The sequence below is a fragment of the Neopelma chrysocephalum genome, unplaced genomic scaffold (assembly GCF_003984885.1).
Source record: "Neopelma chrysocephalum unplaced genomic scaffold, ASM398488v2 Primary Assembly neopelma1_97034, whole genome shotgun sequence".
In the NCBI taxonomy this organism is placed as follows: domain Eukaryota; kingdom Metazoa; phylum Chordata; class Aves; order Passeriformes; family Pipridae; genus Neopelma; species Neopelma chrysocephalum.
In genome coordinates this window covers 1,582,886-1,654,974 of record NW_020925676.1, presented here as the reverse complement: position 1 = coordinate 1,654,974, position 72,089 = coordinate 1,582,886, and the positions used below count along the sequence as shown (strand labels likewise).

The 72,089-nt window shown below is 41.3% G+C and overlaps 1 protein-coding gene across 1 annotated transcript; it reads right to left on the bottom strand.

Moving 5' to 3' along the window:
- Positions 1 to 21,127: 21,127 nt before the first annotated feature.
- On the bottom strand, positions 21,128 to 52,064 carry WDR36 (WD repeat domain 36). Its single transcript, XM_027671196.1, has 23 exons — positions 51,870 to 52,064; positions 50,153 to 50,180; positions 47,248 to 47,348; positions 46,638 to 46,755; positions 45,626 to 45,758; positions 43,902 to 43,956; positions 43,004 to 43,136; positions 41,861 to 42,036; positions 41,190 to 41,310; positions 39,017 to 39,082; positions 38,005 to 38,088; positions 36,349 to 36,503; positions 35,466 to 35,580; positions 34,086 to 34,251; positions 33,698 to 33,806; positions 32,885 to 32,964; positions 29,618 to 29,725; positions 28,530 to 28,627; positions 26,885 to 27,027; positions 26,422 to 26,538; positions 26,111 to 26,192; positions 23,378 to 23,565; positions 21,128 to 21,980 (listed from the first exon to the last, which is right to left on the bottom strand). Exons 1-23 carry the CDS (start codon positions 52,014 to 52,016, stop codon positions 21,831 to 21,833), a joined length of 2,673 nt encoding a protein of 890 aa, XP_027526997.1. The 5' UTR covers positions 52,017 to 52,064; the 3' UTR covers positions 21,128 to 21,830.
- Between the last annotated feature and the right edge of the window lie 20,025 nt (positions 52,065 to 72,089).

Genomic DNA, 72,089 nt, shown 5'->3' with positions numbered 1-72,089 from the left:
GAAATAGACAGTGCCAAAGGCTGCAAATAAGAAGAGAAGAGCAGAGTGAAGGTATGACAGCCAGACTAGCAACAGAGAACAAAGAGCACTTTTTAAGCATCCTATTTTTGATGTGTTCCTGTGACAAATTAGAGACAGGCAAGCAGGAGGCTGAATGGCTGGTCCCACCCATGTCAGTGGAACTGGTTGCCATAAACTAGCACCAAAATGACATGTGTGGATGGTATCCGCGCAGACCATGCACAGATCATAAACACAGGTGCATGTGACCAGCTCTTGTAAACAAGCTTATCTGCTTTCAGTCTGGTCAGGGCAGCACAGGAGGCTATACTGATCTGCTCAAACAACATGATTTGTTTTCAGTTGAATTTGGATCATGACCCAATATAGGGGATTCTGGGAGGGCACCTGGGTTATCAGATCCCCTGTCTTCTGGTCACAGGTGATTTTGTCGTGGGCTATTCTTCCAAGAAGTGCTTCTTGGAAGTCTTTAGGGCAGGATCAGGCAATCAGGTGCTTTAGTTCCTTCTGACTGATTATAGCTGTCTAATTAGTATGTACCACACTGTGAATAGGGCAGGTCCTCCTCGTTTCAGCTCCAATTCACTTCCACTGCATACTCATTCTGGAAACCAGACTCCCATTCTAGATCTAGTATCTTTATTTAGCAAGGCATAAAAAATGAGCTTCAATTCATGTAATTGATTTTACTGAAAATTAAGCCCACATGTACACCTTACTGAACTAAATAAAACATTTAGTGGATTGGTGAATACAAACTTAGATTGTAACCCTAGTAGTAAAATTTTCAAATTTTGAAGAAATAGCCTTAGTTCCTTGCCACTGGATCATCCAGCCTTCCCTGCCAACTTCCTAAAAAATGCAGATTTTTAAAAACAGCAGCTACGCAAACTGCAAACTTTTCTCATAGACTACAAGAAAGTGTCATCCACAACCAGCAGTCTCTATCATGTTTTCTTAGATTTAAAAAATGGATAAAGCACAGATATGTGCTTTAAAAACAAACAAACAAACAAAACAAACAACAAACAAACAAACAAAACAAAACAAAAAATGTAGCGTCCACGTGGACGCTGCCTTTATATAATAAAGAAATCATGGCACGCTCTCTGTGAGATGGTAAACAAAGAGGTTTATTCAAACAACGCGCGCCTTTTTATACCTTGATCCCACGTGACTCTTAACCAATAGGAGGGTCTGGCTCTGCGCATGTCCCCTAGCTTCGGTGCCTACCTGTTGCACCTCGGGACATGTTCCCTACATCTCCCCCTTCCTAATTGTATAAGAAGGTCACGAGAACATTACAAAGGCAACAGCGCAATCAATCAGAACAGTACATTATAAACTACTAAGGCTTGCAATGATCCAGCATACTGCTTGCCTTGGCCTCTTATAGTCTTATTGTGAACCTTTTAAAACTTTCTTATATTCCTATAGGGTAGTGCAACTTGGAGAAATACCTTTATTAATCTATAGGCCTTGGCCTAACCGTGCAAACTTATAAGCTTTATTAACCTGAGGGTTTTAAATAACTGGGGAGTACAACTTTATTAAGAAACAGGCTAAGCTTAGCAGAACTAAATTTTCTTAAATGATCCTGTGGCGGAGGTATTGTTATTTGTGAGGTGTTTTAGTGTTTCAATATTTGTCCAGACATACAACACGCTTGTCCATTCATACTCTCATTCGCTTTGATGGCCATCATCTCACGCATCATACACACACATTCATGGGTTTTTATAAACTGTTTTTTGCCACACTGGTCGTCCTTAAAGTAAATCTTAAACATAAACATAACCTTCTTATAACTTCTGCGTCATTCTGGTTCTTGCTGATGTGATTTTGTACCTTGTGGGGTGCAACAGACCTGGAAGGGGTTCATTTTAACTCTTTTCTTCAGACTCACCAGCGTAGCCTCTATCCCAAATCAGATTTAATGGTTCCGTCCACTGCCCAGATACCAAATCCTTTACCATGACCGATGTTTTGGGAGAGGTACACTAGCCTGGGGTTTGTATTACCTTTCTTACTCACATGTTTCCAGCTTGTCACAATTTGAAAATTAATACATACATGGTTTTTCACAGATATTCTTTTAGCTATACAGATTCTCTCCCCCCTTTTTTGTTTAGTTGACACTGTTTGGTTGTGTTGTGTGCTCTTTGTGTAATTACCTGTGTAATGAGTGAGTGTGGAATACTTGTGACGTGAGAATTTTCCTATTTGATAGGAGATATAGGTGTTTTACTGTGAATATTATGGACCAAGAGTTGCTGGGCAACTAAGTCAAAGTGTCTCACACTTTTGGCCTTTTCTGCAGTGGGTGTTGTGTAGGTTACGTGGTGCGGGTATATACCTACTGTTACATCTACATATTATAATATGTCCATTTCAGAGATGTGTGTGATATCTGTTTGCTCAATCTCATTTGCAATTAACCATGTGGGGTTATTGCATTCTGAGATGGCATTGTTGTGATTTTTTTGACAGTTTGGGCGTGACATGATGAAGTCTTGAGCTAATTGAATGTTATTTGAATTGTCTGTTTAAGGATCTTGCGTTCTGATGGAAAAATGAACTAGACAATTTCGTTTGTTTCAAGACTTTAGATATGATGTTAAATGTTGTTATTTTGTCAGTCACTTAGTTTTTTATCAGTTGTTGGCCCTTACCTGTCATTGTGTTACTTTGTATGCATGTGTATGAAAATCCAAACCTTCTGTAATTCACAAGAAACTAAACAGAACGCATTTCAATTAACAAGTAAGCACTAGGATATCTCTAATAAACAAACCTTCAAGATGGGGCATCAACTTGCAACATAACAGAAATCAGTTATAACATTCAAAGATCGCTTAATAAACTTTCCCAAGACAATACAGACTAGGTCATTTCCAGAACCTGCACAGCTGTGGTTCGTGGTCTGCGTCTGTCCTTCCCTTGTTTTGTAGCAGGATTTTACCTGAGTTATTACAGCCTTTTATGCTGTTTCCAGATGCAGGTGTGAAGGCCCTGGAGCCTTTCACTGGTCCGTGTTTGCATCTGGTCGTGGCTTTTGAAGGTAGATTAGTAATTTTTGCCCACAACCTGTGTTTTGAGAGATGCATTAAAGTTTTACCATGAAAGCTTGCTAAGGCAGCTCGGAACCTTACGTCCTCAGCTGGCGTCCTATCCAAATTGTCCTTCGTAGCTGGCAAGTCGATGGTGGTAAAGGCAGGGTCCCCTCCTTCCAGTTTTGCAGTCTTTCTCTGCCTTGAATGATAAGCTTTGCCTACATCTCATTAACAGTCTACACAGTGTTAGATGGTACATGGGGTAAAATTAGCCACCTTAGAAGTTGCAGTGGGTCTTTTTCAGTCTGATCCCACGGTAACAAGGCTGCTAATAGTTGATACCTGCTGGGAATGAGGGTCAGGCAGATCTGTAGTTCAGGATTTCTCCCTCTGCCTATCCCTCTCTCTATTGCCTTGGTACTAATGTCTAACACTCTTTTGGCTTCTGGTATCAGTAGCCTGTTAGACATTGGACTGGAGTCTCCCTTTGGCAGCTGAAGCAGAGGGTGTAGCTCCTCTGTGGTCAAGCCTAAAATAGGCCTTAACCGGTTTGTGGCCCCTTGAAGCTTTGCAACTCGTGTAAATATAAAGTGTTTTTTACCTTGAGTTGCAGCAGTTGTGGAGAATCTTTTTGCTGCGTGAATTCTTGTCCAAGGAAAGTCCAGGGTAACGATTGCTGAATTTCTTCTGCTGCAAGCTGTAACCCTGCCTTGGACATTTTGGATTAGAGCAGTAAGAGTAAATGGCAGTTCATTTTCTGTGGCCATGTTCATTGGTATGTTACCTGTATAAGGGTGTATCGTGGTTGTTTGATATCTTGCTTGGCTATTTGCATCCCCTGAGGACAGACAGCCCAGCAATATACTTGCACGGGCCGTGCACAAGGCCATGATGGGACAGGCAAGCCTTGGAATATTCTCAGGGTGTAGGAAGGTGGTAGAGGAACAAGTCTTTAAATCAGTTACTAATAGCGGCCAACTCGTTGGGAGCACATTGGGTGAAGGCAGTCCATGCTGCTGTGCTCCTACATGCTTTATGACTGCGCTTACTGCTCTAGTGTCTGGCAGCATTCTCCATCTGTCACCTTTCTTGGGTGTGCAGTATATAAGGGCATTGTCTAGGCTGTTTGTTGTCACTTTGGGGCTTGCTTCGAGCTGCTTCCTCTCTGGCACATGAAAGCCTGTGGCACAGAAGGCAGCAAGCAGGACGGCAACAAGCAGGACGATGCTGGCAGCAACGCACTTGTTTCGCCCTCGGCACCCTGGGTGTAACTCAGTCCATTCCTTGCCATTAGAGTATTTTGGGGCATTGCTGCAAAGGGTTCTCCAGATATAATCTCCTTGGAAGTGGTCAGTGCTACTGCATCTGACACCACTTGCTCTGAGTCTGGCCTCTTTTCGTATTCCTAGCTGGGCTTCTAGGGCCGCAGCTAGAGAGGCAGACCGGTGCTCTTCAGAGTTAAATCTTCGGTAAGGTTGAACCAGCTCAGCGGTGCTGTGTTCAACCCCTCCAGAGAGGGTTTGCAAAGCCTTTTCACAGCTTGTGCTCACCTTATCAGAAGCCAACTGCTTATACAGCATCTCTCTGGCCTCATTGTATTCAATTTGCCTGTGCAAAGTAGTCCGCAGCCGATTTAAATGTTGTGAGTTTGGTTCAGCACAACTTTGTAACACTCTTGTGCTGAGCAGGTCGCTGTTTTTGCCTGTGGTGAGAAGCCTTCTCATGGCTCTCAGCGCCTGTTTGATTGTTACTTTGTATTTTTCTCGGGAGTGATTTAATTGGACACCTGCTGTGCTGTGTCTCCCTTCTCCAGTCAATGGATTTACTGTTATACCAGTTGGGGTGTTTGTTGTGTTATTGGCACGGTTCTCCCGAAAGTCAGATAAGCAGTGCACATGTTCTGTGTCATGTGAGGTGGAAAAATGGATGGAATTCAATGCCTTCGGATGCCCGGAGGCATTATTTAGGGATATGCCACTATCTCTTACCAAATGCCTCAGCCCCTGAATAGCTCCGTGTAGGAGCTGAGGCGGAGGGGCGTGGCTTTGGCTAAATTCATTTGAGTATGCCTGATTATCCTTCAGGCCACCCAGTTGAATCGCCTTACCCCTGTTTTGTTCCCACCTGTTATCCGACTTTGCCCTGTTTGCCTCCTCGCTGCTTCCCGACGGAACTACTGGTAGTCCCTCCTCCTCCTCCCCCCATCCCCCCCTCCCCGTGGCTGCGGTAGCCTCGGCTCCCGGTGGGGGGGTGTGGGCGGGTGTCGGAGGCGGCGAGGGGGCGGGGCTAATTCCCCCCTCGCGCCTATGGGTGGGGCGGGGCGGCTCAGGGACCAGAAGAGACAGTTCAGTACCCGGGCAATTTAATGGGCAAGATGGCGATGCCCATGAGGTACCACGTGGCCGGCAGTCATTCGCGGGACGGGGAGGCGATTCTGCTGGCTTGCCCCCCCGGTCACCGTGACGGAGCCCTCTGCGATGGTCCCATGAGTGGGGATCTCGCATCTCAGGCTCCATCTCCTCCCAACGGCCCGTGTGCCTTTGGCTCTGGGCTTCTGACTCAGTGCTCAATTTACGGACATCTCTCATTCCGCCCCCGCCAGACTTTGGGCGTTTGTGTCCCTACGCCTAAAAGTTGGGCGGCTACTGCGAGTAGTATTATTGGGGGGGTGCTTATGGGTGTTATGTTCTTGTGTTGTCCTTTCGTGGGCTGTGTGTGGTGAATCTGTGTCTTTTGAAATTGCGGTGAGGAAAAAGTTCTTCAGTTTACCTTTTCGCGGCGGTTTGGATGCGCGCGGGTAGAAGTTCTGTGTAGTTGCTGGCTGTTGGTTCTGGTCGGCTGGTTTTCTGGCTCAGCGGCGGTGGCTGCAAACAGCGGCAGCACGCGGCTGGCGCGGGGTCGTCTCGTGGCGCGGGGCTGCTATCGGCTGCGGCGGCGGTTCGGCGGCAAGGCTTCTCGCGGCGCTGCGGCGCGGGGTCCTTCTCCTCTCCGCGGCGGCTGGCGCGGCGGCTGTGGCGGCTCGGCGCGGCGGCAGCAGCGGGGAAGCGGCGGCAAAAGCGGCAAAAGCGGCAACAGGTTCTCTGTGGGTTCGCGGCGGCTTTCAGCGGTTTTTACTGATTTTAAGGGTCGGCGCAGTCCTTACAGACGGCAGGGGAGTCGGTGGGGAGCGGCTCCGGGTGTCCCGCAGTTCGCTAGGCGCCGCGGGGGGGTTTTTGCTGCAACTGGGGCTTTTTGCCGGGTCGGCAGGCACCAGGCGCCGGTCTCGCAGCTGGCGGCAGTCTTGAGACGTGCGCGGGGGAGAGGGGTGGGGCGGCGGGGCGGCAGACGTGGTCCTGGGGTCCCCGGGGCTCCGGGGTGGCGGCGCGGGGCGGCTCAGCTGCTACTGCCTGGGTCTCCACTGCTTTTAGCCGTAGAGTTCCCAGAAGCAGCTCGCGAGATAAAGCACCGCAGCTCCGAGCCCCCTTTGGCAGGGGCTGGAGGCTGCAAGCTAATAACTCACTCAGCTTCGCTGTTTTGCTGTCCGCTCCCGTCTGCTGGTCCCCGACTCCGGTGTCCGCTGCCCGTCGTTAGGTTTCTTTTTCTTCTTTCTTCCTGTTTCTGTGCACTAACCTATCTTTTTTGAGCTCACTAAACTTTGTTCCTTGGTCTCCCCCAAGGCAACGTTTACAGACGTCTAGGTTTTTTTTCGGTAAAAGGACTCCCACTTTATAAAACTAAAGTGATAACCGGAGACCTACCGATAATACCTGGTACAGGTTTTAAAATATCTGATCTAATGTAGATTCGATCCCCTCTGGGGTGCCATATGTAGCGTCCACGTGGACGCTGCCTTTATATAATAAAGAAATCATGGCACGCTCTCTGTGAGGTGGTAAACAAAGAGGTTTATTCAAACAACGTGCGCCTTTTGATACCTTGATCCCACGTGACTCTTAACCAATAGGAGGATCTGGCTCTGCGCATGTCCCCTAGCTTCGGTGCCTACCTGTTGCACCTCGGGACATGTTCCCTACAAAAAAACAACCCAGAAGCCAAAAAAAATCCTCTGCCTAAGTCATCTGTACATATCACAATTTTCTGCCACAATCATGTTTACTGAATTCTTTAAGAATGCTGATTTTAAACTGAAAGCACTGTCAACCCCTAAACAGGACAGCAGGAGCTCATATAAATTTCAGAGAAGAAACACTCCAGGGACTGGCTCTGCAACTTATGGTATATTTGCTAGACAGATGTTCCCCATGAGAGGAATTAATTGCTTCATAGTAGTCTAATGCACTGAAATACATCTATGAACAATCAGAAGAGTTCACATACTTAGAAGTACAGGGAAGTTTGATTTTTCCATGAGAAGAATAACCAACTGACAAATAAAAGGTGCTTTTGGAGCTGAGTCATTTGTACTTACTACTGAAAATAAGGATTCCTGTGCAATGATGCCAAATTTAGTGTGGTGTATCCAACACATGCTGATTACATTTTAATTTAGAAGACTACTGCTCTGAAGAATAAATCAGTACAAATTGGAAACTGGCTGAGAAGGCACAAGGAACATCATTGCAAGTGATGGAAAACCACTAATCTTGGCAGTGGGAAGGAGAGCTTTTTTGGTAGAGGAGAGGCTGTGGGTGGACACAGGTGCTGAGATTGCTGTGATGCTCCACAGGGTAGGGGAGGAATATTAGTCAGGGACCTCATTTGGGAAACTAATCAGACACTATGACAGACCAAATTTAAGCTTTTTGGGCATCAGTGGCTTCAAACAACTTCTAGTGGCTGAGAGTATGTTCCCCGTGCTAGTGTTCCCCACTTGCTCTCAAAGTTCTTACAATATATCCAAGAATTTTATAACCAGAATGCAAACTAGCAGATGAAAGCAGAAGGATACTAAGGAATAGATGTGAGTAACAAAATTATCTTCAAGTGGTATCTCATTTTCTCATTAAATGGTAGGTCAAAAATAACTGTTGCCTCCTGGCAACATAAGGAAGTTGGATGCTATCAACATGTCCTTTCCCCAACCATCCCCCCTTCCCCATCCAGAGTTTCCTGATAAAATTATCACGTATGTTTTATCATTAAAGTATAGAAATCTTCAATGAATTTGCATTTTTTCATCTCAAGCCTCTTTAACTTCCTGAAAAACTGTGATACTCACACTTAGTGCTCACATCATTGCTATTACCAGTATAGTACATGCTCTCCTTTAACAGCATTAGGTAGCATGGAATTTTACCATGTGAAATTACCCAAAATTATTAAAGGCCATGGGATAGTAGAGTTGTTGAAAACATTTTCTAGCCTAAAAAAGAGGCAGAGAACAGTATGAGTCACTATGTTAAGGGTCCCTTCATTTGAGGACCAAAGTAAAATCTAAAAGATGGTGCTATCCTCCAATTTAAACCAAATCTTGGACAGATTTTAATCTGTGAACACATAACAAAATCAGCTAATACACTGCAGATAACATAGAGAGCATTATTAAAAACTGACTTGATAGACAAATTTATAGTTACCAGCATAACTAACTCTTGTGATATTTTGTCTTTTCCCTACAGCCCCAGAAGCTGTCACTGGACTGTAGCCAAATACAATTTTCCATTTCAAAAAAGTGAAAAAAAGAAAAAAAGAAATTTTAATGGTGGTGGATGACATTTATGGGAGAGAAAAAAATGGAGAAGTTGGTATCTTAAATGCAAGAATCAAGAAAAAGAAAACTCAACGGTTGTTTTATAAATCTCAAGAGCCTTCACTGGGGAAGTGTGCCCACCTCTCTTCCCTCTGTTACCTCCTGTTGTAATGAATGGCAATATCCTATTGACTGATGAGTCTTCGATTGGGTATCCAAGCGTGAAGGACTACTGAAGCAACTAACTACATTTTCTTGCTCAAGCACTGCAGACTTCTTTCTGCAATTAGAAAGTCACTTTTTAATGTCAGCTTCATGAATGAGAAGGTCTTTTGCAGATGATGATGCCTGACCTTCAAGTCCACTGTATCAGATTTTCCTTTTCTTTCTCAGACAGTATCTCAGCAATGGTGAAGTCATTAGCTTTTACAAGGAAATACAATTCCTTCACATAGCTATAATGTGTAATAAAAATATCATTACTGCAGCATGACAATACTTACCACAGTGGAAAAGTGTCTGGACTTTTTCAAGACTAAGTAATTGGTCTTGAACAGTCTGACTACACCTCTACATGAATTTTGTCCCAGAGGCTCTCCTGGACTGGAGGTACTAAATATAAGGACACTGCACAGTGATTAAGTGCTGTGGGCAAATATTCAAGAGGTTGTTTTAATCACGATGTAAAGCAGAAATGGGTAAGATGACAGAAAGCTGTTACTGTAAGGTCTAAAACCTTTGGAATGAATGGGGGAAACAGGAGCGCAACCCACCACCTTGTGTGTCAAGAAAGAGTGGAGCTTGTAGAGAGTCATTTTAGGAGATGGCTTAGGAACTGGATGTGATTTTTTAACCCCTGATTTCTACTCATCAAAGCACTTTCCAAACAGTCCTACTTCTACCTTCTTTCAACAAAACCACACCCACTGTCTACTACCTGCTGCTAGATGGCTACCACATCTACCTCCTGTCTGGATCTCACCTATGACCCTGGCCACAAAACAGACTGTGTCTCAGTCTTGCAGATTCTTCCCAGATAGTATTTTTGGATACTACCTACCTCTCCAGGTAACCCAAACTATTCACACCCCAGGGCTTCAACAGTTACAATGTAGCCCTACCCAGATCAGAAGGGTGCTGATAGAAATAATTTCCCTTGCAGACTGCTGGTCTGATTATAACTCCCCTAATTCAAGTCATCAAACATCAGAATTACTTGTTTCTGCCTCTGAGTCCATTCAGAGCCTATGATCACACTCCTCACACCTCTCACTCACCATGAGTGCTCTGTTCACTAGATGGGGCTGACCACCAACATTCCATTGTCACGTCTTTGTAGAATTTCAACGTTCTTTCATGTTCTTCCCACATGCAGTCTTTCAACCACCTGCCATCAGAACATTATTTCCCTGTCCGTAATGGAAAAGGCCAAACATGAAAGTTGTTCAGGAATCTTAATATGACTAAATTTGACACTTATGACCAAGAGTTGCCAATATAAATTTGCAACAAACCAAACAAAGCAAATAAATTTGCTTCTCTGGTCTTAGTCAGGTCCAGTGATACTTCCACCAGTTCTGTAACAGACATTCCTGGAGAACGTTTTTCTCTATGACATACTCAAATCTGAAACAATCTAGGTTACTGGGAAAAGAATGGGCCTTGGAAGGTATTCAAATTGCTCAATCATTCTGACAGCTATGGAAGGCCAGGTGCTGGAAAGATTTTGCGAGAGCTCAATTAAACTGTTCTAACAAGACATCTATAAGCACAATATGACACTGGGGCACAGAGCAGGTCACAACCTTTAGGTGGCAAGGTATTACTTGCATGTTGAGCAGGATGTTCTCTTCTAGTCTGTTGTTTTGCTTATTTCTTTTTAAAAAATTCCCTTGAATTCCTGGTAACAGTAACACACTGAGCATTGATTCATTGATGAAGGAACTCAGGAATACATTACTAGTTTATTTATAGACACTGAGAGGTGGTGACAGATCTGAGAAAAGAACTTACATCTTTCTGTTCCGGTTTTGCATGCAACAAAAGGAAATTCCACTTTTCCACAAACCTAGTCTTAACTAAAAGTTTTTACCCTCTTTCAGATTTGTTCTTTTTTGTGATCCTAGTCTAGTGTATTTGTCCTTACAAAAGTGGAACTAATTGTGGGAATTAGAAAGACTTCAGGCAGCTCAGGCCACTAAACAGACAAAAAGCAGCCTGAAGTGCTACTGAGAAAAAGTACCCTTAATGGCAACAAATACAGGTCATACTCTGTAATTTCCGTTACCTCTGGGTCAGCACAGAATCCAGCATAATAAATGTCACATATCAATACATATCAATACCCAGGCATCACTTTAGAGTACTTGAACATTAACATTGAATATACGTTTTAAAATTTGTACAGAGGCCCAGAGAAGTTACTGAGTTTGAAAATAATGTAAGTGGTCCCATTAAATTATAAAAACATTTAAATGTGTATGCCAAAGAAAGAACACAATAAGCTATTTATATGATCAGTGATTTTTCTTCCTGTTTAAGTGTTAAACACCAGGTTACACTTTTGCAACAGAGATGCTCCAGAATAACAATCTGTAGTCAAGCATACTTCACCAGCTGCTAGCTTAGTCCTCTAAAATGAAGGAGAGAAAGACTGCTTGGGTCATGACATCCCAAATGGGGCTGTCCATCATTACTGCTAATGGCTCCATACACTGAAAAGAACCTGCTAAAGCACAATTTCCACATTTTAGAGGGTCAGCACAACTTGAAGACCTGTCCTCTTGGGTTCAGATTTCATCCAAAACATTGTTTAATATAAAACTTCCAAGGAAAAACAATGTTATTGTGAAATGGCCTTCCCTGCAATGAAATGGAATTGAGATTTTGGAGTTTGACAAGCTGTGGCATATTTCTAACAAAATAATAAGCTTTTCTTTTTTTATTGCAGAAGCAGTAATTGTTAGTTCATGAAGTATATGAAAACAACAATCTAAGTCAGTTACCTTTACTTTGCTTCTCATTTGATACTTTATGAATTATTTTTTTTAAGATATACTTAAAAACTAGTATAGAGATTCCAAAAGATTTGTCTGTATTTTCTTCCAGATTGATGCACTGCTAGCTAACGAAGACAATGATGCAGCCAGTGACTGACTCTGATGTTTGCAGTTATCCCAAGCTGGCCACAACTCAAGAAATAATCAGTCTTCATGATTCTTTATGAAAGCATTCAAAACATAAAGTAATTATAAAAATTATTATTCATTTTCTAAAGAAGAGTACCTACACTGTTCAGTGATTATACATGCCTGCATCTGCATTGCTTAGGTAGAATCTTTTCCTTCCCTGAACAAGGTCGTCTTTGCAACGATTTCCATTTTAATTTTACCTAAACTGAAGACCTAGAAAATCAAGAGGGGGAGAGGGAGGAACCCAGGACTGATAAGGATTAATTGTTTGCTGCTTTTTCTCCAGTGCCAGAACTAAAGGAAATAAGACAGAGTTAGCAAGAAGCCAGACTCAAGCAACCAAGAGGAGGTAGCTGTGAGCAGTAAGCTCTGCAACTCCTTGCCATGGGGTACTGCAGACACTAAAAATGTAGATGGATCCAAAAGAGGCCAGGCAGATTCATGGAAGACAATATCCCAGAACAGTTAGAAACCACCTCTGATAGTCCATTAATTTCAAATTGGTAAAGTCTGAGAATGTATTTCAGAAGTAGTAGATATGCTTGCTATATTTCACTTCACCTTGTCATCTTTTTGGGCCACTTCAGTCAGATCTAACAGAGCCATATTTGTTGTTACATAGAAGTTTCACATTTGTTGAGTCAGCATAAAGCAAAACTTAGAAGGCAGGTCAGATAAAAACATGATCTTACTAAACTGCTTTTTTCCTATCCTTTCTTTTTCTAAATAACTTTTCGGTTTATCACAACACAGAAAACCTTCTCCAAGAAAATCTCCTGCTACGTGGGGACTTCTGAAGCCTTTGGCAGAAGAGACCGACTCTTACCTCATCACAGCCTCCTTTGAGGTATTTGTAGAGAACTGTAGAGAGTTGTTTCTCTTCCTGTAGTGTAGCACCCTGATTATTTGCTTCAGAGCCCATAAATCATACCCCTGAAGTCCATACAATTTTGTGTAGATATACACAAAAGAGTAACAAAAAGGTGAGAAGACAGGCCCTTGCCACATGTCTGACTTTTTGGTGTATTTGGTTTTCAGGACATTCATTATCTGTGGACCTGTATGTGAAGCATTTTTAAGGTGGCCTAACATTGCAGCTGAGTTTCTGGGTTTAGTTGCATATAAAATCAATCACACATATACTGAATGGCATCAGAACCCCATGTCAGGCTTCTTCGCAACTCTTAGGCCATAGTGAGTCACCATATGGAGTTCTAAATTGTGGACTACAATATAAATACATAATCAATTAGAAACTAATGAATTAGCAGTGCAAATTTCTTACTGTGACTCAAATCCATCAGTCTTCAGCAGTTCCCACACAGCAGGAGAATTTCTTGGAGGAAAGGATGAGAGGAAATGGCCTCAGATTATGGCAGGGGAGGTTCTAACATCAGACTGTATGTTAGAAAAAACATTTCACTGATAGAGTAGTCAGGCACTGGAATAAGTTGCTGAGGGAGGCAGAGGAGTCACCATGTCTGGAAGTGTTCAAGAGGCATCTGGATGTGGCACCTGGGGATATGGTTTAGGGGTGATTATGGTAGTACTGGTTTGAGGGATGGACTAGATGATCTTGAAAGTCTCTTCCAATATTGATGATTCTATGATCCTGTAAATGCATGGCTACACTTCATGTTCAGCTGTCCACATCCTTTAAATGTAAACTTCCTTTTCATCATATGGAAAGTCCACCGAGGGGTGGACTTAACCAAGGACATTATTTCCCAGATTATCCATGACTGTGAGACCTGCGCTGCCATTAAACAGGCTAAGAGACTGAAGCCCCTATGGTATGGTGGACGTTGGAGTAAGTATAGATATGGGGAGGCCTGGCAAGTTGATTACATCACACTGCCACGAACCTGCCAAGGTAAGCGCTATGTGCTCACCATGGTGGAAGCCACCACTGGATGGCTGGAGACCCATCCAGTGCCCCATGCCACTGCCCGAAGTACCATCCTGGGCCTTGAAAAGCAAGTCCTGTGGCGACATGGCACGCCAGAGCTCATCGAGTCAGATAATGGGACTCATTTCAGGAACAGCTTAGTTACCACCTGGGCGAAGAAGCATGGCATCAAGTGGGTGTACCACATCCCATACCATGCAGCAGCTGTGGGAAAAGTTGAATGGCATAATGGACTGTTGAAAACTACCCTGAAGGCATTGGATGGAGGGACACTCAAGCACTGGGATCAGCATCTAGCAAAGGCTACATGGTTAGTCAACACCAGAGGCTCCATCAACCAAGTCGGCCCTGCCCAATCAGAGTCCCTTCACACCGTGGATGGACACAAGGTCCCAGTGATTCACATGAGGGGTATGTTAGGGAAAAAGGTTTGGATCAACCCTGCCTTGAGCAAAAGCAAACCCATTCGTGGGATTGTTTTTTCCCAAGGACCCGGTTGCACCTGGTGGGTGATGCAGGAAGATGGAAAAACCCGGTGTATACCTCAAGGGGACCTTATATTCAGGTGAACTGGCTGTAACTCTATATCTGCATCTGTATGTAACTCTGTATCTGTATCTGTATTTGTATCTACCTATTAGTGGATGTGTGCATAGTTAAACTAATGCATGTACGTATGAAGTTCAAAGACTATATCTGATAAAGTGTGGAAGCATGGGAAAGAAAAATTAGGGGTGGATAATGTTATAGGTTATAATCTGAGAGGGGAATTTTTCTTCCCCCTGCCCCCCACTGTAAGAAAGACGGAGTCCAAATGGGAAAACAGTCAATTAGCCTTACAAAAGAATCTAGCTGGCCAAGCTGCATTCTTACTGATTGGCCCATCAGAGGCTAGAGGGAGAGGGGAGGAGTTTTGGGAGGGGGTGTCTGGCTCTTCTCAGAGGGGAGAGATCAGACTGCTTAGTTCTTTCTCTGGGATGGAGACAGGGTCTGTGTTCGGTGCATTTGGAGAAAAGGCCTGGAGGCCTGTCTTTCTGGCGTCTCGTCCTGGTGAAGCCAGATCACTGGTCTCGGCTGGCTTTGCACGCTGCCTCATGACTCCAGCCGGAGCCTACTGTGTTTTTATTGGAGAGCTCTGTGCTCACTGAGGGACAGAGAAGAGGAGCCTTGAGACACCGTCATCTGGGAACAACAGTGAGTTCCATTGGGGGTGGACTGCTTTCCTTTCCCCCTTTCTTCCATTGGGGGAAGGGTCCCCCATTTTATTTTTCGGCTTCTCCCGCGATCCAAGACCACCCCCCAGACCCCCTTCCCACGCAGTGACTGCCAGAGCCCAACAGCGCCCCCTGCAGGTCAACACAGAGAACTGCAAGCTCTGCACCTCCAGCGATCCAACAGCGTCCCCTGCAGGCCACGATTAGGACTGCGCTAGAGGACAGAGAAGTATTCATTCAGACTTTTTTTGGTTTTTGGTTTTTGTTTTTTTCTTTTGTTTGAAGGGGACTTTTTGGGTACAGGACTATTGCCTAGTTTTTTTCATGTTCAGTTACTGTTCTTGCCAACATACATATATCTTTTAATAAAGGGTTGTTATTTCTTCTGTTTTTTCCACACTTCCTCGATTAAAGCCCCTTAATTTTGAATTCACAACTGCTGAGAGAGAGGAGTTTAGTTTGTCTCATAGCTCATCCTCTTTAGCAAACTTTCCAGTCTCTTCAAACTGAGACAACTGGGCTCAGTTAAAAAACATTCTTATATACATGAAGCAGAGAACCTAACATGGTAAGCCTTTATTAGCACACACTGTTTTCAGTATCATTATCCCTTAGGACTAAAGTTTACTCCATTATTTTACTTCTAATATTTCATTGATTTTTTTCCCCATTCTCTTCCTCAGGACTGACAATTTGCTTTCTTTTGATTGTACAGGTTCTTTAAGTCACCTCATACATTTTCCTTGCTAAGAAACAAGATTTAATCACAGTAAGTCCCCAGCTCCTGAGAAGATATATCCCAGTCTGTTTCTTGTGCAATTTTGAGATTCCTGCTGTCTCATAGCCTAAGCAGCAGAGTCTTGCACCACAAATACATTTCTAGGCACCATCTTCACTCTAAGACAACTGCACTTTGTGTCTCTTTCTCAGCTGGCTACGTGGTTTTACAGTCTCTCTTAACAGTGTTTCTTGGATGTCTCACCATTCCCAGACTAAGTGCCTTGTACCCAAGGAAGAGTCTTTGCTCAGGCACACATTGTGTTACCAAATGGTTAAAAACCAATCAGGTTGAAGAACGTATTGCAAAAAGAGGAAAGATCTATAGCTGCAGCAGAGGACATAATACAGTGGTGATCCATGAGAATGAAACCTCTGTGGGCAAATGGCAGGAACTTACAAAATGGTCAAATGTGTTGTGGCTCAAACCAATTTTAGAATAATTTTTTCTTATCAGACATTCGCTTGAAATACTTTCAACTCACTTGGCAGTCTAATTCTTCTACGTGTCATTGCAAATCTCTGCAATGCCATTAGCATTATGCAACATTCTGCATCTAATTTATTAAGCTTCTTTGCTATGGGATATTAAACAAAATAACCATGCATTAGGCATAATTAGAACATCACCAAATTAATTTCTGTAATGCCAATTATACTGGGGAACTGCAAAAGTATTTCACACCTCTGTGCTGTAGACCCAATATGACACTTAAGTCAGCACACAATATAAAAGGTTCATGGCACATAGACTGCAATGAACAAGCACCATAATTTTCGAAATCTTAACTGAAAGCATACCTGTTGACTTTAAGAGTAGCAATTCTCATATTATTGACTATGATAAAGTAATTACAGACTACTGTACTTGCACTGAATTTTATAATTAAATTCATGGCTCTTCCTCTGTCCACATAACCAGCCATTTCATCCCAGAAGGCAAATTAACTTGGTCAAGCATGATTTGCCCTCATGACTCTCTGCAGGTTGTTCTTCATCATCTTGCCATTTGTGTACTGGAGATGGATTCCAAAAGCACATGCAGTACATGCTCCCTGATTGTTTTGGACACTGAGACAAGTTTTATGAACCTAGAGTTTCCCGGATGTTCCAGTTCACCTTTTTTAAAAGTAGACACTACAGCCTTAATCCAGCTGTCAGGGGCCTCCTGTGTTACAACTGTGTTACAGCTGATGGGCAATGCTATAATACTGGACAGCATTTGTGCAAAAGTCCACGTGTGGAGTCCCATGGTTATAAGGTGACTGTGCTCTTAAGCCTTCCTAACGCATTTCTTCCCTGTTACTGGCAACTCCTTTCCTTCTGTGGTGTTCACAGAAAACGGAAGCAGTCTTTGCCTGTGAAGCCTCAAGCAAAAAAAAAAGGTATGAAGTATTTCTGCCTTTTCCATATGCACCAGTGGGTTGTCATCCTCCCCCACCCACACAAAGGGAGCTGAAGGGATTTCTGTACAGATGGTGCTGTTTTCTCTAGCACCATGAATAAACCATCTCAATGATGTAAGCACTGTCGAAATAGCTTACATTTATCTTGATTTTGTTGAAATTGAAATCTTCAAAGAGAACTGGGCAGTCATCCTTCATCCTTTCATCAACCCAAAGCAATGGGCAAATACAAAGGTTAATCAAAAAGGTGAAGAACAACCGTCTGCACAACCCTGTGTGATCAAACCTGATGTTCAACAGAAAATGCAACCTGACACACTCTGAAAACACGTTTACCTGGGCTTTAACCTTTGCCCCACAGGACAGGAAGGGATATGTTGCATTACAACAGGCTGGGGACTTTTCAGTTCCAACCATGCCAAAGAGGTAGAACATTTCCAAAGCAGCAGGAACATCAGAAAAGAGTGTAAGAAAAGTGTGTCATAACCACTTTTTTCACTGAGCTATGTTTACAAAAATCCTTCTGAGATGTCAATCTGACTAACCCTTAAGAAGAATTTAGGGTGCTAACAGGAGGGATGAATTGCTAAACTCATGTATTATTCTGAGGTCTAACTTGACAGGACTGCTGGGTACAAGAGCTGCCGAGAACAGCAGCTATGCTCAGAAGCCACAAGAGCCAAGACCATGGTGAAAATGAAGCACAGGGACACAGGCAGGCACAGGCAAGTAACAGACTTGAGACAAAGCTGGAAGGTGTGCTGCAACACACAGAAATATTGCAGAATCCTAACAGCAAGCTGCTAGTCAGAGCTTGCTTAAGATGGGCTTGGCATTGTGTAAGAATTATAAAATCTTCGGTAGTTATCCTGTTCAGAAGAAAACTTAATGACTATATCCCTTAATCCACCTAATGATTTTCCCACGTCCTATTGCATATGCCACTACAAAAGCACCAGACGTAATGCAAAGCCCCACCTATCAAATTGAATTGTCATGTGTCTTACCACTTGTAATCAACAACTTTTGACTAACATCACAAGATATTGTCCTTGATGTCTCAGCTGAAGGAATAATACAGGAAGTAGCAGATGAAATACCCACCTTCATCCACTAGTAGGTGGAATTTATTTTTTATTTCTGAAAAAATTATTTATTAATGGCAAAAAGTTGTTCATCATTTTCACGTGGGGTAAAAAGGACAAAATAAAAGGCCAAGGAAAAGAAGCAATCAGAGCTATTGATGTAAGACTCTACAGCTCTAAGAATAGCCAAACATCCCTGAAATAGCAGTGATGACTAGGAATGTTGAGAAAAAGACAAAAGAATAAAGGAGGTGGGACAACACTCACATCTAAGCACTGTTTTCTGAAGGAAACAACTGCAGTGTTCCAGGAAGACTTAAAACACATCTAGGTATGATATAAGAAACTGAATTAAACACATTTAATGAGATCATCCTGACTGCAAATACTATGTCAACTGTGTTATGCATACATTGTTCACAAAAATTACCTTCGTTTTTCTGCTTTCAGAAGAATGGCCTGTCTGGCAGAATATGTCTTTTTTCTTATGATTTCATCAAGTACACCATGAAAAAAGAAACTAAAAAACCCTCCCTCCTCTACAATTGATACAAGTTTTGTGGACAAATCTTGTACAAACAGATTTAAACAACTGTGCCCATAAAGTGTTCTTGTAAGCCAGTCAAAAAACACACGTGCACTGAGTAACACAAAGTATCTCCTTCATGAATAGAAACTCTTTCATCACTGCTCTGTGGTGGAGAGGCTGTAAATCATGAAGTCTAGAGCATAATTGATATTTCTAACTTTCAAGAAGTAGGAGGGGTATGTAACATTAGAAGACAGCAGGTCTGGAGTATATAAACAGAAACACATTACTTCTGTTAATTAAATTATAGGTCCCATTACTATAGGATGTAGTGAAGGATAAATGGGTTCTAAAAGAGATTAGATGAACTCAGAGAGAACAAAGAGGTCCATCACAGCACATTAAGCACAACTGTTGGGCTACAGCTGGGTTGCAAAGTATCTAAATAGCTGTTTGCTGAAAGGTAGTGTTATGTGCTTGAGAAAGACTTCTTTATATATGACCAGGTTGCTAAACCCTTTGCATCTATTCCTTGCTGCAGCTGGAGACAGGGCACAAGGCTTGACAGACCCTTACTCTGTTCCAAGAGGAAAGTTCTTTATCCACTGTTTCTTCTTCCAGTCAGGCAGGTCCACAACCAATGACTTACTTTTAATATTCTGTCTTGGCTCAAAAAATGATTCGTTAAGATCTAGATTAGTTACAATAATGCCTGTAAGTTCAAAGGTTTATTATATATTACAGTAAAATTTGAGGGACTTTGGACTGCCTCAGATGCATCCGAATAACTGGAAGCAATGGCTTCTTGAGGACCATATCACCAGCAGCTAATAATTGTATGGTATAAAGGATTTTCTTAAATCTCCATAGTAAACTTCATAAAAAAACCTCAGGTGGACATTATTCCCACTGACTCCACATTCTGAGTCCTAACTGGCTATAATGTCAGTCTGGAAACTTCTATATTTTGCCATTCCCTTCAAGCCTTTATGTGAGGCAAAGTTATGGATAAAGAACAGCCAGGACAACACAGAGAAGCTGGTGAGTGAAATGGCTAAGCCACTACCCATCATATTTGAGAAGTCGTGACAGTCTGCTGTAGCTCCCACTGACTGCAGAGAGGGAAACATAACTTCTTGAAGAGAGTCCAGTAGAGGGCCATGAAGATGATTAAAGGGATAAAACGCCTCTCCTATGAGGAAAGGCTGAAAGAATTGGGATTGTTCAGCCTGAAGAAGAGGAAGCTCCAAGGTGACCTTAATAGCAGGCTTCCAGTAGCTAAAAGGGGCTACAACACAGCTGGAGGAGGATTTACAAGGGCCTGTAGTGATTAGACCAGGGGTTGGCTTTAGACTTAAGAAGAGTAGAGTCAGACTGGGTATTAGCAAGAAATTCTTCCCAGTGAGGGTGGTGAGACACTGGAACAGGTTACGCAGGGAACTTGTGGACAACTCACCTCTGGAAGCGTCCAAGGCCAGTCTGGATGTGGCCCTGAGCAACCTGGTCTAGAGGAAGGTGTCCTTGCCCATGGCAGATGATCTTTAAGGTCCCTTCCAACCCAAATCATTCTAGGATCCTCTAATTATTCTGTGTTCGCAGATAATTTGTGCCAGTACAGATAACTAAAACGAGTTATATAATGTGATGGCATTGAAAAAAAAAAAAATTACATATACAGCATGGCAAAACCATACCCTTGTCTCAGTCTTGTGCCAAACGCAATGAACCCATCTTTGAAGTTTACCCATTGAAATTGCATACCTTTGTATTAGTTATTCTGTTAGTCTGTGTATGTAGCTGAAGCATGTGAAATACACCAAAGGCCTCATTCAGGAGATTCTTCTCTGTGAGGAAGTACTCTCAAAATGCAAAGTTAAAGATAATTTCACTCATGAGTTCCCAAACAATGCCCAAATCTTATTGTTTGAAACCTGAATATTAATTTGTAAAAACCACATCTGATTCAATTAAAAATTCCCCAAAACTCAGAGCTTTTATTCTGGTAATCTCTTCTCCTTAAGAAAGAAAACATAATTTTCAGAAGAAATTGAGTGTCCAAAAAACCTGATTATAAAAAATGTTGTTTAGTTTGGTGTTTCTTTTTTTTAAACTTCAAGTATTTGTAGTACAGTTGGAAATCTCTGCATTCAGAAACAAATGTCTGCAGCTACAGAACACAGCTTGCCAAAGTCAGAAAAAGACTGATTTTTACAAACTTCATAGGAAAAGTGCTCTAATTGCAGAGGAGCACAATTTTTAGATTAAATTGCTTTAAACTAATGTTAATAAAATGTTAATAATTCAGACATTTTGTTTTATTTTTGCAAAAACAGTAACTTTATTAAACAGAATATAGGTTTTGGTCTCCTGCACAGAAATTACATTCCCACCTCTTTTTTTTCCCCAAGTCATTTTTCCATTCTGATCTACAGTTTTGGCCATGAAAGCCTAAGGTAACTAGCTGCATTATCTATAGCCATAGAATCATAGAATCATTGAACGGCTTGAGCTGGAAGGGATCTTAAATATCTAGTTCCAAACCCCCTCCCGCGGGTAGAGACACCATCCACTAGACCAGGTTGCTCAGGGTGCTGTTCAACCTGGCCTTGAATTCAACTGTCTGTTCACTGACATCAAAAAACAATACAACATGAATAACTGCACATTAATTTTTGCTCCAACTCAACAAAAATATGCAGTTATGCATGTTCTAAAATACTCTGCCATATATAAAATACAGCATCAGAAGAAGCACTGGAACAGCCTCCCCAGGGAAGAGGTAAAGCCACCATCCCTGGAAGTATCCAAAAAATGAGTAGATGCGGCACTTAGTGATATAGCTTAGTGGACACGGGAGGTATTCAGTCAAAGGTTGGACTCGATCTTGGAGCTCTTTTACAACCTTAATGATTCTATGTTTCTAAGACCCAGTATGAGTTTTGGAATCTGGTATTTTTGGTAATGAATTGTATTATTATTCCGAGGGAAATTTTATGCAGACAAAACCATTAGTATTTTACAGCAGAGCACTTTTCATATATGTTAAAACACACAGACTCTGATTGAAGAGAGTCTGCAAACGAATCCAAGTTTCCTCGAGTTGCACTGACAATTTGGATAATTCTTCCAATAGGTTTGGCTCTGATGAGAGAATCTTCAGATGTAACTGAAATGAAAACAAGCAGTTAGTGAAACAAATACAGATAATAAAAATATTAAAAGATCATTTCCCTCATTCAATTTCAATACTTTGCCTTCAGGAAATACTTTGCCTTCCAAGTAAGGAATTCTTTTTCCTTGAATTAATTCCCTCTATTTCATGCTGCCTCCCTTTTGCTAGTTTTACCCAAACCATTTTACTCCCACATATGTACCAAATGGGACAAGGCAGCAAAATGTCTCCAATATGCTACTGCTTTACTAGATTTTCTTCTGCCTAAGCTGCTGAATCTACCCTAATCACATAATCTTCTAGCGCATAACTTTCTCCTCCTTCTGATTTGCATCACAAATTCCTCTTTAGGCTAGAAAAGCTAGACAGATGCCCCGAGGTCAAATAGGATTACTATTTTAGTTATCCATGTTGCATACAGCAGGAAGAATGATGCCAGTACACTCTATATCAATACAGATGGATGATATCTCTTCATGTAATAAACAGTAACCTTGTTAAAGCAGAAGGAAAAAAGCCTTTCGATCTTGTAGCAGTTATTACCACTTAATGGATGGAATAGTTGTTTTCCAGGCTACAATTTAAATCTGGGAGTATTGCTATTCAGCTTTAGCCTGAAAGAGAGTAGGTTCAGTTTGGATATTAGGAAGAAATTCTTTACTGTGAGAGTGGAGAGGCACTGGAACAGGTTGCCCAGAGAAACCATGGATGCCCCAGCATTACAAGGTGCCTGAATGTTTATAACAATGTTTCGCCAGTAAACTGTAATTAATTGCTTTCATATGGTTTCATAAATCAGAGTATCTAAAGCACTTGTATGTCAAAATGGTTTCAATCTTCTGCAGAATGACTTTCTCTCTAACTTATACTGTGCTTCATCCGAATAACTTTCTGACTTACATAAGACCTGGGAGTTATTTCACTAGCTCTGTGATGCTTAACAAGTAACAGAGGAAAGGAAGCCCACTGACATGGAAAGTAAGTCAGGCTTGCAATGTCTAGTGGTAAGTCCAACAAAATCTCTAATTTACTTTCCCAACCACTGTGCATTAAATTCTTTGCTTACTTAAGACATAGCATATATCAGCTTAACAATTAACAACCATTAATAAACTATGTATGTTACACAAAAATAAAAACAATTCTAAATAACAAATGCTAGAATAAAACCTAGCTGCCAGGGTCCTATTCAGAATACCTGGGTTTTTTTGCAAATTTTTCTTGACTGTGATGAGTTGCCAAATCATCCAATACATTCAGTTAGACATTTTAAAACCATTTCCAAACAAAATCATTTAAGATACTCTTTCAAGCAGACAAGTTATATCCTTTTACTGCACAACCATAATTTTAAACAGGACTAACATCAAATTTTTAAAGAAAATTATTACCTTTAAAAATAAGGCAAGGTATGCCTGAGCAAGTTCAAAGTTGTACTTCTTGTTCAGCATCATCCCAATCATTCTCAAAAAGCTCAGCATCACCTCCATTGAGCCACCACCTTCAGGGGCCAAACCTCGTAGTTCTATCTCAGTATTAGACGGTCCCAACCTTTTCAGCAAGTCAAGTGGAACTTCATCTGTGTTAAAACATTGAATGAGATGTTATCAGGAACATTTGCAGACAAGTACCTTACAAACCCTTCATAAGACAGGTTTATTCCAAAATTCTTAAGCAGTGACTATGAATTTCAAGTTCCTACTCTTTCCTTACTATTTTGTTTACAACAAAATGCCTTCCTGCCTTAATTTACTGTCCCATCACATACTAGAGAAGTACACCTCTAATAAGACACATGTACTTTATTTGTAAGTTCATCTTGAAAAATACAAGTAACATCTTTATATTTGTTTCATTTTTTTCCCCCCGTTTTCTGTCCTTTAAGCTGAACAAAATTTCTTATTAACCACATAGCACTGTCGTTTTATATCTCTTGGCAAAAAGAATGTATACACTTGGGATTTCAAGCCACTGAAACAGTGAATACACTCTGAAAGAGATAAGGTACTATTTTTACTAGGCATCTTTACTGTTATTGACATTAAGCAAAACTGGGGATCATCTGGTGCCTCTAATGTAATTACAGCTTTTGTTAAGTGAATCCCTCCTGCTTTTTCTGGCACCTGGAGAGTGGTGGAAAAAATCTTTCTCATGGTAGAAATACATGCAATTTAAAAACTCTTTCCTCCTCTTCATAAGTGTTCCTCCTCAGGATTTCTACAATCCTACCTGATTACCTATGAGAATCTCACCCATTTGCTTTAAAAATGAAGAAGCAAAAACATGTTTGGTTGCAAATGTAACTGATGGTTGAAACACTTTTAAAAATGTAATTTAAGAAGTTACTAAGAAGACCAAATTCTTATACTCTCAGATCATGGTAACTAACGGTATTAGACACTGGCTAAGATTCTTTAGGTGGTATAAATCTGTATTTGATTCCTATGAAAATCATTAGCTAGTTTTAAATGTAATTATGATATTAACAGTACTAAACAGATACATTAAATAACTTCTGTGCTATGACATTAAAAAAAACTAAGCATGGAACATGTCATGAAATTGGTACACATACAATATAGGAAATAGTGCACTTGCTCCCTGGTACAGCCAGCCTCTAGATGCTTGGTAGGGTTCTTAAATATTCACCTGAAGCTGTTTAATAGAATACTATCAATTAAAAATACTAAAAACACAGCATAAAAACACACCTCATTTGTGACAGACAAGTTCTGCACAGAAAATGTTTCAAGTGCAGTTGAGTAAGCTAGTCAACTCAAAAGAGTTCAAGAAAGGGTAACAGAATTACCAACAGAACTGCTTTGTAGACAAGCTGCCAGCAAATCTCCATTTATATTTCCAAGATAGCTATATTAGCAATCATTTTCAAAACAACTAAGTTTCAGTGATTCTGTAGGAGCACAAGTTAAGCTGGTACATGCCATAGGCAATTTAAGTGATTGTCCTAGTTAGAACGGCTGGGACCAATTCATCACCTGATGGGTGTAACCCAAAACTGTGTATTCTATAGCCTTCCATGCCATTTCCCAGAAACTGTTATCAGTAGAGGCCTGCGAGATAGGAAGATGTTCCTGTCCTCATACCCTTTTATGGAATTCCCCGCTCTGAGGGAAGGACTGAGCATCCTCAGACCCTTTTATGGAATTCCCCACTCTGAGGGAGGGACTGAGCACTCCTGCCTGAACTGGAGAATATATAAACTTGGAGTTTCGGAACCTTTTTACCACTCGTGGGATCCAGAGGAAGACTGCAGACCACCGCTCTCAACCAGACTGAGACCACCACCCTCGACTGGACTGCAATCACCACACTCTGACCAGACTGCAACAGCTCTCCCACCAGCAGGTTTTTCCCCTCTTCCTTTACTTTGGACTCGGGGAAAAAAAAAAAAAAAAAAAAAAAAAAAAAAAAAAAAAAAAAGGTGGGTTATACATTTGGGTTTTGCGGGTTAAAACCAAATGTCTGTCTGTATAATCGTACTTATTGTATTATTTTAATAAATTGTTATTCTGACTTATAATCTCTCTTTTGAGTTGAGTTCATTTCCCCTGCTGGTTAACTTTTAAACCAGCACAGTGATTAAATTTCAAAATAGGTTTCAAAGAAATCCAACACCTTATTTTTATATCATTTCTTCTTAAGCTTTAAATTATAAAGCAATTAATTAAAGATGTAAGTTTGCTGAATGCCTAGAGAAGTAGCCCTTAGGAGAACTTGCTAGGGACATTATGTTTTTCATGTTTCAGTAAATCACCAGACTATCTCTTACCAAATCAATCCCTTCCTTCCCCTACAAATAATACACAGCACTTTTCTGGGCAAGACCACCACAGTCTCCAAAAAGGCTAATGATCTTAGGAGCACTACCTTCTCTCTCTAGAATGGTTTTAGCCAGCATTTCTCTGTAAGGATTCTACACTGCAGGCAAGCTGGAGTACCAATGGATCTTGATCTAGATTGGCTATCTATGCAGGTCATTCTCTTTGCTACTGTACTATGCATATTTTTTCCTCCCATGTGTTACAATTCTGACTTTAGAAAGCACATGTATTTCAAAACATAAGCAGTATCAACATTTTTAGTGAAATATCTTATTAACTTACATCCATTAGTGCTCAGGGCTTCTTCAAGATGAACGTAGAAATCAGATTTCTGTGCCAGTACTCCAAGGTTTACTACCTTTGACTAGACCACAAAAGTATTAAAAGAGTAAAAATATATTTTCATATGCATGTACACAACTTAGATTATTTTCCTACTGACAGAATAAAAGACTTTGGCAAATATGCATTAATGGAATGAGTTAAAACTGGCACTTTAAAGTCAGTAGGAATTTCACTCAGCACTAAAAAGCATTTAAGATTTCTTTGAAAATATATGAGATAAAAAAAGTTATAATTTTTGTTGGTTTTACCTGTGTATCTTTTTCTTCCTCTGGTGGAATGTATCGGGGTATAAGACCAGGAACTGTTGGGATGAAGAAAGGTGCTGCCTTTGGAACTTTTGGTGGCTCTCTTGGTTTATTTTTTTTCTGTTAATAAGATATTTGAATCGAAATAATCATCATCATAGTAAGAATACATGGGAATTTTTTTTTGTCAAGAGTTTTATTTTTAAAATACTATGAAAACTCTAAACACTAACCGAAAAGTAATACATAGGTAAAAGTTTTGCTAGTAAATGTGAAGATATTATTTAGATGACAAACAACTCTTCTCCCAAATCCCAGGAATTCTGAAAAGCACCTTATGGCTTTCTACAGCAAAATCTTGAAAATACCTGAAAAGAGGGATCAAATTTTATGAATCGGTAATGCATCTCATAGAACAAGGGGAAATATATCTGCCTGTTTGCTATTTTTTTCACAGTTTCAGTACCTTGATAACATCAAGGCTGAGGAGGTTTTTCCACCTTGATTCCGGTAATGAGGAAAGGGTCACCAGCTGCTCTTCCAACTGCTCAGGTGAGACATATTCTATCGTTTCATCACACAGCTCTTCTTCTCCTGACATATCCTCATCTTTCAGGAACAGATATAGTTTATGAACATACATACCCCACTTTTTTTTTTTTTAAATCAAACCCAGTATTATTATGTATCTTGCAATTTTTGAATAACAAATGCATAACAGTTATGGATATAAGTCTAGCATAACTTAGAGCTGAAAAGCTACAGAAACAATCTTGTTAACCCTATGAAATATAATGTTTAGATATAAAAAACTTATAGCTAAAATGCAGAATTGGATAAACAAAATTTTAAAGACTGATAAGATTTGTCCACTTTGGCTGAAATTATATCAAAACAATTTATAGAATTCTAAAAGAAAGAACAATGAATTACTGTTAAAATTTTGTTAACCTTTTTAAATATATACACAGAAATGTTAGTTCTACAAACTTTACAAAGCTGTATAATCTTTGCATTTAAATAGGTACCATATTCATAACCTCATCACAATCTCTTCACAAGTATGACTGAAGTGGCACATAAAAATGAAGAAAATCTCAACATTAAAGCACAACATCCCACAACAAAACATCTGTCATAAGATTTTTTCTGGACTTCCTTTGTGGTCTTGACCAAACATCTCTACTCTCCCTTTTTTTTGCAAAATACTACATGGCTAAAACAATGAATCTAATAGAAAAGCCTACAACAACAAAGACCTGTAAACCATTAAGAGCTCTGAGCATCTAAACAGGAACTTGACATTTGCTGAAAACAGGAAGTAGATTAAAGCTTTCGGACAGAATCAGGTTAAAAACATTCAGAGTTTTTGGATGAAATCCTGTCTCCCTAATTTAAGTATCTGAAATAAGTATGTGCTTAATAAAGCAGTCATCATCAAGTATGTTCCTCGCTCTTTTAGTGGCCCATGGCTAGGTGTTTCTCCTCCAGATGGAGAAATGCAAGCATTGCAAAACTTGGGCAGACAAGATCGCCACCTAGAGGACCTCAGAAGCACAATCATTTCGATTAAATGCAGCTAAAATACCATTTAGGCCTTTCTTTCACTGGGAATCTAGACAGGCAGGATCAGCTGAACCCAATTCTCTTGCCAACAAGACAACACATAGCAGTGAATCTACCGTGGCACACAAGGAGAGTAACAAGTTGCGAGGGAAGTGGAATAAAGAACTATCCCCCTCCCGCTGCCAGACAGTAATGTTAATTTCAAACTGGCCCCACAAACATCAAAACATAAGGTATTTACACAAGTCTGGGATTAAAGAAAGCCAGCAAATAGCACAATGTTTTTGTCACCTAAAAAAAAATCTTCTCAAAGATGTTGAAATCATCACAATGTAATTCTACATGTCTGAACATAGAAACATGACTAGATTTTAGTAAATAGTATTAGCATATGAGTAAGCATGCTAAAAATGATGGAAGCATTAGGAACAGCTCAGAGAAAGCATGGTAAGACACAATGAGTTTGTCACTGAGGAAGCAAACCATCTTCTATTTGAAATATAATAGCAAACTCAAAATAAAATAGGCTTTCATCTGAAAATTACCTTGCACAGGGTAGGTGCTAGGGAGTGTTACCAAAGAAGGCTCATAATCTGCAGGAAGGGGCCGTAATGACACAAGTGAATACAGTGAACGGTTTGACCTGAAAAATAAGACAGGCATTTTAAAAACAATTTTCAGGTGAATGGGAACAAGCACTTTAGACATGATTTTTACTGCAGTCTAAAACTATTGCATTATGGCAATTCACCAGGTTCTAATCAAGATCAGTTTTTCTAATCTACTAGATAAGCAAGAAAAGAAACACATCAATAGACATCACCTGAAAATCTGAAACATAAAGGCTGTGCTGAAGTATTATTGCCAAGAACATTTAATAATGATAAAGGAACATGTACACAAGTCATTCTGCTGAATTATTTTTCTGGCAAATTATTTTTTCTGCCAATATAAACCAGGGTTAGGTAAAAATATTTGTCATTATTCACAAGGAAGCATTTTTACGTAACCACAGGAAGGAGGTCTAACAGTTGAACACTCCTCAGGCAAAACTACAGTCAACATATGTAACCTGAAAGATCTATCAAATGAAAGGGGAAAAACCCCAAAACACTTAAATGGTGTGTTACTCCAGTACTGACCTAAGCAGTCATTTGCTTTAAAACCCTATCAGGAGGAAATTGAACTAAAACACGTTACCTCTGTGCTCATTTATCACTAATAAAGAGAAATAATCACAACTTTCAAATACTACTCACAAGTCTCAGACAACGCTGTGTAGCAGGACAAGAAAAGCACTTCAAAAAGAAATACTATTTGAACAAAGACATTTCAAAGGGGTTAAAAAAACACAGACAAAGAAAAACTTTAGGAATGGCATAACAGGAATTTTTAAGAATAAGAAAGAAACATTTAGAAAAAAAGATAATTTAATTATCAGAATAAATACCTTAACTGCAGAAATTTCAAGATTTATGAATCACAGCAACACAGAATATCTTCCTTAATTACAATGAGACAAAACACTGGAGATGATACTTCACAGAGCAATTCTCTATCTGCAGTGAAGGTGATTAAAAGAATTCTCCTCCATCTGAAAATCTGTGTAGAAACCTAAGTATTACACACTCACCACAAATAAATTCCAAGATCATCCACATGTGCTGAAGCTAGAAAATCTCCTGTAGGTGACATAGTAAGGCTCACAGCTGCAGAGTCCACCAAAAAACAATCTATAAGGCTAGGGAGAAAAAACACAACAGAGAAATTCTCAGCAAGATGAACTTGTTTATCTATGCATATTTGAATTACAGCTGAATGCAAACAGGACACTGGAAATATGCACACAAACCGGGGTATTAGATGTATTCAAATATATTATATAAACTTAGCAAGTGAACAGCACTGTGCATCAAACCACTCATCTCTATAAAATTCTCTAAAATTGGCACCTCCTTAGACATCCACATTCTGTGGAAAATGTGATGAACCATCTGTGCACATTTAACTCCTTATGGCTAATGCTAACCTTCTTAGTGGCCATAAATTTTGAGCTCCCAAACAGCCCCATGTTGCTCTGACCTCATCTTTTAATGCTCTGCCATTAACTGTTAATTCCCTTTCTCAATACACTTCACATACAACTGGGTAATACTTGCACCTAATGTTTCCAAAGTAAAGAATGGACTGTACAATGCAAAATTTGATTATCTGAAACAGTTTTGACATTACCATATCTTCAGCTTGATATACTACTCCTTGATCATTCCTTTCACTATTGTGGAAAATTGAAAAAATACCATGCAAAAACAAGGTTAAAATATTCAGTAGTATGTGACTATTTTAACAGAGCAACACTTGAGTTCTGGATGATGCCACAAGTCCTGGATGATGCGTGCCCTGCCAGACTTCCACTTCAGTCCAGGTTCATAGCATGCTTGTCACTTGTTGAGGTATAAATTTCATTTACTTCAATATGTAAGTAAAAGTTGAATTTGACAACTAGTTTACCGAGAGAAACAAAAAGAAAAATGGAGAGCTTGAATACCTTGCTGTTGTTTACGGACCAAAATCAAAAGCAAAGTGAGAACTGATGAAAGCAGCTAGTTCTACAACCTTGTTCTGCTCACTAACCATAGAAAAAATACTGATGTAACAAAGCAGTTTAAAATGTAAAATCCTGTGGTCATGTATTTTCTTAAATACTATGCACTCCTGTGATGGTTTGACAGACCATGTTAAAAATAAAAGCCTTTTTTCCCCAAAAAGTTTTATTCCTTCGGCATGTTGGTAGACACAGGTTTCAAATCTCAGGTAAGAGAAACATCATTCATCACTTTCAGCATAAAATACACCAAGTTCCTGCTTGTGCCTTTCTTCACATAAATTGGCAATTCTTTCCCAATTTTCAAAAAGCTCAACATTAAAAACATCCACTCGGAATACTTACAATACTTAAGGACAGTGAAGCAGCATTCCCAAGTAAAAACATACGTTTAACTAAGAGATGCCATACCATTTATCTAAGTCAGTTAGTAGTTTTTGTAAAGCAGGATTCTAGAAACATGTTTTCCATCTTTTTATAAGAACAGTATCAAAGCTGAGGCTTTAGAACACCGAGTTTATAAGTCGATTCTTCTACATGTGACTCACAGGAGTAAAGCAAGCATTAGGCTTTTTATTAAAAGCTGTTCCTTCTTGTCAATACACTCCTCTTCCTACAGTTAAGGGAAAACCTTGCCTTTACATTCTAGAAGAATAATTTAACCTAAGTACCTTCAAAACCAGGGTTTGTCATATATCTTCCTAGATTTCAGCTTGATCTGAATTTCTTGCCATCAGAGAGAAGAGACAAAATATGTAATTTTGTTACATGCAAACAAGAACTACTGTTAGGGTACTTTTAAAAACATTATGAATAGATTATTACTGCAAAGTATTATGTTATCAAAGAAATGAAGTAACTGATATTAATTCATACTGCAATTTTTTTTAGGCATATTATTTTGGAAGGGAAAGAGTATTAGAAAGATGAAGTCCAAACAAAGTGTTAATTTTCTTCCCATTTATACTGGAAAGACAACACTTAATGTCCATCCTGTCCTATTTTAGACTAGTGTCATTCATCATATAAGAACAGGTGATTTGTTTGTTGATACTCAACACACTTTAGGTAGTAAAACTTTTAACAGTATACAAAATTATTGACCATACCACATCAACTTATCAATCCCAGTGAAACCATTTAGTGATCACCAGAACTGCACACTGCATAGCACTACCTTAAATTACTTTAAAAAAACAAATCTGTCTGATGTGCTACTAAAAAAATGCACTGACAGAACTCTAAGTTACTTTTCAGCTTGTTTTCTTCTGGGCTTCTGAACTTCCTGTGTGTACTTATATATTTCTTGGCCAAATTTACTCTGGGAGAAGCCTACTCACAGTGGATCATGAAGCAGAATTTTTGGCAGTTGCAATTAAAAATATAACTGATGTAAAGCCTTATTGTGTGCTAAAATGAATGTATGTGAAAACAGGCTTCTATTTACAAAACCAGCTGGACTACTGCATCCAGCTCTGGGGCTCCCAGCACAAGACAGATACGAAGTTAGGATATGAAGCCCAGGAAAATGACTGGAACACATTTCCTATGAAGAAAAGCTGAGAGAGTTGGTATGGTCCACCCTGGGGAACAGAAGGCTCTGGGCGGATGACTTTGTGGTCTTTCAGTATTTACAAGAATCTTGTAAGAAAGATTGAGTTAGACTTTTTAACAGGGCCTGTGGTGAAAGGACAAGGGTCAACAGTGTTGAACTGAAAGGGTGTAGGTTTATATTGGATACAAGGCAGAAATTTTTTATGATGAGGGTGGTGAGGCACTGAAATAGGTTGCACAAACAAGTTGTGGATGGCCCATCCCTGGAAGTACTCAAGGCCAGGTTGGATGGGGCTTTGAGTAACCTGGTCTAGTGAAAGAAGTCCCTGTCCACATCAGGGTAGTTGAACTAGATCTTTGAAGCTCGCTTCCCACTCAAAACACTTTATGATCCCATGAATACTTCAGCATATCACAATGCAGTTCATTGTGCATTAAGCAACCTCTTGACCTTTAGATTATAGTGCTGCTTCCAGACAAAGAACAAATTAACACTCACTGACACTATATGAAAACTCCAGGTGTCCTCAACAGATCTTAAAGATGCTGTTACTCTGCAGACCCAGAAAAAGGGTCTGGCATTGGACACAACTAAAATACTGGGAAATGAGTTGTTATACCATGTGCAACTTTGAATATCACATAGCACAAGTTGGTGACAGATAATCAAGCCAGAAGGCTTTTTGCCATTTATCAGACATGAGATTATTAGTTCTGCTATATGTTTTTAAAGTGACTCACCATCCAGAGGGAAGGTCCCAAGTCTTAATGGTGCAGTCCATTGATGAAGTTATTAGCCAACGACCATCAGGACTGAAAGTCTAAAATAAAACAGTCAATTTAATGGCACAATGGACAAGCCAATCCCTACAGGAGGCACTGTTAAGATTAGACTGCTGCCTAAAACCAGGATGAAATGGTCTGGCGATAAACCAAAACTGACAACACACTGTTGAAAGTGAGAAAAGCTATTTCAGAACAGGTTTAAACATATGACACAGGACAGATCTGACTTATAAAAGTGAGGACCAAAGTGCTTTGACTGTTAGTGATGAAAACCACTAAGCATAAAATTGAAAAAATGAAATAAATACTCATTTAGTAGCATTTAGAATTAAAAACTACTGCAATGAACTCTACAAAACACTATTACATAAGATGTAAATAAGGAATTGTCATTGTGTTGCATAATCTCAGATCTGTTTACACCTGACTCATCTCTTCCATGTACACAGCTGAGACTACTGTACAATTTTGCTTCTCAGTGTGTTTTTCATTATTCCTAATGTTTTATTTTTTTTGACTCAAAATCACCTTCTGGCAAAATTATAGTAAAATCCCAAAGTACATTAAAAATAGATGGCCATTCCAACACTACACATTTTAACTTGAAAACTAACATGGCCAAAACTGCTGTAGAGCTGAACTACAACTCCACAATTCACAGCTGAATATAATACTCAGTGACTTAATACCTGTAGAGAAATTAATTATCTTTAAAATTAATTAAGTATCTGTCTATGTCACCTTTACAGAAAATGAGTTAACAATTACCATGTCATTAATCCGTCCATGGTGTCCTGAGAATGTCCTGACAACCTTCCTGGTTTCTATATCCAAAACACTAATACTGAAGTCATCAAAGGCAATTCCCAGAATACCACTGCCAAGAAACATTAAAACATATGATAGTGAATACTCAAGAGACAAAAAATATCCTAACATTGCTCCAGGTATCTTTTATCTTAAAATAATTTCGGATAATATCAGTATTACATTCCTTCAGTCTAACAAAATGTCTTGTAATAATTTTGTTTTGTGTCTAGTAGTCAGTTATACTTCAAAGCATCAAATATATAAACTTAATTAGAATGGTGGTTGCCATTTCAGACAAATAGGTACAGCAAAACAACATGCACATGGAATAGCTTCAGTTTCTTACCTATCTCTGTGAAGCAGAATTGCACTTGGAGAAGACGAAAGTTCAGTGGAGTAAACTAGCTCTTTAGTTTTGAATTTCCAAAATTTAATTAATCCTTCACTACCAGCTGTGATTACCAGCTGGTTTAATCCATCCACTGCTACCCCTCTAATGGCCCCTTCATGTCCTGCAAATCAAGAGAAAAGAGAGTATTATTTCAGAATTTAAACTTAGCGTAGAAATCAACTGAATGCCAAAAACTATTCTGTATGTCTTTGCCTAACTACACTGAATGAGCAGTAAGCAAGTGACAAACAATTCTAAAGCCACCTGACAAGATTGCTCCAATATTGTATTTTTTTTAACCTGTACAGAAACCAAACTGCTTTCAAGTAAACACCTAGAATACAAGTAAAAATTTGTGAGCAGCTGAAGCCGAATATTAGCTCATATTTCTGTTTTCAGTTTTGGGGAGCTTTTTGTGAGTGTGAGATTTGAGAGACTTTTTGAATCACTTAGGGAGTGCCTCCAGGAGGCCAGATCACTCCAGAAAAAATTTCCAGCTTTGGTTCCAGCACAAAGTCTGGAACTTTTCCTAGGCTACTTTACACTGCAGTGTAAAGACAAGACATAGCTCCTCTGGGTTTGGATCAATTTTATTTCTTTATCTATGCCTAGAGCTACTGGCCAGTAAATAAAATTAGAAAACTTATCCTGTTATCAACCAATTATTTTATTAGAAGATCACTTCATGTTTCCTATGCTTTTAGAAATCCAGCAATGTTTAAAGGTTCTTTCCTTGTTTCTACAACAAAACATTCAGATCTTGAGCACCAAAAAACATGCATGAGGATACATGACTTGAAATATATATGTATGCAACCATTAAAAGGAAACGACAGAACACTGTCACATTATGTCATAATTCTGCAGCTGGGTAATTAAAAATAATACCATATGCAAAGAAATAGACTTGTTTAGGATTTTAATTTCCCACTCATGTAAAATATTCTTTAATTTTTAAGCAGGGAGCACAAAACAGATAGGAAAATTTATCTCAGAGATAGAACCTTGCAACAAGAAGACAAGATATGTGCTTATCTCAAAAAGAGCGGAGGCCAGAGGATTTCATTTTGGTGGTAACCATTTTGGAACTGACAATTTTGTGTTAATTAAAACCAAGGATATGCTAACATCAGAGCTGTTAAAACTAGCAAGGATCCTGTCCTTCAAATGAGGTTTCTGACTGCAGTGCAACATAGGACAGCGTAGGGTAATTAGATACACTGAAAAGATTCCCAAATTCAACTCAGAACCTATGTTAAACATCCTAGATGACAGAATAACAGGTTACTGCTGTTCTTTTCAGAGTCAGAATTTTAAAAGTCTAGCAATCCTTACCTTTTTCTTTGCCATAACGCCCTCTGTGAATGCCAGACTGCATGTTATACACATCCACCTGTCCAGATGACATCCCAATTACAGCAAAGTTACCACATGAGGTAATATCAACTGCCTTTCAAGGGAATAAAAAAAAAAACAAAATAAAGAACCTATGGAAAAAAAATTCTCTGAGTGTATATCAATTAGCAAAGTTGTTAGACGATATGTAGCATACAAAATATGTAGGAATACAAAATACTAATACATTTTTATTAGACTTCTTCAAGGAAACCTGCACAGAACCAACAACTTACATCTCAAAAAAGTAGAGGGAGGAGCTCTTAAAATAAGCAAATATTTAACATGTAATAAAAAGGCCACTGCTTGTTTATGAAAGTTTAGTGACATCCATCAGAAGCCATATGTAATAATATCAACACTGTAACCCAAAAAATCAAGACATCCACAAATTCAATCCCTAAGATTAAGTGTAAGCATGGTGACTGCATGCCTCTTTGAATGTCCATATTGCCCATGGCACCCTAAAATAAGGCGAGTTCACACAGAGTTTAAATAGCAAGAAAAAAAGAAACAATGGTCTAGCTGTCAATCCAGTAGCCAAAAGAAAACTAGGTATTTACAATTAACTTTATTTTATCTACCACTTAATTACTACACATAAGGTCAGAAAAACAATTTATCACAAGATGTAGGAGTTGCTGAATGCCTAGCACATGAAGTGTGCCACAGTAACTACTTGCCTAAGAAGCAGATAAAGCTCCGTAAACATTTGTATTGCCTTCATTGTGGGTTCAACACAATGTCATTGTGTCCAACTCAAGTTGTAAAGCATTTTACATACACTGTAATGCTGAAGAAACATTATAAGAAATAAACTTACTGTTGCATATATATCAATAGGTTTGTATTTGCTAAATTCTTCAGGCCTCAGTTTATGAGCTCCCATGGAAGTTTTCTGATAGTTCCAGGTTGTACAGGTTATATACCCTTGATGGCAGGCAATAATACCATCCCAGTCACTCTGATGTGCCACTTCTGCAAATGCAACATATAGTCCTTTTACAAATAGTAATTCTAAAGTCAAACAAGCTTTTCTGATATCTTAGGAAAGAGTATTTTGAAATAACTTTAGACAGAACAGTTCATATTTAGTGTTCTTGTTGCACAGTTGAAAGGCTGCCATACAGAAAAAAACACCTGGCAAACTGTTGTGCATGTGGTAGTGCAAATAAATTGCTACCAGAACCACAAGCATTTTTTTGGATGTCTTATGTCTTTGTATGTTTTAGCCTACGCAGTTTGAAAATCATATTCCAACGCAAGTGGCTTAAATTGCTTCATCTGTACACATTTCCAGTTGAGTCTGTTAGTTTTTTCTTCAGCTGTCGAAGCAGTAGAAGCCACTATATAACAAATTAAATTTGGGATTAAGAGCTAAATCTGCTTCACACAGCAAAACACTTTTTTTTGCATTTCCAGGAAAATTTGTTTCTCCAAAGCTCAGTATCCAAACTTTGTAGTCAAATATTATATATAAAGGTCTAAATAATGAGGAAGTTTGCCTTTTTTCCATAATATATACATTAAAAAAAATTGAGAGCTTGAAACTGGATATTTCTTGAATTTCGAAGACTAAAACAAGATACAAACAGGTTCATTTTACCAAAGACAAGACAGCAAAAAGGAAACAACTCCATAGCGTATTTAAATAAATGGGGAGTTTATGTCTCCAAATGCAGGAAGGTATAATATTAATTTAAAAATAATTAAATCAAAATTAATTATATTTAAACATAAATTTTAAAAATATACACAGAGATATTTGCAACTAGTATGTACAGATAGTCTGTATCACTGAAATATAAATGTTGGTATCACTACAAATATAAATGTCATATGTGTCAAATGGCTACATAAAATTGTAAATCCAGATCTTTCAACATAGGAAACAATAAACCATCCTCAGAAGAGAAAATATTTATACTTAAGACAAAACAGACTTCAAGAGGAGGTCATTAATTTAAAGAAGCACATTTTGATGAATCAAAGATAATTGTAATTCTGCTTCAAAAAAGTTAGGCTCCTTATCTGCATACTGAATTACAAATGAACAGATTACTTGAACTTTGACACTGAAAAGTCACTCAAATGAAAGAGCTGAGGAATCAAATCAGCCATTGTTCCTAAGATTTCCTCAGCTGAAAAAGATCTCCATTCCCCCTCTAATTGCTGGCTCTCCAGCTGGAATAATATATATACCAAAAGATTCTGGCTACTGTGCAGGAGATTTTCAAGGCAAAGAGCAAGATAGATGTTTGAAAGAAAACGCTCTTTTTGAAATATTGGAAAACTTTATGAAATAAAATGTAATTTTAACCTGTCAACAACTTATGAAAGGCCACAGACGCTCAATAATCTCGTCTTATTATATCATGAGCTTTCAAAACAGTAGTGTTGTGAGGGTTAAAAGACAAAATGAATATATGATGATACTGTATTTACATTTACTCTGTAATGTATGTCAAAGACCACTTACCCGAAGCAAAGGCTGTAATTGGTGGAAGTGCCATCGTGTCAAGCTTAAGACCTTTCTTTTTTGATTTCTTTTTGTTAATTGAACCTTAAAAATAGAAGATAAGTGTCTCAGTCTTATGATGAGAAATGAGAATAATGGTTTAAAAAGCATTGTTAACAAAACATTACATTCCTATTAAACAGCAAAATCTGGCTTATATAAACACAGAAGTGCTGTTCCCTAGGGTTTGAAGAGCTAAGAATAGTATTAGAGCTCCTGTCAACATTCATGTGATGCTGAACAAATCACCAGCCTTTTACACCGATGTACTACTCAACCTATTTGTTCCAGGATCTTGTGCTGAAATCTTGAGGCAGAAGTTCCCCCATTACAGCTAAAAACATGGTCATACAGACATGACTATACAAAGCAATATGTAACATCCAGCCCCTCCAATAACCAAAGAGTTGGGAATTTCAAATTTATACCCAAAGGATATACATACAAAACCAATTAATCTGCAAATGTCTTTTCAAACAGATCTAAATACATATACAACCATATAGATAAACACTTAAAACTAAGAATTATTTTAGTCTGTCTGATCCTTGCTCTCCAAACTATATCATGGCACTGTGTGCAAGATGTGTTTTAAGTTAAACTCTACATTAGATCAAAGGAACTCAAGCTATGAAATATCAATTTAGTCAACTGAATAGATGGGGAACATGGTAAAAAGTTGTAATTACACATACTGAAATGACAGCTAATGCCTTATACATTTCAAATACAAAAGTCGTGCCCAACATTTCCCATGGTGAAGAAGCATATAGTGCCAGGCTATGGAAATTACTTTTTTTAAGTACAAACAAATCCGAAAGTACACTTGCAGGAAGGACTGAGTTTACAGAACAACTGAGGCGACTAATTTTTATACAACAGTTAAAGGGAAAATAAGGCCTGCTTAACATTTACATAAACACTTTTCAGAGCTTTTTTTCACCAATACTCGTACTTTGACTGAAATACTCACCATGTCCTAAACTTTTATTGAACCTGTCATGCACTGTTGAAAAGGACTGCAATGTTCCATCTCGACCTGACAAAAAATTAGCAGAGAGTAGAGAAGGGCAAAAATCAACTTATGCATAATCTATCTGAGAAATGAAAATAAAAGGATAAGCAATAAGCAACTTCAAACAGCATAATAAAGTATTTACTAAAAATTCTGATCCAAGAAAAAATACAGATACACTATAAGCAGCATAACTAATGAAGCCTAGTTTTCTATGGCCTACATTCCATTCCTACAGTTTTGCCCCACACATGACCAGAATGACACCTCTCTATGGACATCTTTTCCATGTTAATTCCTCATTCCTTGCTCCTTTCTCTACTACAATATCTAGCTGTACTCAGCTTTCAACAATTAGAACATTAAATAAAGTGTTGCATCTTTCAAATACTTCCATAATACTTCCAAAGCTTTCTCATGATGCTATATACTCCCTTCAATAACTACAACATTCCTTCCTTTATTTTTCTAACCAATACATGCTGTGACTGATTAAGAACTACACCCAGGTTACTCAGCAAGCTAACCCCAACGAAAATGGTAAAAGCTGGGTTGTCCATCTTTCCTGTAACCAGGACACTAATGGGACTTTCCTACTCTACCCAGTGACCAGTGTTCACAGAACTGATAGGAATTTAATATAGGGACAGAAAGCTCAAATTTGAAACTAGCAAACAGGTCCACTCGGCGGGGGAGACGTGGACAAGACAAAACCAAAACCCAATAGAAAATGAAACTGCACAACGCATTAAAGGCACTGAGATGATTCTTAAAAATCACAAGAATCACAAAACACTTTTACTACTCCAAGTAAGTAAAGAAACAGAAAATTAGTCAAAGTGAACTTAAAGAATCTGAAAGACAATTGAACAATTAGACTATTCTAGCAACCTTTCCTTGCCACTGTGATGGAGAAGTAAGTCAGGATCTGTGTATTGGGAACTGGGAGAAAGGTTAAGCATGAGGTAAGTCTGTGACAACAGTGAAATTTTACAAAGTTAATTTGTAGAGGTGCCTGTTCTAAGGAAACCACTAGCACCTGAAAGACACCTCACAGCACCGCTACCGCATTTCTGCTGCACAAAGTTTTACCACTGTTTCAGAAATGAATGTAGAGAGTCAATCTCTTTACACTGCAGATACATCAGATCTCAGAGCTTGAGATCCTTTTCATTTTAGTGGTTGCCTCTGTGTCCTCTCCATATGTTTTGCAGTAAACTGCAAAAGCAAATGTGAAGATTGGTTGAGCAACATTTAATTGATACTGTGGTTTATCTTGTATGAGCTGAATTACTGTCAAGGAACTTTGTTACTTGAATCCAAGTTACTAGTTGGATGGCCAGCAAGAGATTTTAGTACGTAGTTTTAGCACCATGTATTGCTGTGCCATACTGGACGTAACATTTCATCAAAACATAGTGTAACGTTGTCATATGTTGCCCATTTCACTGCTTAACAGTTCACTGCTTAACAGTAAGTAAAGACTAGGTGAAGAGTCTCTACCATTCCATTACTTAAGTGCTCCGGAGTACAAAACGGTCTGATCTGGCACATCATTTCCTAAGGGGTCCTTTAAGAGATTTTTAAATAGGCTAGTTTATAAAGAAGAGCAGTCACTTATCCATTTTTACACATCTAGATTAATACCTCCGTAGGAAGCAGCCTTGAAAATATATAATACAGACACAACTGAGCCATAATAAATTACAAAGACAGTACAAGCAACAAAGCCTGCTCAAACTAGTGGGAAAAGCAGTGTGGCTCCTCTCAATTACTAAATGCATTATGCTGTTTATTTTTTTCCTGTCACAACCAGATTTCCCTAGCTGTTACAGGTTTTCATCTTGATCAGCTGATAGTTTCTCAGGAGATAATGGATCGATTTTTATTTATCAAATACATAAATACAGATGATAAAAGCAGCTCCGATGCTATTCTGCTTCGAACTTTTCAGTTTAAGTGAAACAGTTTGCTGCAGTAATAATGACACTGTCTACGTTAACTACTTACTATGTTTCATAAATACATCTACACAACATATGAAATATAATCTAGTTTATTAATAAAACAAAGACACTTAGCTTTATCACAGCAAGAAATCAGGCTGATAAACAAAAATGAGAACTCATACCTGCACTAAGAATTTGCTCTCCATTTTGCCCATGGTATCTGATTTTTGTTGGTGGTGCACTGTGTCCCATTCGGCTTCTCAATACACGACCTGTGCCACCAGGCCCATCAAAAATCCACACCTGTATCCCAAAATAAGCAGAGAAACAAGGCTCATAAATATTGCCCTGTCAGTAATTGCACCTCTAGTCAGTGGAACAGGTTTAGCTGGGAGCTGGTGCAGCGAACTTCACATGCTGGCTTTCATCCTTCACCCTAAAACCTTTGAAGTTTCTGTCACAGAAACTAATTGTTCCCTGCTGTTCATTCCACCCCTCCACCAAAGGCTGACGGCACTAGAAGACATGCAGCACAAGGGAGTTTTATCAACAGAAATTGCTTGTGATCCAAAACGTTATAAAAATGGATCAAGATTTAAGACAGTGTACCAGGATATAAAGTATGGTTCTGAAAAAGTGGATCCTAAGCTTTGTTCTTCAATGCTACTGCAAAGCAGTAAATGAAGTAATGGCACCATGGTAGCAAACTTTTAAACTACAGTCCAGCTGAGGAACCAGCAATTTGAGTTTTGCTGTATTTGTTTCATTTGAGAACTGCTACTTCAAATCCAAACCAAACATTTTACACTTTGCAGGTCTCCCAGAGAAGACAGCAGCAGCTCTTGTAACTCACCCGTAGAGCATTATCAGCACCATTAGTAATAAGAAGTGGCTCTCCAGGGACAAACGACATGCCAGCTATTGCTGTGGAATGGGCATCTTGCATCTGACACATCAGCTTCTTGTCTTCTAGATCCCACAAAGCAATGTGTCCAACCGGACTGCCAGCTGCCATTATTGGGTGTCCATCTGCTCAAAAAAAAAGTAAAAAAAGGTTTGTTTGTTGACATCCAGCACATCCTTATTGAATTCTCACATCTTTAAACTGATGCAGAACTGATGAAGAAAAAGCTAAAATTGCAAGAAAAAAAGTCTCAAGTTGATGCTATAAATATGTTTGAACCATAACACTCCAGTATTTCAATCAGAAAAGAAACAAAGCTCACTGATAATAAAACCAGGATTTTTTTCATATCAGATAACAACAAAATACCTAAATCCAGCAGTAAGTGCTAGAAGTTTTGCTTGAAAGCACAAGAGATATTGACACATTCTACTTCTCAAAAGTCTTTTCACAGTTTTCTCCAGTACCACTCATCCTCAACAGGGTCTACACCAATCTATATCCTGATAGGATTTGCAAGTTTCTCTTTTTGAATGAGAGACTAGATTCAGTATCAACAGCTCTGTAGGAAGGATCAACATCAACATAACTACCTCTAGTAATTAGTACATACTTGTTAGACAAGAAAAAGCTGTGAAAATAAACAGTGTTCCCCAGTAACACCCATTCAGTAGTCACACAACCATTAACGTTCTAACGTTATTTGGTGGAGAAGACATTGCTGAGAAGTAGGTTTGGACAGTAAACTAAGGTGTACTGGTGTAACTCTGCACTAACTCTGATAACTGTACTGTGCTAGCTCTTGGCACACTGTAAACAAACTTTTCTTTCCAAAAATGCTGTATGTCACATTTCCTGTGCACTGAGTCAGAATACAAGAAAATGCTACAAAATAGCACTATAAATCATGATGAAAATGCATGATCTTCCTTACTTATCGGTAACTTCTCTATATTACCTTCAGCCTTTGAAAACTAGAACTCTCAGCACAAATTTTGATTCTGAAATGTTTTATCAAAAAATATTTTCCTGTGTCCCACTTAGTTTTAGAGATTTTATACATATTTTCACTAAAAAAATGCTAAGACTTACCTGTACGAAAAGATATTGCTGTGATGGGGCCCCAGTCTTGTTGAAATTTCATCAGAGTTTCATCAAACTTAATATTATGTACAATGATATGACCAGATACAAGACCGACTGCAACAACATCCACTGCTGGCGCCTGCAAGAAAAATTGAACAGCAACTAAAATGAAAAAGGAGAAGCTTGCAGCTACACTGGTAATGCCAATACATTCAAGACAATGTATCTAAGTCTGGGACAAACAGTAAAGAAAAAGAATAAGGCATCTTGCATGAGATTTTCTATCTATATCACTGCAATGCAAAACTGAAGATCTGACAAAAAACCCAAAAGAGATGCAAGATTTTGTGCTTAGTCTCTATTGGTTTCCAGATGCTTTGAATCCTTTGAAAAACAGATTACTTTAGTGCCCAGTAGCTCTGGTTATTATTCATTATACACCCCACCCCACACCTCCATGTGTACAAGTTTTATCCTGGACAACTGCTGACCTTTTTCAAAGCTGTCATCAATGATACCAATAAGTTTAAATTAATTTTTATATCTAAAAAAAAAATACAGCAAATACAATTACAAAATCTCTTCTTGAATCAGCAAAATCTACCTTTTATCAACCTCCAAAGCAAAATAAATTTAGCAAAAAACTACCGGTGTAATGCAAACTGTTTCTGTGAATTCATAGAATTTAGTGAAGACTATAGATGTGATAAACACAAAACAACTAAGATCCTAAATGCAACATAACTAGGACTAGAGGAAGAGCAGATAATAAACCTTCACTAAAGAGAAGGCTATTACAATACCTGAGAGAATACAAGCCATCTTTACTGCTGTAATTTTTAAAAATTATATTTTGCCAGCTGACCAGTTATGCACAAAAATAGAAGGTAACAAAAGTACTAACTTGTGCAAGAGCTGTGACCGTGAAGCCCCATCCTGGAAATGAGTATAAGAGTTTGCTGGAAAACAAACACACAAAACCCATACATCAATTAACCCTTGGGGATCTTCCATGACAAAATGGCTGCTTTATATGCACTTACATGGAAAAGTAATCAGCTTTTTGTTTTTATAAATCAGATAAAAGAAAAAAAAAACCTGTGACCCTAATAAGTAGGGATAAGAATAAAACTTATGGTTCATTTTTATTGAAAAATTTAGTGTCATGCATTAATCCCACAACAGTGACATGATTATATGCCATGAACAGGGAGGAAGATCCTTCTATGCCAGTTGTTCCCCTTGCATTTCTGTCATGATCACACCTCTGCAGAATTCTCAACATCAACATAAAAAGCCAGTCTTGATTCAACTTCTAATAGAATCAAATCTTTCACGTGCAGAGTAACTTCCCTAAATTAAGACACTAGTATGTATTACAAGCAGACCCCATCTTGTTCCTTTCAGACATGGTAACAGCCAAAATATGAAGCAGGACTGCTCAAAGACAAGGCAGTCATGCAGCACTTATTAAGGGTGAAATTGTGAAGACGTTATTTAAGGACAAGATTCAAATCTATTCTATCACCACAGATATAGGCTGACATTCTTAAAAGACTGCTACCAGTCATGTTACCACCTCTCACTTTCCTTTCTTGCCAGATACAATCAAACTTTCCCCTCAATTCTTTAATTTTTTTTTTTTTGGTCTAGCTTTTCCATTCCTATCTACAAAACAATCTGTGGAGGGAACAAACAGGCAAAAACATATAGTGCTTAACCCAGCAATACTGTTAAAAGAGCAGTAACAGTACTATAAGTTTTTACACAATTAACAGAGAAATTAAGCCATCTAAGGTAGACTTTTTGTCATCTAGGATGTACTGCATCTCAAGATGCTGGGACAGGCATTGAAGAGATGTAAAAGTACTATGAGTAGAGACATTTACTTTTCTGTATTTTTAGGTTAATCTATTTCCTGAATTATATAGCATATAAGGCATCTCTAAAACATTAGAATATGAAACAAAAAGAAATAACTGTGATACAATTTAAAGTATGCAGTGGTTATGAAAATACAACACTGAATTAAGCAAGCTGACTTAACATCTATTTGCAGTGTGTACATCAACATGCAGGGAAACTCACTGTACTTGCAACTGTCATGAGTTAGAAAAGCAGGTGATCTTGGTAGACAGAAAATATTGACATTATGAGTGATGACCTACTCGGACATGCTCGGAGACAATGGCATGTCTACACATCTCTTATTTGAGTGTAAGGCTCAAATGCTAGTAATTACCTCCACAATACCTGTCAACACTTCCTTGTACCCACAACAACCAAAAAATTAAGCTTGGAAGAAGAGAGGCAGAAGGCCTGAACATGCTTTTACTATTATTTTAATCGCTTTCATGGGAAAGCTATGTGATTTCAAGAAATTTGAAAAAAAAATTTCCTGAACAACCTCTGACATTTTGCAAGGAAAGTAAACAACATGCAACCTGAAAGGCATCAGCATTCAGGGAGCAGCAGCATTCTCTGTTCCTGTAGAAAGACTAATTGAAAACTTTTGCCAATACTTGGTAAAAGATTCCATGTTCAAAACCTATAATACTTAAAAGTATTATTTGTAGCATATCAAGCTACTTGGGGCATGAAGTGTAGCCAAGTTATTAAGCACCTTACTTGGATCTTATATTCCACAGCTGCAAGCTTCCTTGTTCACTCCCAAGGAGAATTTTATTCAAATAGGTGCTGGGATGCAGAAGTGCAGAAACAACAAAAGTGGCTTTATCAAAATCCACTTGAAGATACTCTTCTGCAAAAAAAAGTAAGAAACAGTGTTAGTGTGGCTACTCCTACAAATCTGCAGGCTTGTCATCCCTTTGCAAACGTAAAAGCAGAGCAGATGTTTACTTTACAAATCCTGTAACTGGTGTTTCTTACATTAAAGGATTAGCTAATGTGTAACAGGACAGACTCAGCTTTACATTGTAACATCTATTGGCTCGAAGGTACATGTTTTCCCTATAAGCCTACCTACTACAACAATACTGGTAAAACTGTAGTGATTTATATCTTTCTGAGGGATTCCTGCTCCAGCCTAAGCAAAACACCTCATCTGATTAGCATGCCTTTTGTTTGTCCTAGCAACTTCAAATTGCTAAAGCCTGTTTACAGACACTTTTGAGGCCCAAGATCCAGGGAATAACACTGGTCACACCAATGGCAATGCCTTCTAAAGGAAAAAGTTAGGGGCACTGAAGCACAATTTCATAAAGCACTTGACAATGGCATGAGAAGATGCTGGTGCAATCAGAAGATTATTCATTAGAATTTAGTCTTACCCAGTCTGGTAAATATCAAAGAATTACACGATTTCAGAGATAGAGTTAAAGCTGCTGTATCACAGTCTTTACCAGAAAATGGAAAACTAAAACGTAATTTCCATATAACCATTATCTCTTTACACCTATATGGAACCTTACTGGGTCTCTGCATGTGATGCAGAATCCATTCATGAAATATTATGGCAGGATTAGTACTTCAGACTAACAATTAAGTAGCACTATCATTTCAGAATTTTCTTTTTTAAGAATGAACTACTTCTGAATATGTGCATTTAACAAAACTCCTTTTTAAATTAATGAATGTTTAACAATCTTACCCTATGAAGTAGTAAAAAAAAGTCTCTCACCTTCTGACTGTATATTCCAAACAATAAGAACATTATCAACATCCACAGAAATGATGTGATCACCAAAAGGCTGTAGAAGGTGTATCCTTGCCTTGTGACCTTCATAGGTATGAACCACCTATAAATTCAAAATAGAAATGCTTTCAATATAAGCTGTTAGGGCAGCATATCATGCTAATGTAATACCTGAGGACAGCTAACAGACTAAAAGCAACTAAGTTTAAATAAAACACATGGAAAGGCCACACAACTTGAAGTGGAAGATAGATAACTATATCTGACATTTAAAACTGCTGGCAAAAATATTCTACCTAAATATTTTTCATTACTTAATTTCAATTTACTTATGTGAATTAACAACTTATTTTTTTATCTTTAACTAGCTATTTAACTATTATAATTAATACATAAAACACAGGTCAGCCATTACAGAATTTGCATTGGCATCCTCCTGTTTTAAGCTTTTTATTCTTTATTCTACAGTTTGTTTCCCTAAAACTGAAAGTAATAAACATCTACAGAAATAAACATCTGTAGAAAACTAACTGTCTTGATACCACAAACACTACACAGCTGTCTTGTGCTAAGCAGTAAGTAAACTAATGAAAACCTCTTTGTTCCTGGCAAAAGCGTGGAGAATATTGTCGTATGAAGCAAATATCAGCATGCGATCTGCTGCCAAACATGTAATGTCTTGTGGCAAAGCATTACCTGTTAATCAAACAAAAGAAAAAATCTCAGGCTCATAATGAAAGAGAAAGCCTCACAGCATATTTCTCTGGCATGGTGACTCACCAAGAAAGCTCTCCTGTTGAATATTACGTTGAATTTTAGAGAAATGTACACATTTCAGATGAATGCAAATATTACAATAAAATGTTACAGAGGTGACAACATCATAAGTAAAATCAGATTGGTAGATCACAAGGTGGTTCTTTTGAAAAACACTTAACAGTAAAACTACTGAACTTTCACTGTAAGTGAAGGTATGTGTTATCTTTGTGAAGGCTGGAAACACAGATGAGAAATCAACATCTCAGCATTAGCAATGCTTATTCGTTTAATAATAACTCCTGGACCTGTTTCCTGATCACAGGTAAAGAAACTGGGAATCTACTGCCCTAAGAATACATCTCACTCACCACCTCGTGACTGGTTCAGAAGGAGTACCTACTATTGGGATCTGCTACTTTACTAGCTCAAAAGGGAAATGAGTCAAAGTTCCAGACCACACTGAGAAACTGCTGGTGTGGTCTCAAATGGTAGAAAACTGAAAAATACACTGTGGGAAAAAATACTCTCAACCCAAGGAAATATAAAAATGCAAATTACAGCACTTAACAACTGTACAGAGAAACATCAGATCAAAAATAACTGTGTGAGTACACTTACGATAAAAACTTGCATGATCACATACCAGCCTTCCCCACAATGTTGCTTTGTACCATGAATTATTATCAGACACAAAGAAACCAGTACCTTTGCTGTACTGCAGCACAGCTTCAAAAGGATAAAACTAAGGACTAAGAAAATAAAAAAGGTTGCACTTTAGGTTTAATTTGTTTGAACATATTACACACCTTCCCACAGCACCTCTGAAGCGACTTAGGCTTACAGCCAGGTTATAGGTACTCCACATGAAATGTATGAAGTCTGCTTAGGCTAGACAGTTTTACGCAGACTCTAGTTAAAAAGTTAAGAGCACCACCCACATAACATCAACCAACCAACACCACCACACACAGAGAGGCACAGCATTAATTTTTTCAATCACAATACTGTATGTAAACATTTCAATTTCTCAAAAAGCTTAGATGATTACTTCTGTAAGAAGATGTAGCTCACTGAACAGAATATGCAATGCTTTTATGATTTTGAAAGCTGAACACAGAAGTTACATTAATGTGTTTACAGCTGTTAACTCTGCACAGCTGGTCTTCTAAATCTAGTCCTGGTTGTGTGGCATTTATTCTCCGGTTTACAGGTGCTCTTTTAATGAACAATATTTTATTTATGAGGTCTCTGTAAAAACCTGATGGTAGACAGAAGCCCCTACTTTTCAAGACAGCATGCACCCCTCTGAATCATCTAAACATCAGTTGAAAAGGACCTTTGGAAATTAATCAGTTCAGCATCCCACCAGCTCCCCTCAAAGCTAGACTATCACCAGTACTAGGTTGGGTTAACTGCCCAGCTGAGTCTTGAATGTTTCTGGGGAAGGAGTTCTGCTCAAGCTCTACACCATACTACAGTTACCTCTTAGGTCCATTTTTCCTAACCACCACTGTGACCCTCTCAAGCTGCAATCTGTGGTTGCTGCCTCTTTTTACTTTGTCTACCATCACCACCACAAATTCAGCCCTGCCATCTAATTACCCGTAAGGTAACAGGCTGCCTCTACGTCACCCCGTATCTGTCCTTTCTTAAGACTAAACAGACTCAGTTACTTCAATGTCTCTTTTCATACTGCATGCTGTAGGCCCTGACACTCTGCAGCTCCTCAGCATCCCTCCTGCAGGAGAAAGGGGAGTGGTGGAAGGGGGAGAACCAGATTGACTGGGTACTGCAGTCCAGGAATGGCCTCACCAGCACGAAGTACAGGAGAATAATAGCCTCCCCTTATCTGCTGGCTGCATTCCTAATACAGTCTGATACACAGCTTGCTCTATTCCCAGCTACTGTGTTGTTGGTCCACATTCAATCTGGCACCAGCACAGCCCCAGCTCCTTTTCAGTAGGATGCCATGCAGCCAGTCATTTCTCAGCTTGTTCTGTCCCAGGTGCAGGATTCTGCACTTGCACTTGCTGAACTTGGTGAGGTTCTAGTTGGCCCAGGTTCAGTGTTTTGTATCAGCTCCCTGGAGTGAAACTCTACCATTCTGGGTGTCAGCTACTCCTTCTAATACAGCATCATCTGCAAACTTATCCTAAGAGTGCATGCTGCCTCATCACCCAGGCTGCTGGTGATGGTGCTGAAGAAGATGGGCCCTGCTGCTGACACCCAGAGTGCTTTTGTGCTTCCCAACAGCCAAGGGAATATCAGGCCATCAATTTATATCCTTTGTATCCAGCAGCACAACCAATTCTTAACATTCCTGAAGACTTCTATTCTCATCCATGCATATTTTCTTCATGTAATTATTTTATATAACTCCTATAAGTCTTCTAATAACCACAAAAACAACAATCAAAAAAGGGATCTGAAATTAATTCAATAAATTAACACTTGACGTTTAATCACTGCTCAATCCTTAAGGCCTAGGGGTGTTCTTGGAAGACCAAGATGATAAGAACAGAAGGTTCACAAGGTATGTCTCTAAGAGAACTAAGTTACAGTTTCAACAGCAGTCTTATTTCCAAACTGATATCTTACATTTCTGAGACTCCTCTTAACATATTTGATTGTAAATATTAGTATATACAATTTTTTTGCTTCTGAGTTGAGAATCAAGTGCAGATGTCAAACATGTTAAAAAACCCACAAATGACAGGAATGAACAATCTGTGCATACTTACTCACAGAAACAATACCAAGCTTCTTCACCTGTAATGAAAATGTTAAAAAGGCATTTTTAGTGACTGGTTGTAAGGAATTTTCTATAAACAGAAATTAAAAATTCTAGGAATGATACCAAACGAGATTAATTTGCATACCTCACAAAACAGAAAAACTATTCATCTTAGTTTACAACAGCATCTACTGGAAAACGTGCAGACAGCAGGTCAAAAGGAATGGGACAATACATTTGCAAAAAGAAAGCCACTCAGTAAAATTAAGTTGTGCTTCCTGATGTATTCTACCCTAATGCACAGGAAATTAAAGACATGTTAAAACACCTTGCAGAACTTGGGCAACTTAATTTCCACATCACCTCTGTTTAGACCTTATTTTAACTGCAAGCACACTGTATTCTAATTTTATATCTGCTCACACAGAATTTGCTTTAGTTGTAAGCATCTTTTCCCTGATGATCATTACTCTTTCAGTTCAAAGTCTGTGAAGAGAATGGCAGAAGTCAACACTAAAAGGCAGCACAAAGGTGCAGGAAGATCCATGCTGTCTGCACTCTACTGTTCACTATAATCACTCCATTCAATTCCATTCTGTTTAGTTACTGTTTCTATACACTGATTATGCTTTGACTGTGCCCAGGGAGGTCATGAAGTTTCCTTCTCTGGACACGTTCAAAACCCACCTGGACGTGTTCCTGTGTCACCTGCTCCAGGTGACCCGGCCCTGGCAGGGTGATGAGACTGGATGATGTCCAGAGGTCCCTTCTAACCCTAACTCTGCACTAACCCTGTGACTCTGCACTGCAAGAAATGAGCCTATATCACAAGCTTTCATCTGGTAGAACTCAATTATGCTCATCTGCTTCCATACAGGAGTTTTAATAGGATCTAAGTGCCTGCCTCCCACCCCTTCAAAAAATAAGTGTGCAGCCACTACCCCACAACTATCCCTGCTGCAGGCAAGCTTTGGTTTATTTTGTAACAAGGAAAAGCCTCAGTATCTGGGTGCTCCTCTGGAAGGATTGATAGTATTTACAACAGAGAAACTACAGATAGCCAAGCCAAGTGATTTACAGAAACAATGAGAAGGAGAACTGAGGCAGCCAGTTGCAACACTCAGTTACCGCATAACCAGGTGCATTGTCTTGAAGAATTTCACAAGGTGGCCACTTGGAGTTTTCGGGGCTCCAAACACAGAGAAGAGACCCAGAGACCCCCAACGACCTTATAAAGACATGTATATATGTTAATAGGTGTTGGGAATGCCATGAATATATAAGAGGAATGCAACGAATGAAAAATAAATAATCATGCAATGCAGACATACAAGCTGCAGTGAAAAATACCTCGGTGTGCATTCTGGTGAAACGATTCCCAGGGCACCCGTCGCGCTGTGACCATGCAGCGCGTCGTAATAAACAATGCCTGATTTCCAAAACTCACAAATTTGAGTCTTAGAAATTTCATTTTAAGTGTCGCTTTTAGGCAACCGGATGCGCTATGCTGTAGCGGCCAATGCTGCTCACATGGCTGAACAAGCCCATTCCCAGCAGCGTCCATCCCTCCCTCCGGGCCGTGGTACCCGGGGCGCCGCGGCCCCGCACACGCTCCCGCATCACTATGGCGAGGTTGGGGAGGGGAGAAAGAAGCAGGTCACCCCGCACGGCCGGAGGAGGTAGGATGCCGGGGAAGCGGCGGGGGGGGGCTGGGATGTACTCACGTTGAAGGTGTGGACGCTGCACCCGACGGCAGTGGCCACGTAGAACTCGCGGTGCCGGCCGTGGTAGCGCAGGACGTGAGGGACGTGCCCGCTGAAACGGCCGAGCACTCGGAACCCGGTGAACAGCCCCATGCCCTCCCGCGACATGGCACCGCACGTGTCCGTGTCTGTATCCGTGTCCGTGTCCGCATCCGCCTCCCGCCCGTCCTCCCGCAGGAAGCGCCCGCCCCCCTTCCGCCGGCCCGCCCCGCCCCGCCGTGCGCCGCCAAAAGCGGCTCCCGCACCGCACCCGCATCCTAGGACCCGCAACCCTGCAGCCGCGCTGGGGCACGCAGAGGACCGTCACCCGCGCACTGCGCTACATACACTCCCCGCAGCCACCACTGCGCGTTTTTTCCTTTTATTCTTCGGGTATTTTAATGACTTTTTATTATTCGGGGGGGGGGTTAACCCCCTTTTATTTTTCAGGTTTTTTAATCCCCTTTTATTCTTCACTTTGTTATTCCCTTTCTCCTCACAAAGCATAGGGTCCGGCTGCAGGTGACACCGCGGCAGCGGAGCGCGGGGGTGAGCTGAGCTCCCGACGGCGCGTACGTCCCGCCCGGGCCGCGGGGTGCCCGCTCCAGCAGCCCCTGCGCTTCCCGAGGTGTTCTGGGGTTTTGTTGGGTTTTTTTTTCTTTGTTTGTGTATGTGTGTGTGTGTGTGGTTTTAAATAAATTATGCATGTTTAAGAAAACCCAAACCACACCGCAGGATGACTCCGTTGCGATAATAAAAGTGTCAGTACGGCGGACAAAAAAAGTGAAGTTTCCCCCAAGGCCACCTATCCCAAGTTGTTGTAGCTTCTCCACACCGCCATCAGCTCCTGGGCCTTGCTCCTGTCGCATGGGGCTGGGCTCCATGCACCCTGCCACCGCACCGCCCCGTCGGCGTTCCCGGCCCTGGTCCCGGACCTCCCCGCGCTGGGGTGACCCCGCCGCGCTGTCCCCGCACCCTCCCCCGCCGGGCAGTAGCCGGGGCAGCGGCGCCGTAGGATGGACAGGATGTCTCGCCACAGCTCTGGCCGCTCTCCGCATCCCCGAGCCCGCTCCAGGAGGCACTCCAGCAGCCGACCCGCTCGCTCCGCCCGCCGGGAATCCTGCAGAAAGACGGCTGGTCATGACCCCGGCCCTCAACCCCCTTTCCCTCAAGCGCTTCCGCATGCATCCTTAAAAAGAGGTTACCTATCCACCCTTTCTCCCCCCTCGTTCCTCATCCTTGCCCCCTTCTCCCTGCTTTTCCTTCTTTTTCTACCTTCCTCTCTCCTGGTCTTTTCCCCCCTCTTCCCCCTTTTCCCTCTTTCTCCCTTTCCCTCCCCTCTTTCCACCCTTTCCCCCTTTCTCATCCTTTCCTTCCCACCCTTTTCTTTGGTTTTTTTGTTTGTTTGTGGGGTTTTTTGTTTGTTTGTTTGTTTGGGGTTTTTTTATGGAAAGGGAAAGCCACCTAGCCGTCGGGGAGTGCTTGCACCTGGGCGAACCTCGGACTGCTGCGTGCCCGTCGGCTGGGAGGGCGCATCCTCGCAGGTGTGAAAATCGAATTGTAGCTCCTGGAGGGAAAAAACAGGGTGGATGCTCGTTAAAGACACGGCCCCTTGCTGCCAGCCCTCTTGGTCACCCCATTATAGACATCCCTATTGCCCTCCGCACCATCCCGTTGGGGCCTTGGGGTGCTCGGAGGGCAGCTGCGATAGTCGGGCGGCGGCAGTGCAGGGCAGCTGGTGCTGGGCTGCGCTGGGCAGCTCCGGGCTGTGGTGCCCGAAACAGCAGCGGGGCTTACTCGCCCCCAAAAACACCGCCTGGTCTTTTCGCTAAGGAAAGACGTGTGTGAACCATCCGCGTAGCTTCTAAAACCACTTATCACCATCTTCAGCGTCAGTGGAGCATTCATTATACAAGCGACTTTCAGTCCTACGGGTCTGCAGGGCGCTGGGAAGCGTTGGGTAGCGCTCTCCCAGCGGCTGCCCGGGCTTGTGCTCTCCATCCCTGACAGTCCCAGCTTCAGTGAAACGCATTTTAGGAAGGTCACGGGAGGACAGTTGGGCGTAACTTCAAGGTCCTGTTTCACAGGCGCCGATTTACTAAACTAGCCAAATCCCAGCTTGCTAATGGAGATTTTGAGAAAGTAGCTGCCAGTGGCTAAGAATAAAAACGTGGAGGCAGTGCCGTACCAACCGTTTCCCTCCGATGCCACTAGAGAAAGCACCAACCTCTTGTGTAAAGGTCTTGTCTGGATCCAAAACGTTTAGTAGATCCTCTTGTATCTCCTCATGGTTACAAAGGCTGAAATCATAGGTGGATCCCCATGGTAAGAAGGCGGTTTGAATAAAGATGATCAAGCCACAAAGGACTGCGTAAGAAAAAGCCAAAGGTTAGTTCTCCAGCACCGCTACGTGACCCAACAAGGCATGGAAAACAGATCTGAAGAGAGAAATGCCCGTGCTTCGGAAGCACTGGAGAAACTGATTGGTTACCCTTGTGATTATCCATGGTGTCTTTACACGTTGTTTTTCTCCTCCCAGGCTTCAGATCGTTGCTGGCTTCATATATGTACCTCTACGCCTACGGAAAAAAAGGTTTCCAATTCCATAACTGGGGCTCATTTGGATGTCTCATGCACCTCTTTCCAGAACTGTAAATAATAATTACTCAGTCTTGAGACTGTGTCACTTATTCGAAAAGAAAACTGGGATAATGAATAATAATCAAAGGCAGTATCTAAACCCAAACCAAAACAAAAGCAAACACAAAAGCTCTGCAATAGACAATCTTGCATCGAACAAGTGGGAATAGCACTCATAACCGCATGGAGTGCACCTGCAGCATGGACCGCTGCAATAACACACGATTTTCTCTCAAAGACGAGAAAAAATGCTTCGAGGCACCTGCAGAGGGACTGCCCGGGGGTAGACGCCCCTACTTCTCACAAGGAGGTTGCAGGGGTATCTCTAGTGGATCGCTTTAACACGGTAGCGTGGGAGCGGGTGGAGGGTAGTGGTTATTTCTCCACGCCGTCTACAGTTGTTGTGGGGTTTTTTTTTCTCTCGAAGGTGAACGTTTTACCTTGCAAACCACTCTCCCAGGGAGCCCCTTGGCTTGCGCAGGCTGCGGGGAGTGCAGGCGAGGAGCGCTCGCTCGGGCTTGGGGACAGCGTTAGCTGACAGGATAGCTGGCTGCCTCGGGCACTGGGGATCGGCATGCGCAGGACATCGGAGGACAGGCTGCCCCGGGCACTGAGGACCGGGATGTGGGAGACATCGAGGAGCAGGTGCCCCGGGCGCTGGGGGCGGGGATGCTCAAGACGGCGGAGGACAGGCTGCCTCAGGCACTGTGAATCGGGATGTCGGAGACGTCGGGGAACAGACTGGTCCTGGCATTGGGGATCGACAGGAGAGGGACGCCGGGGGACAGTCTGTCAGGGGCACTGCCAACCCGGATGCCCGGGATGCCGGGCTGAAAGGAGGCATAACCCTGCTGCCTCCCTCTCTTCCCGGAGCCCCTTCTCCGAGGGTGGCCGGCACCGACCCCTCTGCCACGATCTGCACCAGCTATTCTCTGGTCCCGCAGAAGTGTTTCACGAGAAGTGCCCCGGAAGCCTCTGCGGAAGCCTCGTCCGGGGACGTGCTTGTTTTCGGGGAATGCTCCTCCGGCATGAATCATGAGGGAAACCCTGGAAGGCTGCCGCGGCCGCAGCGGGACAACACGCGTGTCTGACCCGCCGAGCTGTGGACGAGCCAAGGCGCGTTAGTCAGTCAGTGCGTGCCTGTCCGCTTGAGCGAGTTCCCGCCCCGCTCTCCTCCTGGATCTCTCCCTGCTTTCTGCCTTTATTTCTTCCCGTCCTGCATCTCGCAGCCCAGCCGGGAGCTGCCTGCCGCTGCTCCCGAGCTCTGAGCAGGACAGCAGGAGGGGACCGCAGAGCATTTCGGTCTCTGGTTCAAAGCGTGGCTGCAGCCCTTTGACTCTCTGAATGTGTGTGTGTGTCTGGTCTTGTGCGTGTGTGTGTGATCTAGCCAAAATCGATGTTTCAAAATCGATGCCTTAAGAGCTGTTGCACTAACGGCGATGCGGCTGCACAGCAGGTGCATGGAGCTGCAGTGGAGCTCGGATGGGCCTTTAGAGCACTTGAAGAATGCTATCAGGTTACTTACCTTCATCGCTCTTACAGTGTTCCCAAACAAATCCCTGCTTCCTAAAGAATATATTTTTCTCATAGTCCATAAGAGGGTTTCTTAACTTGCAAAGTCATGTGACTTCATCTTTCTCCAGAGCTTTCTGTCTGAAGTTGCTAATAATGGATTCATAAAAGTTAGTAAGCTGATAAAAATGGGAGTCTTCTAAATAGCTTTGTGTTTCTCCTCTTACAGCTTCATAATCGATGGTGTACCCAACCTAAAGAAGGTCATCTTAGGTTTTATTGTACACCTGAAAACCAGCATCATAACCAATGAAAAGCCTATTCATGCCAGGAATATATTTAATACTGATCTAAGGACCAGGAACATATAATTTTTTACCTTTTATTGTTCATTTCTCTTTACTGAATGGGATACATACCCCTGTGAATAGTCAAATAAAGGTGTTTATTTGTCCTTACTAAACACAACATAGTAATCCCAAGTAGGTAAAAGGTACAACTTTGTTTTACTTCAAATAACACTGGGTTGAAATTCTTTTCCATTACTATTAATATGCACATGCTTTTATTTTTGAAGCTGTATATCTGAAGTTAGTAGTAGAAAAAGGTTAGAAAAGACACTGGCAATATAATCAAATTAGCAAATGAAAAAAATGTGTTTTTAAAGGAAGCAAATTTGTATGTGGCTAGACAATTTGGCATTCAAAACATGCTTATAAGTAAGTTCAAGTCAAAGTCTATTCAGAAAAAAAGGAATTTACTTACTTTTTCTTTAACCCCTCTTTTTGTATGGGAAAGTTCTGTAAAAAATAGTACCTGTCAACAACTTTGCTACTCTCTAATTTGCATTCAACAGTGACCTCAGAAATGGCAAATTATGATGAATATGTGTTCAAATTTGCTTTCTATTTTAATTTCTTCAGAGATAAAGGTTCAATTATCGATATATGAGCCAGAGAGGCAAGGGTAAAAGAGGAATTTAGAAAAATCAGTTCATTTTTATAACTATAGCAAGTCAAACCTTTTAACTTTTACTCACTCCAGCCATAAGAATGCTGCACCCATACTTCTGACAGCAGCTTTTGACCTGAGCAGTTGGCCAAATTCAAGGGACTTGTAAGTGGTTTCCATTAAGACAAATAAGTTGTAACAAGAGGCATTTCTTTTGATGGGCCTTATGCTTACAGTACACCTACTTTGTTCCTTAATTCCTGTTTCCTGGTTGCACTGAAGATCTCATATTTGTGATGGTACTTGAGCAGCTGGAAGATGGGATTGAGAAATAGCTGTTGCTATTTTGCTGCAGGTTGAGATGGTATCTGTGTGGGAGGGACTGCTGCCAGCCCTCACCAGGAAAAGAAGCATTCAAAGCCAACACAGAGTTTTTGACTTTGGTAGACACTTCCATATATATATATATATATATATATGGGGGGAGGGGTTCTTTTTTTGTAAACATGAGCAATATATTCTTTCCTAAAGTATCGCACCACTGCAGAAATGCCATTGTATCCAGGATGCTTAACATATTATACTTAGGACATGTGGGATTTGGGAATTACTTAAATTATGAAATTATGTACTTGGAAAGGAGAGGTGGGAAGAGAGACTACAACGATGATGCTACAGATAACCTTCACACCTAGACCATGGGAGTAAAAAGTTCAATGGCCTTACACTTTTTCCTAAGTTTTTGTTAAAAGAATTCTATTTCAGAACATGATGCACATTTTTTTTCTTTGAAATATCATAATTTCCAACATAATGGAAATTCCAAGTGTTGGCCACAATGTTTTTTCCACATTCCTGTGTAGTGCTTGGACCCTGCTCTTCCTGGGCACAGGCACACAAGTCTGGCTGGTTGTTCCTATGCATATGTTTAGGAGCTTACCTTCTTGAACACAAGCAGCAGCTGAATGCTGATGATGACCTCCACATGCCACTTTGAAAAGGTGTGTATATCCCTGTCAGGAAAACCTGAGGGTGGCTGATGGCTGGCAATGAACAATACAGCTCTGAGAGGGTCTAGAATGTGTTGCCTTTGGTACACCTCAGCTTCCACCAGAGATCAAAAGACATGTCAACAAAACACAGAAGTGTGTCCACATTATTGGGAAAAAAACTACCATTTTTATCTGATATAGCCATGGTATATATGGTATTTATTTGGGTAGCTGTCATCTAGACCATTAGCACATCTGCAGGATTTAGGCATGTAAGTCCTGACATGAATACAGAATAGCTTTCTTGGAAGCCTTCTAACACTGTTGGCACATAGAAAGCCCTAGGTTTGAACACCAAGTCATCTAACAACATCAACAGCTGGCACATACTTTCTTTCAAAATGTTCATAAAAATCCTGACGTTTTTCTCAGTACTATTTGTTTCCAACATTAACTTCCCGTCTCTTGAGGAAAGTGAACACCCATCAGGAAGGGAAGTTTCAGCATCAGGAGCCAGACTGGTGGCCATCGTGCTTTGGCAGGGTCCACAAACTTAGCTGAGATCTTTTCCAATCAGGCTGACTAATCATGACAGAGGGGATATGTTATTCTCCCTGCAGATCAGTTGCTAGAAGGCATAAAATACACATTACCAGGAGGAGTCACAGTGATTCATTGCCAGAAGACTGCAAAGACTCATCACACTTGCAGTTAATATTATGGCCCTTAAGGGATTGCAGTCTGTGGGTTAAACATATTTCTCTGACCCCTTGCCATTCTCTGTTCTCTTGACATCTTCATTTTATCTGTCCAGATATCTTCTACCACCACATCTCCAATGTCAGCCTCTGAGTTTTTTACTCTTCTGTTCTTATCCAGTCCTGATAATTTTCCAAGTCCGCTATTAAATGCTTATTTTTAAGCTTTTACCTTTCATGTGTAGAGAAGAGTCTGCAGGCTGTCAAACTCCTCCCTTACTTTCTCCCACTCCTCATTTTTTGAAATCCCATGAGAAGTTATTAAAAATGTATCCTAAGACACCAGTTGCATCTATTCTGGTTCACAAATGATAAAATATCAGAATTGTAATCATGTAATGCTTCTGGGGATTCTTAGATCATCTGAGTTAAGGCTGTTCAGATATTTTAGTCTTCTGTGATCATGCCATATTCATATGTTTAACTCTCTTTAAAGCATAGCTTGGATTTCCCAAGTTAATGAATTACAATGACATTATAACAGTGCTGCCATCTTTTTTTAATCCCTTTTTTTCAGTAGTACTTCAGTGTAACTCCACTATTCTTCTCTCTAAAATTTAATATACTTACACTGAAACTTATCTTTGATCAAATCCAGTATGCCTGTAAAATCTGAACAAATGGAAGCCATCATTTCAAACATAAAATGAAAACTCCCAGCATACTGCTGAAGTATAATGAACATTGCATTAGAATTGGATATCCATTGACTGTCATTACAACTGGATATGCCATATAAGAAATACTTTTTAAACCACCAAAACAAGGTTAGGAAGCTCAACACAATAATTTTTCCTAGCTTTGAAGCCACCACATTTAGCTAGGTGGATCAAAGATTTTCAAGATAGCAAAGATAAGGAAAAATCAGTTTCCTACATTTGAAATATTTCACCAAATATGCGGGGTTTGTCTCATCCAAGAATTATTTCAGTAAAAATCCAGTTGAACTATTGATGTGTTTTGTCAAGGGAGAAATCCTGAGGCACTTATTCAGCAAGGTGAATTAAAAACTGTGAATTCTTGACAAAGCCAAACTCGGTGTTATTGAGAGCACTGAAACTGAAAGGACATCATTACCTTGATCAGTCACAGGATATACAACTTCTAGAGAAGTGGAGGAATGACCTATATACAACTGGAAATGTTGATTGCTAAATAACATTTCATTTTTCTGATACAAAATATTTAAAACTCAACAGTAGCCTGTTCCTTCTCCTATATTTGCTCTTCCATACAATTTGTTGCTTACTTTAACTTTGAACAATGATGATTTTATAAAAGGTTTCTGAACATTTCAGTTGCCCACTGTTCAAAAGAAATATAATTAGACTAACACTGCTTTGATATTATCAGTGTAATGGAAGAGTACTGTAAAGAAAAGAAAGATTTGAAATAATGTTTTTTTCTCACAGGTATTAGTAAAGTAAGTAAATTATTTAATTGACACATGGCTGAATGAGAGGATAAATTCTACATTAAGTGTTAATACTACTGATACATCATTCACTATGGAGGGCAACACAACCTTAATATTACAAACAACTTGCGACCAAACAGCTTCTAACCTTGCCATTCCTGACTAAAGCTCAGTGTTGATAAGCTTGTGCCTTTGTGCTAATTTAGTAAAAATGTGAAGTGAGTCTAGCCAATACTGGAAGGTTCAGATCAGAAAAGGGATTACGCTGTTGTATTTCTAGGGCTGCAGAAATAATCAGAATTAAGCTTCTTCATAATCACTGGATCCATTTCACACTATCCAACCACAACATGCTTTATCTTTTATTAAAGGAACACGGCATTAGGTGAATTTTCTTTCCTTCTGATCTGATAAAGGGCAATATGACATAAATCTGCTGTATGTAAATAATGCGGAATTATATCTAGCCAAGAAAGACTGCCAAGTAGAGTAAGACATAGATGTAGTGCAGCCCCAGAGAAAGCAAATGGAGATTCCTGGTAACTGGAACCAAGAGGACATCCAACTCTTACTCTACTCCTGATTTAAAGTATCTTCACTCAGAGCTATGATTCTCAGTGCTGCTGCTCAGCTGTTGAATATCCCAGCAATACTCACTCCCTATAGGAAACCCTCTACCCAGGCTTATTAAGTCTTTCTTAACGACATTCTGAATAGTTATAGAATCATAGAATGGCTTTGGTTGGACGGGACCTGAAAGATCATTTGGTTCCAACCCCCCTATGGTGGGCAAGGAAACCTTTCACTAGACCAGCTTCCTCCAAACCCCATCCAACTTAGCCTTGAACACTTCCAGGGGTGGGGCATCCACAACTTCTCTGAGCAGCTTGTTCCAGTGCCTCACCACCCTCACAGCAAAGAATTTTTTCCAATACTTAATCTAAACCTACCTTCTTTCAATTTGAAGTCATTCTCCCTTGTCCTGTCACTACATGTTCATGTAAAAAGTCCCTCTCCATCTTTTCTGTGGGCTCCCTGCAGGTACTGGAAGGCTGCAATTAGGTCACCCTAAGAGCCTTCTCTTTTCCAGTCTCAGCAATCCCAACTTCCTCAGCCTTTCCTTGTAGGAGAGGAGCCCCATCCCTCTAATCATCTTGGTGGCCTTCTCTGGACTCGCTCTAACAGGTCCATGTCCTTCCTGTGCTGGGGATCCCAGAGCTTGGTCTCACTGCAGCATTGCAGGTGGGTCTCACCAGAGCAGAGCAGAGAGGCAGAATCCTCTCCCTCAAACTGCTGCCCACACTGCTTTGGATGCAGCCCAGGATACACTTGGCTTTCTGGGCCATGAGTGCACACTGATGGCTCATGTCCAGCCTCTCACCCACCTGCTCCCCCAAGTCCTTCTCAGCAGAGCTGCTCTTGATCTATTCATCACCCAGCCTGTGCTGATACGGAGGGTTGCCCAGACCCAGGTGCAGCACTTTGCACTTAGTCTTGTAAAACCTCATGGGACTTCCATGGGCCCATTTCCTGAGCTTGTCCAGGTCCCTCTGGATGGCACCCATCCTTCAGGTGTGTCAGTAGCACCACTCAGCTTGGAGTCATTGCAAATTTGCTGAGGGTTCACTTGATCCCTTCACCTGTGTCATTAATAAAGATGCTGAATAGCTCTGCTTCCAATATGGGCCCCTGAAGGACACGTCTCATGATCTTTGGATTTGAATCACTGCAAATGACCCAGGGTTTCAAGACAGGCCAGGGAAGATATAGCACATGTCAGCCTGAGAGAGCTGGAGGAAAATCTGCACTGAAAGCATAGCAGTTTGCTTTTTGTTCCTGCATTCATGGCTCCCACCCTTGCCAGCCCAACAGCAGAGACAGGCTGTCCCTGCCTGTCCTGCACATGGGGAGGACAATGGTATTTCCCACTCACTCTAGAGCCCAGACCAGCAATGCAAGGAGCTGCTGCTTCCCCTCCAGAGACTGCAGCTTCTTTGGCATCACTCCTGGCGGGACTGGAGCCTGAAAATGGGGATTTTACCTCCTGTCAGGACCCTCCCTCCTGCTGATGCTTTCTTCACTAGCTGGCCTGATGGTGTGCTTCAAGATACATCTATTGCCAAAAGCCACTGGATTCCATTGGATAAGGTAACCTGTAGCTTGTGTGAGACTAACAAAGCTGAAGTTCAGGTAAAATGTGAATATCCATTTCATCTTGTTCACATATTATGTCCCGTTCCAAGTTTCGTGTCCTTTCGATTCCTGGGCACACACCACATCTCTGCACAGACCCTGACTGCAGTCCCTGAGCTACACTCTCTGCCCCAGCCTGGCTGCAGGCAACCACATGCTCTCTCAGCCCTGCTGCCATCCCTGCTTGCTCCCTCCAGAAGTCTGCTTTCAGATAACCCAAATGCCACCCATCTCTCTGTCTTTAACTTCCCTCTTACATGTTCATGCCTCCTGTTAGCAGCCAAGCTGTGTGAAGGGCAGAGGGTAGGGAATGCTGTGTCTCTTGCAGCCATTCCCAAGTAGGAAGCACAAGTTCAGACCTGCTGTTGGTGTTGTTTGGTTGAAATCATAGCTTGATTGGAGCAAAATGTTTCCTACAAGTTCTGTGTGATTAGGAAACATAGTATGTGGTAGAGGCATTGAAGGAGTTAATAGCGGGTCTATTAGCTCCCAGGATGGAGATATCGACTGGGAAAACTTTCAGGTGTATCCCTGATGATAAGGAAGTCAGTACGCAGCCCTAATGGAGAAAACAAAGGCAGACTGTAAAGTTAGTAGGCCTAGGATGTGGGAACTGCAATAAGGCCTTGAGCTTTGCCAAATGTATCACCAATAGATCCTAGATAATGAAAACGCTGTTGCTTGCTTACCTAAAATAAGGATACTGCTTGCTGCTAGCAAGGGGTATAAAAAGCAGATGAGAAAATAAAGGAGATGGAGACATCTTTTCTGCACATAATTGACTCCTTGTACCTTTATCAGCCGTCACGACTCTACACTGACATATGGTGACCCCGACGTGATACTGCATTACTGACCATCGGGCGACGGATGGTGATGACGGAGCTCGGCGTAGCTGAGAGCAGTGAGGAAACTGCCTGGGCCCGGACCTGAGAACTACTGACACCTGGAAAAGGTGAGCTGCCAAGAACAAAGACTGTGATAATGGGGAATCAGATGTCTAAAGAGGAAAAGTTGGTGCTGTCCACTTGGAAGCACTTCCTAAAGCGTAAAGGTGTAACTGTTGAAGATATGATTTGCAACATTTGCTGCTATGGTGTTGAAAGCAAAGCTTTGAAGCTAACACATCAGTTGCATTTAGAGTAAAGACTTGGGAGAAAGTGGGGGATAAACTGTGGAAAGAGGTTTATAAGAGTGCTAAGAGTGCTAAGGAAGTAGAAGGTTTGCCTGCCACCTGGCATATATTGGTTGAAACTTTAAAAGACTGGCTTAATGAACAAGTTTCGGAAGGTATTCAGTTGCCTAAAACAGAGCCTCTGTCAGATACAGAAGGACTCGAAGGGGAGGAGGGAACTTCAGTTGCTGCGGCATCGCCGCCTGCTACCTCCCCCTCTGACAACGAACTGCTTGCTTTAGCAGATAAAAAAGAAACAGTGTGGCGTTCGGATACACATACAAAAAAATCTACCAAGGGTCCAGCTCAAAAAACCCTGAAAGGTTTGAAAGTTCACCATCCTGCACCCCACAAGCCAGTTAAAACTTCTTGTAAATACAAATCCCCTACTGCTATAGTCCCTTACCGGTATAAGACACCTATGGAACTTGTAGAGGAATTTAAAGCTAAGCAAAGGCAAGCGTCCTCTGTTCCTCTGCCAGAGGAGGAGGAGGAGAACGAGGACATTGATGAAAACAATGAGGATGATATACCTAATAAAGGCTTGTATTATTCGGCGTCAGCCTCCCCAGCAGATGATGCAGACAGGGAGGAAGCTGAAAATGCCTCCGTCCGTAGTCGAGCCTTACAACCTGTACATAAGGGGTCCCAGAGCCGAAAGTTTTCCCAGTCAATATCTCCATCTTGGGAGCTAATAGACCCGCTATTAACCCCTTCAAGGCATCAGTATAGAGTTTGAACCATGACAAATTTAATTTCCCAGAGGGGGTGTACCCTGAGCTCAGGGAATGAAGAGCTCAAGTCTGTGCATAGTCTTGACAGCTGCAAGGTAGAGGTGTCTGACATTCAAAGCAGGGCGTGAAGTAAGTGGATGGACAAGAAAATGAGACTTTGAATTTAGACATATACTTAAGCAGTTCTCCCCTATAGAGAGACAGAAACCTTATGTCTGTGGACCCATGTGAAGCGTGACAGGAGCCACGTAGCAGCATGACTGACTGCACACAGCCTGACAGGTGGCCATGTAACAAAAACATAACAGCGAGTAAACCTACATCCTCTGATGTCAAAGCGAGGTGCCTGTTTCACTCAATGTTAAGCAGGAAAGAGGAAGGTCATAGGGAGAGGAGATGTAAATCATGGGGATTTTTTCCGTCTCCTTCCCTGTGGCACAGGAGATGTGCAATGCCTTACTGGGAATTGCACTTGGACAGTAGGGTCATGACCTGCAGAGAATTAAAACCCAAACATTTGCTCAACTGCAGCTGCTCTGTGTCCATTTGTAGGCAGTAGGAATTTAGAGGAAACTGGGAGCCAGTTGCTGCTGCAAATGGAAGTGGGGTCTGGTAGGTTAAACTGAACTAGGAGACATTGTTCTTACAGCCTGGATGACCAGGTTCAAAAGCCTTGTGACTGGGAAATGTCTTCTTACTCATGCAAGTCCATCTCTGTTTAATGTCTCCTGATGAAAATTATGAACAGCTGGAGGTAACTCACTCTGGATTTTTTAAGCTAAAACTGTTTATATGTTGGAAACTAGTATCTTAACCATGCATTTGAGGACTGTTCCCTAGAGAATTTAAAGCCTTCTGGCACTGATGTTTGTGTAAAACCAGACATTTTGGTGGCTTAAGAGTTTAGGGATTGCTAACCTATTTCCCAGTTTTGTGGATCTTGATTCACTGTGTGTTATGCAGTGTGAAAGAAATCAAAGCTTTTGCTTTCAATTCCAGCACTGTTTAAAGACAGCCACACTCTGATTTTCTAATTGTGGGAAGAAGAAAGAAAAGCAGCAGAGCCATGGTTTGTGGAACCAGAGGAAACCCTGCAGCCTGAGGCTCCACATCAAGCATGTTCTTCACACGCTGTGTGCATGTCTTCAGTGTTTGCCACACAAGCATTCACACAAAAATAGCTTGGTCAGAGATTGGTTGAGAACAGGATTTTGCTTTTTAAGTTCTAAATACTATTTTCCTAATTTTTTCTCCTCTGTTAAAAGTAGCTAGTACAAAGGGGAAAAAAAAGCAATCTGAAAAAAAGATCATGGAATCTTAAATTCACCCTGATCCTGTTATATTTTATATGCACACATGGTCTTGAAATAGAGAGCTACTGAAAAAACTGGCAGAAATATTCATGACCATGGTCTTTGGGAAGATTCATGCAAAGTTTAGCACCATGTTGTAAAGGGTGAAATAACTCAAGGGAAACATTAATAAATAGAAGTACAGCACATAGATTTAATAAAATTACTTAAAGGCAAGAGAAACAAGAAATATTAACAAATGTTGTCTAGTAAGTAACATGTTTTGCTGAGAAGAATAGACTGCAGAGTATAAATGTAAATACATTGTTTCCAGTAAAATATAATTATATATATAATTACAAGGAAAACCCCAACAACTAGGAGACATTAGGGAGTTTAGATGTGGCAATCTTTTCAGATAAATATATTTTTTAAAAAGTTAAGTTTTCTTTGAAGGACAAACCATCATTATCTATGAGTATTTTCTAATTTCTCAGTTTACAAGTTATTATCTTTGTGCTGGAGCTGAACAGTATATAGAATCATCGTAGAATCATAGAATGGCCTGGGTTAGACAGGACCTTAAACATTATCTGGTCTCAAGCCCCCTACTGTGGGTAAGGACAACTTTTACTAGACCAGGTGGCTCAGAGATCCATACTATTTAGATGAAAACATTTAGATGTTCATTGCAAAGAAAGGTTTAAAACAGATACTTTGCATATTGTAATTCAATATTTCTCATTTATATACTAACTGTTGCCTGAATGGTAAGATTTGTTTGTCTTAGGAGACGAAACGCAGGCAGTACAAATTAATTACTCCTTCTGTGCGGTTCTATTTAATTCCAAGGAATGTATGCGCAATTTCATTTTCCTGGAGGCTATGAAAGGTGGTGTGGAATGAAGGAAAGAAATGCTTGTGCCAATGCTCTTACCTCATGACAGGGTTCAGAGCATAAGCCTATATTTCCATTTGTTTCAGAACTTCCTTTTATTTCTCTTGAATCTCAGAGAAAGATGCTCTAGCAGGTCTCCTCCTGGTTTTGCACCAAGAACCAGCTTTGTGGTAGAAATTGCTACATATTAATGGTAATATCATAGAATCACAGAAACACAGAATCATAGAGATTAAAAAAGACCCTTAAGAGCATTGACCAGCTTAGCCCAGCTGCCCCGCAGGCCTAATCAGCTGACCAGGAGGTGGAGCCGAGGTCGTTGCCGGAAGGTTTAAACTGCTCTTGGGAGCGCAAGCGACCCGGAGCGTGGCATGGCAGTTCGCGCAGGCAGCGGTATCAGGAAGGGCACAGTCCCCGTCCCAGCTCTCTCTGGTGGGTTGGGAGGTAGGTGTGTGGCTGTGGTTTGTTGTTGTTTTGTTTTCGGTTTGGGTTTTTTTTTTTCCTGTAAGTCAACTCGACCCAGCAATGGTTTCCAAACGAGCAGAAGCCGTTGCTGCTGCTCTCAGGGGGAGTGTGCTAACCCAGACAGAACCCCCCAGGAAGGATGCAGCTGTTCAGGTCAGTGGCTGCACCTACTGTCTGAGCCTGGCATTAGTACCAGAGGACAGTGTGAGAGAAGCCTGTGTACGATGTGAGCAGATGAATGATTTGCTGTGCCTGCCTGGTGGCAGAGCTCAAAGAGAAGGTGAAGAGGCTAAGAGGTATTAGGGAGAATGAAAGGGAAATAAGCTGGTGGAGTCACACCCTTTCGACCCCAAAAGAAGTCCAGCAGGAGACGGTGAAGCCCTGCCCCTCCTGCCATCAGGCAGATGGAACAAACCAAGTAGATGGGGGGGAACTGGAGACAGCTCCCTGACCGGAGAGGTAAAAGAATCCCCTCCCGACCCTCATCACCTCCCACAGTGCCCTTGAACAGGTATGAGGCCCTGGACCCAGAGAGCCAGGCAGAGGGCAGTCAAGAGGAAGATCTGTCTGGAGGGTTTCCCAGTTGCACCCTGTCTACCAGACGGGTTACAACCACAGCTATAAAGAAGAAAAGAAGGGTACTTGTAGTAGGCGACTCCCTTCTGAGGGGAACTGAAGGCCCTATATGCCAACCAGACCCATCCCACAGGGAGGTCTGCCGCCTTCCCGGGGCCCAGGTGAGGGACATTAGTAGCAGACTCTCTGAGCTAATCCAGCCCACTGATTATTATCCACTGCTGGTGGTCCAGGCTGGCAGTGATGACATTAATGAAAGAAGTACCAGGCTAATTGAAAAGAACTTCAGGGTGCTGGGTCGATTAGTTAATGGGACAGGAGCACAGGTGGTGTTCGCCTCAGTTCCTGCAGTAGCAGGGATGAATGAGGAGTAGGAAAACCCATCTTATCAATAGGTGGCTAAAGGATTGGTGCCACCGACAGAATTTTGGGTTTTTTCGACCATGGGACAAAGTCTATGGTACCTAGCCTGCTAGAGTCAGATGGGCTTCATCTATGTAACAAGGGCAAAAGGACTCTAGCCCCAAGTTGTTGGGGCTGATCAGAAGGGCTTTAAAGTAGGTTTGAAGGGGAAAGGGGTTGAAACCAGGCTCTCCAGAGATGAGCCTAAGGGTGGAAAGCCAGAGTTAGAAGTGAAACCAGCGGCCCAGTTGAAGTGCCTGTACACCAATGCATGCAGTGTGGGTAACAAACAAGAGGAGCAGGAAAGCTATGATGTAGTCACCATCACGGAAACGTGGTGTGATGAGTGTCATGAGTGGAGTGTTGTCATGGATGGCTACAAGCTCTTCAGAAGGGATAGACAAGGTAGGAGAGGTAGAGGGGTGGCTCTATACATTAGAGAGTCTCTTGACTCTGTGGAACTTGAAGTCAGTAACAATAAGGTTGAGTGCCTGTGGATCAGAATTAAGGGGAAGGCCAACAAGGCTGACATCCTGGTGGGAGTCTGTTACAGACGACCCAATGAGGATAATGAGGGTGATGAATTATTCCACAAGCAGCTGGCACACGTCTCAAAATCACCAGCCCTTGTCCTTGTGGGAGACTTTAACCTGCTGGATGTCTGCTGGGAATTCAGCGGAGGAAAGGCAGTCTAGGAGATTGCTAGAGTGTATAGAGGACAATATCCTGCTCCAGCTGCTAAATGAGCCTACCAGGGATAGGGCCCTGCTAGACCTGCTGTTCACACACAGAGAGGGGCTGGTGGGAGATGTGGTGGTCAGAGGCCATCTGGGGCACAGTGACCATGAAATAATAGAGTTTTCAACACTCAGGGGTGCAAAGAGGGCCATCAATAAAACTTCTACCCTGGACTTTTGCAGGGCAGATTTCAGCCTATGCAGAAGACTGGTTCAGAGGGTACCTTGGGAAACAGCCCTTGAAAACAAAGGGGTTTAGGTGGGATGGACATGCTTCAAGAAGCAAGTCTTGAATGTGCAGGAGCAGGCTGTCCCAGTGTGCCGAAAGGTGAGCCAGTGGGGAAGGCGACCAGTTTGGCTGAACAGGGAGATTTTGAAGGAAATTAGGGGATAAAAGAGAGTTTATCGACTATGGAAAAAAGGTCTGGCTACTCATGAACAGTTTAGGAATATAGTTAGGTCACGTAGAAAGAAAATTAGAGAGACAAAGGCACAACTTGAACTCAAATCTAGCCACTTCTATTAGGGATAACATGAAGTGCTTTTCCAAATACATCAATAGCAAAAGGAGGGGCAAGGAAAACCTCCATTGTTTGTTGGACATGGAGGGGAACATAGTCACCAAAGATGAGGAAAAGGCTGAGGTACTAAACACCTTCTTTGCCTCAGTTTTCAACAGTAAGACAGGTTGTCCTCATGACAACTGGCTTCCGGAGCTGGTAGACAAAGACAGGAAGCCGAATAGCCCCCCTGTAATCCAGGAGAAAACAGCGACCTGGTGAGCCACTTGGATCCTCACAAGTCTATGGGACCAGATGGGATCCATCCTACGGTGATGAGGGAGGTGGAGGAAGAGCTCACCAAGCTGCTCTCCATCATTTACCATTAGTCCTGGCTCACTGGGGAGGTCCCAGATGATTGGAAGCTGGTGAATGTCACACAGATTTACAAAAAGGGCTGCAAGGAGGACCCGGGAAACTACAGGCCCGTCAGCCTGACCTCGGTGCCTGGCAAGGTTATGGAGCAGATCATCCTAAGTGCAATCACACAACAGCTACTGGATGGACAAGGGATCAGACCCAGCCAGCATGGGTTTAGGAAGGGCAACCTGATCTCCTTTTATGATCAGGTGACCCGCCTGGTGGATGATGGGAATGCTGTGAATGTGGTCTATCTGGACTTCAGCAAAACCTTTGACACCATCTCCCACAGCATTCTCCTGAAAAAGCTGGCAGCCCACAGCTTGGACAGGGGCACTCTGTGCTGGGTTAGGAACTGGCTGGAGGGCTGAGCCCGGAGAGTGGTGGTGAACGGTGCTGCATCCAGTTGGTGGCTGGTCACTAGTGGTGTCTTCCAGGGATCAGTGTTGGGCCCAGTTCTGTTTAATATCTTTATTAATGATGTGGATGAGGGGATTGAGTCCACCATCAGCAACTTTGCAGATGACACCAAGGTGGAGGGGAGTGTTGATCTGCTGGAAGGCAGAAGGGCTCTGCAGAGGGACCTGGACAAGCTGGAGAGATGGTCTGATTCCAACAGGATGAGGTTCAACAAGGCCAAGTGCCAGGTCCTGCACTTTGGTCACAACAACCCCATGAGTGCTACAGGCTGGGCACAGAGTGGCTGGAGAGCAGCCAGGCAGAAAGGGACTTGGGACTTTGGATTGACAGGAAGCTGAACATGAGCCAGCAGTGTGCCCAGGTGGCCAAGAAGGCCAATGGCATCCTGGCCTGTATAGGAATAGTGTGGCCAGCAGGACCAGGGAAGTGATTCTTCCTCTGTCCTCAGTGCTGGTGAGGCCACACCTGGAGTACTGTGTCCAGTTCTGGGCCTCTCAGTTCAGGAAGGATATTGAGGTGCTGGAGCAGGTCCAGAGAAGAGCAATGAGGCTAAGTGAAGGGACTCGAGCACAAGTCCTATGAGAAGAGGCTGAGGGAGCTGGGGTTGTTTAGTCTGGAGAAGAGGAGGCTCAGGGGAGACCTCCTCAGTCTCTACAACTCCCTGAAAAGAGGTTGTAGCCAGATGGGGGTTGATCTCTTCTCCCAGGCAACCAGCAATAGGACAAGGGGGCACAATCTTAAGCTGTGCCAGGGAAGGTTTAGGTTTGTCTCAGTTTAACAAGATTACAACTTTGAAATAAAGAAACTTCAGATGGAAGTGTGGAAAAGGAAAAGAACACCTTTTATTAACAAAATCTGAATAAACAACAAACGGTGCAATCACAACTTTCAAAAAGAAGCAAGACAAAGTTTGAATTCCCCAGGTGGCTGGGAGAAGCCCGCAGCAGCCTGGGGGAGTGGTGGTGGGGGGAAGGCTGAAGGTAAACTGTCCTGGCAGCTCAACAGCTGCTCACAGCCACGTGAGCGGCTGGTGGCTTTGCAGCCCCCTTTTCTCCAGGGTGAGCCTCCCTGTCTACCTCAGCTGCTTCTCATAGGACTTGTGCTCCAGAACCTTCACCAGCCTCGTTGCTCTTCTCTGAACCCGCCCCAGTACCTCAGTGTCTTGTGCAGTGAGGGACCCACAACTGAACACAACTCAAGATGTGGCCTCACCAGTGTCCAGCACAGGGGGAACAGTCACTTCCCTGGTCCTGCAGGCCACACTCTTGTTGATTCAAGCCAGGACGCCACTGGTCTTCTCGGCCACCTGGGCACATTCTGACTCATGTTCAGCTGCTTGTCAACCAGCAGCCCCAGGTCCTCTTCTACTGGGCAACTTTTCAGCCCCTCTGCCCCCAGCCTGTACTGCTGCAGTGGGTTGTTGTGACCCAAGTGCAAGACCCAGTACTTCGCCTTGTTGAACCTCATAACTTTAGCCTCAGCCAGTTGATCCAGTGTGTCCAGATCCCTCTGCAGAGCCTTCCTACCCTCCAGCAGATCAACACTCCTGCCCAACTGAGTGTCATCTGCAAACTGATTCAGGGTGCACTCAATCCCCTTGTCCAGATCATTGGTAAAAATATAAAACAGGACTGGCCCCAAGCTCTGGGGAACACCACTAGTGATCAGCGGCCAACTGGATGTAACTCCATTCACCACCACTCTCTCCGAGCCTGGCTGTCCAGTTTTTTACCCAGAAACAATGCACTGGTTCAAGCCACGAGCAGACAGTTTCTCCAGGAGAATGCTGTGGGAAATAGAGTCAAAGACTTTACTGAAGTCCTGGTAGACAACATTCACTGCCCTTCCCATATCCACTAAATGAGTCATCTCATCATAGAAGATAAAGCTACTGAAGCAGGACCTACCCTTCATAAACTAAAGCTGTTTGATTACCTGACTGTCCTGCACATGATGTGTGATGTTGCTCAACATGATCTGCTCCATGACCTTCCCTGGCACTGAGGTCAGAAAGTTCCCCAGATCCTTCTTCCGGATATTCATGTAGATGAGAGTCACATTTATTCACTTCCAGTCATCTGGGATTGCCGTGATTAGCCAGCACTGCTCGTAGATGATGAA

Coding starts and splice junctions, on each gene's coding strand:
- WDR36 (XM_027671196.1), bottom strand. CDS start 52,016: ATGTCGCGGGAGGGCATGGGGCTGTTCACCGGGTTCCGAGTGCTCGGC. Junction 41,311..41,860: donor GTGCTGATAATGCTCTACGG/GTGAGTTACAAG, acceptor TTTGGGATACAG/GTGTGGATTTTTGATGGGCC. Junction 26,193..26,421: donor AGGAAGAAAAAGATACACAG/GTAAAACCAACA, acceptor TTTGTGGTCTAG/TCAAAGGTAGTAAACCTTGG.